Source organism: Helianthus annuus, chromosome 17 (genome assembly GCF_002127325.2).
Source record: "Helianthus annuus cultivar XRQ/B chromosome 17, HanXRQr2.0-SUNRISE, whole genome shotgun sequence".
Classification (NCBI taxonomy): Eukaryota; Viridiplantae; Streptophyta; class Magnoliopsida; order Asterales; family Asteraceae; genus Helianthus; species Helianthus annuus.
The window spans coordinates 172,115,893-172,187,981 of NC_035449.2; the positions used below are offsets into that span (position 1 = coordinate 172,115,893).

The 72,089-nt window shown below is 38.9% G+C and overlaps 2 protein-coding genes across 2 annotated transcripts in view; both read left to right on the forward strand.

Moving 5' to 3' along the window:
• Positions 1–2,175, forward strand: part of LOC118488928 — a 4,766-nt gene extending 2,591 nt beyond the window's left edge. Inside the window, exons 5-6 of the mRNA XM_035986362.1 lie at positions 359–466; positions 1,468–2,175. Of these exons, the coding sequence (XP_035842255.1) occupies positions 359–466; positions 1,468–2,175 (816 nt within the window). The remainder of the gene's footprint in view (positions 1–358; positions 467–1,467) is intronic.
• Positions 2,176–29,863: 27,688 nt separating this feature from the next.
• LOC110925245 (neurofilament medium polypeptide-like) lies at positions 29,864–31,676 on the forward strand. Its single transcript, XM_022169210.1, has 2 exons — positions 29,864–30,367; positions 30,441–31,676. Exons 1-2 carry the CDS (start codon positions 29,864–29,866, stop codon positions 31,674–31,676), a joined length of 1,740 nt encoding a protein of 579 aa, XP_022024902.1.
• Positions 31,677–72,089: the final 40,413 nt, after the last annotated feature.

Below are 72,089 nucleotides of genomic sequence, written 5' to 3' on the forward strand. Positions count from 1 at the left end.
TGGTCCAAGTTTTGACTCTTGTCTTAATGAATTAGAAAAAGTTTTAAAAAGGTGTGTTGAGACAAACTTGGTACTAAGTTGGGAAAAGAGCCATTTTATGGTTCAAGAGGGTATTGTTTTGGGGCATGTCATTTCGGACCGGGGGATGGAGGTAGACAAAGCAAAGATTCGGGTAATTTCATCTTTACCCCCACCAAAGAATGTTAAGGGGGTGAGATCTTTTTTGGGACATGCGGGGTTTTACCGAAGGTTTATTAAAGGCTTTAGTGTAATCACAAAACCTTTATGTAACTTATTGTTAAAAGATGTTCCCTTTGATTTTACTAATGAATGTTTGCAAGCGTTTCATGTGTTGAAGGAACAATTGGTGAGGGCTCCCATTTTGCAACCACCGGATTGGTCAAAGCCGTTCGAGATTATGTGTGATGCCAGTGACACAACTATTGGAGCGGTTTTGGGGCAAAGGGTAGATAAAAAGCCGGTGGTGATATACTATGCAAGCAAAACATTGTCCGAGGCGCAACTTAACTACTTAACTACACCACAACCGAGAAAGAATTATTAGCGGTGGTGTATGCCTTGGACAAGTTTGGATCTTATATTTGGGGAAGCAAGGTGATAGTATATTCGGATCATAGCGCGGTTCGATACTTGATGGAGAAAAAAGATGCAAAGCCCCGATTGATTCGTTGGGTGCTTTTACTTCAAGAATTCGATCTTGAGATTCGGGACAAAAAAGGGTGTGAAAATGTTGTTGCGGATCATTTGTCCCGAATCCCGTTAGAAGGTGTCGATGACCCAAGTGAAATCAATGAACGGTTCCCCGATGAAGACTTGTTGGCCGTCTCCACTTATGTTGCACCTTGGTATGCCCATTACGTTAACTATTTGGGTAAGGGTGCAATTCCAAGTCATTGGACTAGGAAAAGACGACAACAATTTCCTAGTCAAGTGAAGCAATATATATGGGATGAACCCGACTTGTTTAAAATTGGGGCCGATCAAATGATACGAAGATGTGTTCCCGAAACGGAAGTTTTAGAGATCTTGATTCATGCTCATTCATCGGCGTGTGGTGGGCATTTTAGTGGGAACAAGACGGGGTATCGGGTGTTATCTAGTGGGTTTTATTGGCCTACGATCTTCAAAGATTCTTGTGAATATGCCCGGAATTGCATCAATTGTCAAAGAATGGGAAGTATTTCGAAACGTGATGAAATGCCGTTAAACCCGATTTTGGTAGTAGAAGTATTTGATGTTTGGGGAATTGACTTCATGGGTCCTTTCCCAAACTCAAATGGGTTTTTATACATTTTGGTGGCGGTCGATTACGTGTCGAAATGGATTGAAGCTATTGCCACGAGGACCAATGATCACTCCGTTGTATGTAAGTTTGTGCAATCTAACATTTTTGCTCGTTTTGGTGTGCCTAGGGTGATAATAAGTGATGGTGGGTCACATTTCAAGAATTTCAATTTCGGAAAGTTGCTCAAGAGATACAATGTGAACCATCGCATTGCCACACCGTACCATCCGCAAACGAGTGGGCAAGTGGAAGTATCTAACCGGCAAATTAAAGAGATTTTAATGAAGACGGTGAGGACGGATCGGAAGGATTGGTCAAGCAAGCTTGATGATGCGTTGTGGGCCTATCGAACGGCTTACAAAACGCCACTTGATACCACTCCTTATCGGATGGTTTATGGGAAAGGATGCCATTTGCCCATGGAGTTGGCACACCGGGCGTATTGGGCAATTAAAACGGTAAACGCAAACTACGATGAAGCGGGTCGGGTGAGGAAGCTTCAATTAAATGAAATAGAGGAAATAAGGGATCAAGCCTATGAATGTGCATCCGCGTACAAAGACAAACTTAAAAAAGTTCATGATGCGAAGATCAAGAAAAAGAACTTTGAAGTGGGTCAGAAGGTGTGGTTGTATAATTCAAGGTTGAAATTGTTTGCGGGGAAACTAAAAAGCAAGTGGATGGGTCCTTACGTTGTCCGAAGAGTGGGAAGGTTCGGAGATGTTGATATTCAAGACGAACGAACAAACAAGCAACAAACGGTTAACGGGCATCGCCTCAAACCGTACTTGGAAGGGAATGATATCAACAATCTTGAGCTAGATAAAGTGGGCTACATTTTACGCCCAGTGGATGATGAGGAAACGTGAAGAGGCCCAGGTTTGGTATTTGTAAATATTTAGTGTAGTTTATTTTGTTTCAAATAAGTCTCGTTCAAACCGGTGTTCGAAACAAGTGTGGGGAAATTTTTACGAATTTCCCGAACATAGTGTTGAGGACAACACGGGTTTTTAACGGGGGTAGGGTAATATTTTAAGTTTTTCTTAAAATTATAAAAAACACATAAAAAGTAGAAATTAAAAAAAAAAAAAAAAAACTAGTTTGTGCCGGCCCCCCTTTGCCCAGTACCCGCCGTAAGCTACGGTGGGGGGCATAGTTTACGGCGGCAATCCTTCAAATCAAGCCATACGCCGCTGAGCCCCTGTCTTACGGAGCACCATTTTTTGCCAGATATGACCGTAAGCTACGGCATGGAGCCGTAGCTTACGGCGCCGAGTGAACATAAGGGTCCGGTTTCGGTCGCTGTTTGTGTGTATATATAAAAAAAAAAGAAACCGTAAATATTAATAATAATAATAATAAAACCAAATTAACCCCAACCACATCTTCTATCTATCTTCCCCAACCACATCTTTCTTCTTCTACTTCTCTATCAAGAACCCTAACTTCCATTTTTTCCAACCTTCACATCTTCATATCTTACTCAAATCTAGTCCGATTTTAGTGATTCTTGGGTCCATTTTGGGTGAAAATTCACAAGGAATTCAGATTTAGTCTTGAATCTTGAAGTTTCCTTTGTTTTGGGGTCGGATTTGGACCTAAGGGGTGCCGAAATTTTGGGCTTTTTGTGGGTTTTTGTGTGAACTTCAAGCTTTAGTGATTCTCATCTTCTACAACACCAAGGTATGCAATTTCTGTTCATTCTTTGAATTACATTGAGGTTTGTAAGTTTCCAACATGTTTTTACTTACACACTTGCTTGTATAAAATAGATGATAGAACTTTGTAAACCATTGATGGTTATTAGTATAAATGTGTTGATGTTTTATGAAACTTTGTTGAAAAATTCTGATTTTAGGGGACATCATGCCAAAATTTTGTTTGAAAAAATAAAAAATTTTGGGTTTTTGCACATTTATACTTATAACATGAAGCAAGTGTGGGGAAGATGGGATAAAAATAACTAACTTGAATTGTTTGCTTGGTTTTGAATGTGTGTAGGTATGGCGTCTAGAAAAGGAAAGGGAATTGCAAGTTCTTCCCAAGGGGATGCGGCACAACAAAAAAAGAGGAAATTGGCTCGGATTGGTGACCCGGATTCGGAGGAGGATGCACCGCCAAGGGGGCCAAAGCCGGATTGGACATCCGGTTCTTTGTTAGACCAACCCGCGGAATGGAGAGAGGATCTTTTTCACGAACAAATGAACAAATTAAAACAAAGGGGAGAAGCGTTTATTTGTGAAAAAGAAATCCGGGAGGCGGATTTTGCCCCATTTGGGATCATAGCCAAGTTTAACGCGTTGGGTTGGGGAGCGGCCACAAAATGTTATGATGGTGAGAAGAAGAAAATGTATGACGCGCAGATTCAAGAGTGGGTGGCATCACTCGAATGTCCCCCATTCAAGGCTCCGAACAAGATGCGGTTAGTTGGGAAGTGTAATGGTGTGAAGGTAGAAATGTCGTATGATTCTTTGCGCCGGATAGCAAAGTTTGATGATGGGCCGGCCAATGAATATATCTACCCGAGTCTTAGGGATCTTTATCATGAGCCCGCGAAACATGAACAATGGCAAGCTATGCTTGATTACCTCTTCCTTCCGGGCACAACACATGGGAAGTTATATAGAAGAAATTTAAGAATGGAAGCGAAGTTGTTATTGACGTTGTGCATGTACAATGTCATGCCAAGGCGGGGTGACAAGATGGAGGTGCGGTTTCAAGAAGTGCCAATATTGTATATGTTGATGAATGGGTCACCCAAGGTTCCTTTCCGATTTTTGGTACTAAACAACATTTGGTTGAGCAAGAATAGTGGGGAAAGGAAGATTATACCCCATTGCCGGTTGATTACGGAATTACTCAAGAAGTACGGGGCAATCAAAGGAGATGAAAGAGGTTCGTACAAGAGGTTTAGACCATTCGACCTTAAGAATCTTGGGTCGGATTGGACGTACACCGAATCGGATAGGTTTCATAAGTTGAAAACGGATGGTAGAAGGTGGAGAGCATTAAAAGTAGATGCGAGACCGTTACAACCGGGGGAGGAAGAGGAGCCCGAGTCAACGGATGATGAAGTAAGTGGGGATGATGATTACCGCGAAGACACATTCACGGTAGATGCTCAAGTAAGAGGTGTTGGTCAAGCGGGGGTTCAAGGAGCCGGTGTACAATCTGGTTATGTGGGGAGTGCATTTGACTATGCACAACAAGCTTATGACCCATATTGGGCCCATTCGGGGGATATGGGTCAAATCATTCAACAAAGGCGGCCACCCACATTTGGTGATTGGAGTGAACAAAGTCAAGTGCTATTTGATCAACAAACTTTTTTGGGTGCTAGTGCGGAAAGGGCTATCAAAAGAAGCTATGATAGGAATGAGCAATGGAACCGTGCTCATAGATATGCCCATGAAGAAGAGGTGAATAACCGTTACTTGGATGATCGACAAAGGCGCATGCATGATCAATGGCATGCGGGGCAACCGGTTGTGGGAGATCCACCCGTTGTGGACTACACCACACTTCCACCATATGATGGTAGTGTGTCATACCCCACCCCACCATTGCACCATTCTCAATGGGTGGACCCGCATGCTATGAGTTATCAACAAGCGAATCCAAGCAGTGATCAAGGAAGCAGTAGTAGCGGTGGAGCGTTTGGTTTTGGTGAATGGACGGATGTGATGACATCCATCTTTGGGCCTCCACAGCCGAAGTATTACTAGCCAGGTCGTATTTCGCTCCTTTGTACATTTTTGTATATATGTTTATGTGTTTATGTTTATGTTGCGGTTGGGAGGTTGGGTGGTGTTTGTGTTAATATGTTGTTGGGTTGTGAGCGTTGGTGGTGTCTTTAAAAAAAAAAAATTGGGTTTGAGAATATAAGCAATTGGGGATGTTCTTGTTGAAAGCGATCTTTCCCTCAAAACCATACATTCGGACAATGTATCCCAAGTGTGGGGATGGGGGAAATTTTTGAGAAATTCAAAATTTTTTTGCAAATCCAAGCAAAAGTGTAAAAATTTGAAAACCTGATATTGTTCCATTTGACACACCGACACCCATTTCTAATTTTTTTCTTGGTGAGAATTGAGCCACGCATGATTGTTATTGATATTTCATTGTTAGAGTGGCGGTGTGTGTTGTGTGTTAATAGAACTTGTGTGTGAATACTTGTTAAATCTTAGAGTCAACATGCTTTTGAAGATGATAGGGAACTTCTAGGATGACCTCGTCTAGGTGAGTGTGAGTGTGGGATTTGGGGGGTTGGTCCTCATTAATTATATATATGAGCATGGTTGCGAGAGGGGCGGGGGTTTGGACATTTAGTTGCCCAATTTTGTGCCTAAAGCCTATCATTTGTTAACCCTTAGCTAGTTTCCTAAAAATTTGCCCGACTTGACCCGGTCTTATAGTGTTAGTAGTTATTTTAGTAGTGTGTAAATACGTTCAATGTTATGTTGATTGTGGTAAAAAAAAAGTGATGTTGAGTTGTCTTGTATACAAGTTTAAGTTTGTTTGTTTGTTTATTTCATTATGTAATAAAAGACCGGTTAAGTCCTTCGCTACTACATATATATTCCTTTTCCTACCCTTGCACCTAGCCCCGTTACAACCCGTAAGTTTCTTTGATTCAAAAGCATGTTAGATATTGATTAAGAGGCAACTTGATTTTCATACAAGCTTATTGTCGCACACACACATATACGCATTGAGTGGTTTAGCATAATTTGCTAATTTTTCTTGTCACCGAGAGTTTTGTGAGGGGTGTGTCTTGTGGTGTGATAAAAAGCTAGTAAAAGGACGGCACTTTGGTTTGGTTTGCATGATTGGTCGCTTATGGTTAAAAAAATAGTTTTTGAAGTGATTGCTTGGGACAAGCAACGGGTAAGTGTGGGGATGTGACGGGTGGTCCGTAGGACAACCCTTAAAAGGCTTAACATAATGCACATTCTACATTTTATCCGTTTATTTGCGTGAATTAGGTAATCACAAGATGATGTTAATGCAGGTGTTAAAAGGTGCAAGATGCGGGTTTTAAGGAGCTTGAACGGATGCTAGAAGCTGGCATGATCAAGATGCGTGGGAACCAAGGGAAATGAAGGAAACAAGAGCAAAAGGCCACTCAAGGCCGTAAACTACGGCACCTTGACATTGGCCAAAAGTGTGCACCGTAAGACAGGGGCTCCGTGGCGTAAGGATCAATGCTCACCGTAAGCTACGGCGACCTGCCGTATCTTACGGTGCTGATGGTTTTGGTTTTGTTCGCTGGGTGCCGTAAGCTACGGCAGGCGGCGTAGCTTACGTCGCCGACTGCTCCAAATTTGTAACTCCCGCATTTATAGGCCATTTTATGGATAATTATGATATCTCATCATGTGTTTTCGGTTATTACTTGGGAAAAACGAGTTGGAGAGCATATAAGGAGCATTTGGAAGCTAGGAAACACATCTCTTGAATAATCTTTTCACTAGAATCATCAGGGAACAATCTTTGCACTACATTCTTGTCTTGTCTTTGTTGGTGGAACTTGTGAACATTGTTTTCTTTCTAGTTTGTCATGATGTTAGCTAAAGCCATGAGTGGCTAGGTACTTTGATGACTATCTTGTGGTGAAGGTTTGTGTTAGACTTTTGTGTTCTTATTTGCATTTCTAGAATAACAATCCCTTTTCATTTGAATTGATTGTTATGGTGTGTAATCGATTGTTAGTAACAGGTTGATTCTTATTTTGAACTAATTAGAAACCATACGTTCTTGGTGCCGTTGGCAATCGAGATATCATGGGTATAGTTAGGTTTGGGTAAGGTTTGATTGATCATCGGGTGATAACCTCACGTTCTCGGAATCTGAGTACTTCGTCCCCTTTCATCACTGCAATTGTTTATACATGAACTATGTCTATGTAGTTCTTTCTAGTTGAATGATTAACACAAAAGTTGAAGCAAACCGGATACACAAGATAGTCGTTTATTTCTCAATTGTTTACACCTCAAATTTTCATTTTGCAATTAGAATACTAATCTTAGTTTTTAAAACCAACAAATCAAATCAACTCTTGAAATTTACTTTTTCTTGCAATTAGACTAATTTTAGTTAACTTAGATAACTTTCAAGATAGCACATATTCCACAAACTCCCTGTGTTCGATACCCACTTACCGCTAGCTAATTAGTTGTAATTGGATTAAATTTGATTGTGACCACGACATCACGTCATCGCTCAATGGTTAAGTCGGACGCGTAAAATAAGATCAAACCGAAAAGAACAAAAGAAATATTTGAATAAATAACGTAGTGTCGATGATTAGATCGCACACGGTTTCAACGAACCGTCTGGTACGATCTTCGAGAACCTTGCACACAATCCCTAGGATTGTCGGGTACAAGGTTCTCTATTGAGGCTACATCATTACAAGAATGGGAAAGCTTTACTACAATAACCTAGACTAGACTATTTATAGGAGCATCTATCCTATTGCCCCACATGGCCTAAGCCCAAGCCCAATACTAATTTAAACCAAATAAACATAATAAAACCTAATAAAGATAAAGCATAAAACTCTTGACCTAACACATCGGAATAAGAAAAGTTAATAATGTCATGATACATAACTAACACATAAGGGTGCCCCATCATAATACTTTTAAATTTATTTTTCATAATAAAATTAATTTCTACCAAATCAAACAAAAGGGGCACAATGGTTAGGCTTGAAGAATCATATTTGATGGTATTCTCTATACTACTTGCTGTGTTCCTCACTAGTCAGAAGTGTAATCTCCAACCATTTATGAGTAGAAAAAATGTTAATGATATTCAAGCATTTGGAGTTGCGATTCCATCACCAAAAGAATGTGTTCCTAGTTGCTTTTTACAAAGTAATAACCGTGAATATTGTTGTTGTCATAACAACACTAAATTGTGCGACTATGATAAACAAGTATGTGAGTCAAAGTGTAAGAAATGACCGGTTGTTATTCCAAAAATAATAAATAATAGTATTTTCCTGAAGATGATTTATACATGAATTTTTATTTTTAGAGAAAAATTCCAGGATAGTCCCTGTTGTTTGCCTGTTTTTCACCTTTAGTCCCTAACTTTCTAAAATTACAGCTATAGTCCCCATCTTTTGCAATTCCGTTCCCGTATAGTCCGTGACGCGGATGGGGGTTAGTTTTTGGTGTTAAGTGGATGTAAAATGAGCAAAATAACCCTACTATTAAATTAATACCTAAAAGGTTAAAAAGAAATATAATTAATATTAAATAATTTATGTGGGACCCACCACCAACCCCATCCACCTCATCTTCCCCACTCTTCACCACTACCATCTCCACCATTCACCAACTCTTCCACCCTCAACCCCCGTCACCTGTGTTCACCACCACCAATTTTATTAGTACATGAGTTATTATTCTGGCCATCATCAAACCTGCAACAACTTGTCATCATCAAACATGCAACCTGCAAAAATAATCCGGTTGTCATTGATGTTAATGGTGATGGGACAGAGAAGATGGAGGAGAATAATGTTGTTGTTGCTGATGATGATATCGGACATCAAGTGGATGAATTCTTCACCAAGTTTGAAAAGGTCAGACTTGGATCTTCTGTTACTTGACCTATAAGAGTCTTGAATGTATAATTTGCATTTACTTTCTTTTTTGCTGTTTTTCATTTCTGGTTTGATTTGATTAATGATTAAGCATGTGCTTGTTTTCGTGGGGCCAAATATGGTGGTGCTATGCGTACCCTGACATACAATTCTTGATAATGCGAGTGAGGGGTTTTGATTTGTTTATTGGTAAAATTATGGATACCGAAACTTATGGTGCTTGTCAGGTAATTCTATTGTCGGTCTGCATTTTCCATTCATCCCTTTGCTCCAATATAAGAATTATCATTTGTCAATTTGTCTTTTAGGGGTAAAATGACCTAACAAATAAGAATGGAAACATGTTGGTGTAATGTAGAGAGAGGAAGAGTGGTGGAGGTGGAAGGAGGTTGTGGTGGTAGAAGGTGGTGGAAGTTGCACAGAGACAAAGAGATACAGTAGAGATAGAAAGTGAGTTTGTTTAGAGAGAGAAAATGGGTTAATATAAGGGCATGTTTAATTTATTAATTTTTTATGATAAGGCTATTTTAGTCATTTCACATCTACTTAACACCAAAAACTAACCCTCATCCGTGTCAGGGACTATCCGGGAACGAAATTGCAAAAGTTGGGGACTATAACTGTAATTTTAGAAAGTTAGGGACTAAAGGTGAAAAATGAGCAAACCACAGGGACTATCCGAGCATTTTTCTCTTATTTTTATTAACAACATTAGTGTTTCCTTCATAATAAACTATACAAGTTTCCAATAGGAATCTATTGACATGATCTTATACAAACATGTTCCGAGTTTAGCTTCCTTTTCTCTAAATCTGATTTACAAAAAATGTCCTTGTTAACTCTTTCACGTATTTGGAGGATTGTTTTGGTCAAGAATAACCAAAGGTTCAAAGCAATTTAGTGATCCGATTTGTTGTGAGGTGGTGTGCCTTTAGGAATAATGCATGTGTGTGTACAAAAATGCAGTAAATGGTTCAAGATTTTTACAAGGAAAGCCCTTGATCTTTGAGGATCTCTGACACAAAACCTGAGGCGTCGACTAAAATTCGTGTTTTCGTTGTTCTTGTTTGTAATAGGTTAAAATAAATACTATGTAAGTTGTAGTAGTTCGTATTCTAAGTGTTTCAATAGTTACGAGAGTGTTGTGTATGTTCCTAGTCGATCTACAAGTTGTTTAAATACAACATATAACCTAACTAACTGTCCTAGAATCCCGGGAGATACTTGGTATCCACTTGTGACTGTTGTAGACTTAGTAAACTCTTCCCAACGTGCATTTTAGTTACAAATGTAAAGGTCATTACTTAGTCATATGGTTGTTCCAAGATACGGAGATCCTTTAGGATCCGGGATCCCTAATTTTATAAAAGGTTTTAACTACTCTTTAGTTATTCAATATTGACTAAATCTACACCAAATACCTCCAGAAATGCAAAAAAAAAATAATTTGCACAAGTACTGTTAGCACCCGAGGATTCTAATGAACTCAGGATCTCATATCTGTAACACCCTAACCGTATCTATAACACCCTAACCGACGGCGGAAACGTCTAGGCGATACACAAATTTTCCAAAAGCTCACGATCATACAAGTTGAAATTGAAATATTTTTTAAATCAAAATTAAATATTTAAACATCAAAGGAATGGCAACTAGTTCACAAAATGAAACGTAAATTCAATTTACTTTAACTTAGTCGAAAGCAACTAAGTGTAGCAAGTCTTGGAAGTAGCCTCAAACATTTGTTACTTTAAACATGTGTAAAATCAAGTGTCAACTTTGAGAAGTTGGTGAGTAAGATAGGATATATGTATAGAGTTGGGGTCATTTCAAAACTATAAATAATTGCAGAACTTTCCCAAATATTACTAAACACTTTTTTTATTTCTATATGTTTATATTCAGAGTACTTTTATAATTTATTATATGTAATTTTACAATTACACATATGTAAACTACTCTTAAGGTGTAAAAAAATCATAAAATACATATAATAAATGATAAAGTATATGTTGGTGCACAATGTCTAAAGCCTACGTCTTTGTTGTACTAGTTTCATGTATAGGGTCCAGATAGGTTGTTTTTGTATAGTTCAGGGGTTAAACTTGTAATTCTATGTTTTTCATGTAAAAGGTTCGCTTATGTGTACATGTGACACAAAAGCGAACCCACTTAAAAGTCAGGTTCGCTTTTGTGGCATGTACACATAAGCGAACCAGCTAGCCTATAAATACCCCTGTTCAATGTTTCACTTGTAACCTTGTATGTGAACTCAAGTCGAAGTGCTGTCCGTACGTCAAGTGAAATGCAAGTGAAGAAGTGTGTTTAAAGTATAATTCCTCTGTTTCTACTCCTTTCTATCACTGTTTGCTTTGTATCATGTCTAAAATGTATTTCCGCGACATTTCCGGCCCACACTAGCTCTGATTGACTCGTTCTAGAGGTCAAAACTGATCCTACAATTGGTATCAGAGCCAGTTGTGAGTTAGTTTGCCCGATACAAAGCTTTTTACCCCTACTTTTGAAGATTTGGACTGTTTGGACGGTTGAATGGACTGAAAATTTGACAAAAGGTGTAAAATCTTCTTATAACAAACCCTTGAGAAGATTAGACTTAAATTCAGCCTAAAAGTGACCAAAAACTGCTCGAGAAACAGATCCGCTTATATGTCAGTTATGAGGTTCGCTTTTCTGGTCCGCTCCAAGGGTCATTTTTGATAGATTCGCTCGTGTGGTTCGCTCGAAATGTCTTGTTTTTGCTGGTTCGCTCTTGAGATCCGCTTGTAGAAAACTGTTTATTGAAGGTTCGCTCATCTGGTTCGCTTGAAGGGTTGGTTTTCAGGTTCGCTCTTAGGGATATTATCAGGTTCGCTCCTAGGGTAGTTTATTCTGGTCCGCTCGAAAGGCTGTTATCTGGTCCGCTCATTGGGTTGTATTCAAGTTCGCTTATAGGGTGGTTTGTCTGGTTCGCTCCTGTGGTCATCAATCTGGTTCGCTCATTGGGATTTTATCTGGTCCACTCATAGGATTGTTAGCAGATCCGCTTTTCTGACCTGTTGTGCGTAAAATTCGACGTTGTGGTTAAAATGGAAAACCAAGATTTCTACAATATGTTTGCTGGTAGTGGTGGTACGGTTCAAAGTCTGGCGAGCATCATGCAAAACGTCAATTTGGAACACGAGCTTGGAACTATGTAGAAGCCGCCAAAGTTGATGAGTTTAGACGAGTATTCCAGATGGTCCGGGAGATTCAAGAACTGCGTGCAGGCAAATCATTTAGAATGCTGGATAAAAATCGAACGCAAATATGTTCCACCGATGGATGGGTTGAATATGTTGAAAACTGTCGCAAGTCTTACAGATGCGGAGCAGATAGAGTTTAAAGCAGAGAAGAAGATGGTTAGTATTCTGCAGCAAGCAATCAAGGAAGATATTCTAGTTCTGCTACAGTACGATGAGAGTGCACAATCGATATGGCAAGCTTTGGAACAGAAGTTTAAAGGCAGTGCATCGATGATAAAGAGTAAGAAAGCGCTGATAAAGAAAGAGTTTGATATCTTCACTGGAATTAAAGGCAAGTCGACAAAGCAACTAATAGAGAGATATTGTCATCTGGTCGTCGAAATGAGAAGGTTGAATATTGAGAAAACGAATGAGGAATGGATCGACAAGCTATGTGATGCGCTTCCCTATGAAGAATCGGGAACATATTTGATGATGTTGAAAAATAGTTCAGATTTTGTGAACTATAGTTTGAGTGTGTTTATCGAGAAAATAAAAGCTCATGAGCTGGAGCTGGTAAAGATAAAGAAGATGAACTCAGCAAATATGCCGCAAGATGTGTCATTGTATTATAAAAACAGTCATGCCACAACAAAGGTTTCAAGTCCGAAGATTCAGACCGGGTTTAGTGCAGACAACACTTCCAGTGCTGCATCAAATGCTTATCAGTCAAGCCAGTCTACTCCATTTGCCGACTTTGAGCCAAACGTTAAAGTTTCAGAACAGAATTCGCCTCAAAGTTCTACAGGTTCAAATCAACAGGCATTTGTGTCTGGTGTACAGTGTAACATAGCGGTCAACATCAAGAATGGAAATGAGATTACCAAGAATGCAGCCAAGCAACACATCTCATTACTAGCATCAGTTCTGGAAGCTTATGAGGGTTTGGTAGCAGGAAGGATCGGTAATCCCGATATGACAAAAGAGGATTACGACCAAATCGATCCTAAAGAACTTGAATTGATAGATGTAAAGTGGTGCATGGCGAGTCTGGTACGCAGAGCTCAACGCTTTATGGAGATTACTGGTCGAAACAGTCTATCAGGCCCCGTTCAAAAGTTAGGGTTCGATAAGTCGAAGGTTACTTGTTTTAAATGCAAAGAACGAGGTCATTTCAAGCGTGAATGTCCAAATCGTGAAGTGAACAATCATCAAAACCTTTTCACAAACGACTACTACAGACAGGCGATCTATCACAGACCAAATCAACAACCAGCTGTTCAGAGGCCTCAGATCGAGAATAAACCAGAGAAGGCACTTATTGTAAACCAAGATGATGAAAAAGTCGCTTCTGGGTTTAGTTGGGATAAGTTTGTACCAGGAAAGGATGATCAGGCAATGATGGCTGAAGTAGTTGAGATTACCGAGACAGTTGCAGAGTCGATGGTTATCGATGAGGTAGTTACTGAGATTGCTGATGCGGTAGTTCCTGAGATTGTTTGTGAGGTGGATCCTGAGGTGGTTGATGAAGTGGTTACTGAGGTAGTTGATAAGGTGATTCCTGAGGTTGTTGAAAAGGTCTCTAAGGAAGATGTTGTAGCAGCTGAGGAATCAGTGACTGGAATGCTCAACTTTCAATCACGACAGGAGGAATTTGTTTATACAATGAAATCTATTTTGCCTCCTAATGTTTTTAATTCTTTTGCAGATTACTTTGAAGAACTTAGAACTGGAACGTGTCCGAGCTTTGAAGAAGAGATAGAAGCAGTCAAGGAGGTGATCGACGTTTCAAAGGAAATGAATGGAGAGGCTCTAAAGGAAATTGCAGACAAAGCGTTGATGAGCAAGTTAAAAGAGGTAGACACAGATTTCCAGGAGTCAGTTGATAAGATGTCAGTTCCAGGATCGGAGTCCTAGAGGTCAACGTTGTCAAATCGTCTGAGTCCGAGTCGAATCAAGTCGGTAAAGTTGTGTGTGAGGATAAGATTGTTGTTGAAAATGTTTCAATCCCCGAAACACCATGTCAAAGTTGTTCACAACCTTGCATGGAGTGTCTTGAAAAAGACACTAAGTATTAGGAATTCAAACAACATACTGATTTGGTGAAGTTTGATCTAGAACAGTTAAAAGAGGCATATGACACTTTATCTAGGTCAATCAAAATGATTCAAAAAGAGTATTGAAAATGATAAAGCGACAAAGTTGGCTCAATCTACATTGTTTGATAAACAAAGAGAAGTTAATCTTCATCTGGAAACGATCGCATCTTTAAGAAAAGAACTTGAGTTGGTTAAAATTGAGAATGATAGAATTGATCAAAAATTGATGAGCTATGTGGCTTCATCGTATGTGTTAGAACAAATTGTACCTCAACAGCTACATGCTTCACCTATCTTTAACAGCATTCCACCCCCAATGTGGAATCATTACACGCAGAAGTATCCAGATGGGGTGGAAGCTGCGTTAAACATCAAACTGAAAACTATTGAAAGTGATTTACCTGATAATATTGACATCACTTTCACTGCATCTAACACTGATAACGAATCCCAGGTTATCAAAACTGTTATTGATCAAGTGTTGGATGATGAAAGTGAAAATTCTGAGAAGGCTAACTCGGTGAAGTCTGTCAGTGATTCTGAGGAGGATGGGAATTTCTTAGATGGTTATTTATCGAAAACGGATAAAAGTGCGAATGATGATCCGATCATGGTGGTTTACACTATGATTGGAACTGACAAACTTTATTCGGACATTGAGTTTCCGCTTCAGAATGTCAAGTTTGAGAATGTTGAGAAAGTTTTTAAGTTGGTTGAACTGAGTGTTAACGAAATCAAGAAAAATGATTTCTTTTCGAAACTAAAGAAATCAGTTGGTTCTTCATGTCCCACTAGTCCTGAAAAGATAGATGGGGTGGGTAAAAGCCAAAACAAGAAAAACCAGTTAAAGAAAAAAGGTATTGGTTTTGAAAAGAAAATGGCTAAGCAGGTAGTCAAGCCAAAAGATAGGATTGATGACGTGTTTGTCGCTGGTCCTAGCACTGAGAATGAAAAGGAATATATCTTTAGTCAAAAGGCTGTTGACGATTTCAATGCAGCGCAGAAGCTGAAATTGGAAACTGTTAGTAACACTTTTGTCGAGTATGACAAACGTATGTGCTATCGTTGCAATGAAATCGGACACATGGCTAAACAGTGTCAGAAAGTTTTTAAGACACCAGTTGTTGAAAAAGCTGTTCAAAAACAAGTGGTTGAGAAGCAAAGGTTGAAAAACCTAAGGTTCAAAACAAAAGTGTTTCAAAACAAATCGTTCAAAAATCTCGACCAAAATCACCGGTTGTTGCAAAGGGTAAACAAGAAATGGTTTCTCTGATAGAATTCTTAAAAGAGGTGAAAAGTTGAAGTCGGAGGATAAGCCGAAATCGATTTTCGAGATTGGCGAATCTTCTAAGTCTCACAAGACTTCAAAATTTTACCCCGAAGCAAAAGTTTTTGAAAATCAATGGTGGATCGTGAAATCGAAACCGCCACTTGAAATCAAGAAAATGGAAAGTGTTTTGAAAAATGAGTCAAATCTTGTTGAAGATGATGTTGTTGAGTTTGAGACTGAGCTTGATAAGTGTTTGTCAGAATTTCCCACAATTAACAACAAAATAAAAAAAGATATGAAAGAAAAAGAGGCTTCAAATGTCACATTTAACTTTCCTAAAACAAATGAGAAGTGCGATGTAGTGTTCAGGTATGTGTCAGGAGTGAAGAAATCGTGGGCATCATTGTTTGAGTAATGTGTTTGTGTGTTAGTTGCAGGGGCTGCCCAAGTCGGTTCTTTCGAGGTGGATAATGGACAGTGGAGCATCACGCCACATGACTGGGTCATTAGCTCTTTTGTATGATGTCAAAGCTATAAATGGAAGCTACGTGGGGTTTGCTGGAAACCAAGGTGGTAGAATTGTCGGCCAGGGAAAGCTTACCAATGGCGTAATATCTTTCGACAAAGTGAACTACATTGTAGAGTTGACAAACAATTTGTTGAGTATATCACAAATCTATGATAAGGATTTTAGCGTTCATTTTACAAAATCAGAATGTTTGGTTTTAAAACCAGGGTTTAAAATCCCTGATGAGTTGGTGTTGTTGCGCGCTCCGAGGGTTAACGATCTTTACATTTTAGATATGAGCGCTGCAATGCCAACAACTCCTCAAAAACAATGTTTTGTCACAAAATCAAAAGCTACTGAAAAAGAAACTGTGATGTGGCACCGGAAAATGGGTTATATTCATGTACGAAAGATGAATTTTCTGGTGCACAATGATTTAGTTGAGGGTGTAAATGTTAAGAATTTTCATTTGCCTGATGATTGCATTGCTTGTAAAAAGGGTAAACAGGTTCGAAAGTCACATCCGCAGAAGATGCTCAACACTATCAGGTTACCTCTCGAGAGATTGCACATGGATCTCTTCGGGCCTGTCAATGTCAAAAGCATCAGCAGGGATTCTTATTGTTTGGTGGTGACAGATGATTATTCGAGGTTTTCTTGGATTGCATGTTTAGAAAGAAAGGATGAAACTTTCGAGACGTTGATGATTTTGTTTAAGAAGATGGAAATGGTATACAAGCTGCCAATCAGGAGAATTCGGAGCTACAACGGAACGGAGTTCAAGAATAACAAAATGTACGAGTTCTGCAACGAGAAGGGAATACTACATGAATTCAGTGCGCCATACACACAACAACAGAACGGCGTAGCTGAGCGAAAGAACATGACCCTGATCGAGACTGCACGTACAATGTTGGCCGATTCCAAGCTTCCGATTTACTTCTGGAGTGAAGCAGTTTCAGCGGCATGCTATACCTTGAACTAAGTTCTCACCGTGAAGAAATAAAGAAAGACGTGTTTTGAGCTGCTACACCGTTACAAGCCAAATCTTGAGTTCCTAGAACCTTTTGTATCTCCATGTACTTTTATAGATGAACATGGAAAATTCGGAGCAAAAGCGAATGAAGGATTCTTTGTAGGTTACGCCAACCCGCTAAAAAGGGTGTTTGTACCATGTCTGGGGAAGGTGATTCAGGTCCATCATGTGGATTGTCAGAAGCACACACCATCGCAACAACTTCCCGGTCAAAGATTCTTGTTTGACTATGACAAGCTCTGGGAATCGTTTCATTTGCCGTCCGAGCTGAGTAATGAGGAACTTGCTCTTATGTACCTGTATCAGCAAAGTCAGTCACAAGAGCCAATATCTAGACCGCTAGATGTTCCTATACCCACCGTGGGTACTCACGATGATGAAGCAGGACCAAGTGGAACTATTTATGAACTGCCTGAGGAACCAGCTCCGTCATTTGACGTTTCTGACGACTCAGAGGAGGAACCCGCTCCTACCTTTGATGAGGAACCAAATGAGACATCAGAGGAGGCTGTTGATCAAACCGTTGATCTCGATATTTCGAATCTGGAATTGGAAGTTGTGGTGCCTGATACTGTGATGCCACGGACGTTGTCTTACCACCCTTCAGAACAAATTATCGGCGATCTACAAAGTGGTGTCAAGACGAGACATCAGATACACCGTGCTTTTACATGTTTTTATTCAGATATTGCTGATATGCAGAAAGAAGTCTCACTCAAATGTTTTATTTCGCAGATAGAGCCCAGGACCTACAAAGAAGCATTGACCGAGGATAGTTGGGTGAATGCTCTGGAGGAGGAACTGCAACAGTTCGAGAAATTTGGCGTTTAGAGACTTATTCATCTGCCGAAGAATCAGAAATTGATCAAGACGAAATGGGTCTTTAAATGTAAACGTGATGACAAAGGAGTCGTGGTAAAGAACAAAGCACGTCTAGCGGTCCAAGGCTTCAGCCAGCAGGAGGGAATAGACTATGATGAGGTTTACGCGCCGGTTGCAAGGCTTGAAGCAATTCACATCTTTCAAGCCTTTGCATCCTGGAAAGATTTCAATGTCTATCAACTCGACGTTAAATCAGCATTCCTGTATGGCAAGATTCGAGAAGAAGTTTACGTGGGGCAACCATCGGGGTTTGCAGATCCACTGAACAAAGACAAGGTGTACCTACAAGATAAAGCATTATACGGTTTGCACCAGGCCCCGAGAGCCTGGTACGAGACGCTTTCAACCTACTTGCTGGACAACGGGTTCACAAGAGGCATAGTAGATAGCACTTTGTTCACAAAAGAAGAAGCAGGCCATTTGCTGATCTTGCAGATATACGTTGATGACATCATTTTTGGTTCCACCAACGACGATTTGTGTAAAGAGTTTGAGAGTGTAATGAAGAAGAAGTTTGAAATGAGTTCTATGGGGGAGATGAAGTTCTTCCTCGGGTTACAAGTAGAACAACTGCATGATGGAATCTTCATTCATCAGACAAAGTATGTAAAGGACGTGCTGGATAAGCTTGACATGACAGATTGCAGTCCTGCATCTACCCCCTCGCACAGAACCATGGTATTTGTCCTGACCAACAAGGCGTGAAGATGGATGAGACTTTATACCGATCAATCATTGGATCTTTGATGTATCTTACAGCCTCCCGTCCCGACATCATGTATCCGACATGTCTCTGTGCACGATATCAGTCGAATCCGAAACAATCGCACCGGACGATCGTCAAACGCATCTTACGGTATTTAAAGGGTTGCCCAAGCATCGGCTTGTGGTACCCTCGTTCGGGTGACTTTACCTTATCCGGTTTCGCTGATTCAGACTTTGGTAGCTGTAAGCAGAACGCAAAGTCCACCACTGCTGGGTGCCAGTTATTCGGAACTCGGCTCGTTACCTGGCAGTGCAAGAAGCAAACTGCAGTTGCGCTCTCCACGTGTGAGGCTGAGTACGTCTCAGCCTCTAGCTGTTGCTCGCAGATCCTCTGGATCCAACAGCAGATGCGCGACTTCGGTTTGCAATTCTTGGATACTCCGATATTTGTGGACAATGAAGCGGCCATTAATGTTACTAAAAATCCGGTTCACCATTCGAAAACAAAACACATTGAAATCCGTCATCATTTTATAAGAGATTGTCACGAGAAGAAATTAATACGGATTGAACATGTGGGCACCAATGATCAGAAAGCTGATTTTTACACAAAACCTTTTGATAAAAAGAGATTTTACTATCTTTTGAGGTTAAATGGGTTAAAAAATCTGCAATCTGGGAGGGTTATCGATTCTGAAGCCGAGCTAGGCAGCGATCTGACATGAACCATGTCGTGTTGTCACTTTCTTTTGTACAGTTGTATTTCCTGCTTTTCGTTAAAAAAAAAACTAAAATATATGTTTTAGTTTTAGGGGGAGATATTCGCAGAAAAATACAAAAACATGATAAATTCATAAAAATCCAAAAACATTAGAAAATTTCAAAAAGAGCTGTGTTGTATAGGGGAAATGATAGTACATCAGCTAGACGGACACGGTATGCTAAAGAATTGTATTGTAAAAATGCAATTAAGCAGTTTTGCTAAAGATGTGCCGCTAGGTTTTTACAGAGTTAGTAAATCAGGTTTGGATATAAACCTAAATTTAACTTGCGTTTTCGTGGGGAACACCTCCAGGATATATAGGTAGCCCCTGAAATCCTGTTTGAAAGGTCCCGTATTCTGAGATACTAGGTCTTTATGCTTGGTGATATCTGGGGTAATATCCCGGGACTTTTGATGTATGGAAATACTGACCTAGTCCCCGGATAATGCTTTTTGCAAAAAGCTTTGAAACATAAGCTTCATCCTCAGCAGACTGATGAAACAATAAAATTGATAGTCGCTGCTGTTGAAATATAAAAGATCCTCTAAAGGGGACCCACCTTAAAGTCGAACCGTCAACTCTCTGCTGAATGGAAGTTCTGACCTGAGCTCTCACGGTTTCGCATTTACCCCCAACATATATCAGCTGTGGTATATTCACCTGTAAGACTGAATACTGGGATCCGGATACGGGAGTATATACTGAGGTGGGGACACATGTAAACGTTTAAGTCTAAAAACGCTAATCTCGTATCCCGAATAGATTAAAAGTTTTGTGAAAATTTAGGTGGATCAATATATCGGCAATCTACGCAAACTGTTTAATGCTTAATATGTAATATCAGCTTGACGGTACTGAAAAAGAAACTGTGATGTGGCACCGGAAAATGGGTTATATTCATGTACGAAAGATGAATTTTCTGGTGCACAATGATTTAGTTGAGGGTGTAAATGTTAAGAATTTTCATTTGCCTGATGATTGCATTGCTTGTAAAAAGGGTAAACAGGTTCGAAAGTCACATCCGCAGAAGATGCTCAACACTATCAGGTTACCTCTCGAGAGATTGCACATGGATCTCTTCGGGCCTGTCAATGTCAAAAGCATCAGCAGGGATTCTTATTGTTTGGTGGTGACAGATGATTATTCGAGGTTTTCTTGGATTGCATGTTTGGAAAGAAAGGATGAAACTTTCGAGACGTTGATGATTTTGTTTAAGAAGATGGAAATGGTATACAAGCTGCCAATCAGGAGAATTCGGAGCTACAACGGAACGGAGTTCAAGAATAACAAAATGTACGAGTTCTGCAACGAGAAGGGAATACTACATGAATTCAGTGCGCCATACACACAACAACATAACGGCGTAGCTGAGCGAAAGAACATGACCCTGATCGAGACTGCACGTACAATGTTGGCCGATTCCAAGCTTCCGATTTACTTCTGGAGTGAAGCAGTTTCAGCGGCATGCTATACCTTGAACTAAGTTCTCACCGTGAAGAAATAAAGAAAGACGTGTTTTGAGCTGCTACACCGTTACAAGCCAAATCTTGAGTTCCTAGAACCTTTTGTATCTCCATGTACTTTTATAGATGAACATGGAAAATTCGGAGCAAAAGCGAATGAAGGATTCTTTGTAGGTTACGCCAACCCGCTAAAAAGGGTGTTTGTACCATGTCTGGGGAAGGTGATTCAGGTCCATCATGTGGATTGTCAGAAGCACACACCATCGCAACAACTTCCCGGTCAAAGATTCTTGTTTGACTATGACAAGCTCTGGGAATCGTTTCATTTGCCGTCCGAGCTGAGTAATGAGGAACTTGCTCTTATGTACCTGTATCAGCAAAGTCAGTCACAAGAGCCAATATCTAGACCGCTAGATGTTCCTATACCCACCGTGGGTACTCACGATGATGAAGCAGGACCAAGTGGAACTATTTATGAACTGCCTGAGGAACCAGCTCCGTCATTTGACGTTTCTGACGACTCAGAGGAGGAACCCGCTCCTACCTTTGATGAGGAACCAAATGAGACATCAGAGGAGGCTGTTGATCAAACCGTTGATCTCGATATTTCGAATCTGGAATTGGAAGTTGTGGTGCCTGATACTGTGATGCCACGGACGTTGTCTTACCACCCTTCAGAACAAATTATCGGCGATCTACAAAGTGGTGTCAAGACGAGACATCAGATACACCGTGCTTTTACATGTTTTTATTCAGATATTGCTGATATGCAGAAAGAAGTCTCACTCAAATGTTTTATTTCGCAGATAGAGACCAGGACCTACAAAGAAGCATTGACCGAGGATAGTTGGGTGAATGCTCTGGAGGAGGAACTGCAACAGTTCGAGAAATTTGGCGTTTAGAGACTTGTTCATCTGCCGAAGAATCAGAAATTGATCAAGACGAAATGGGTCTTTAAATGTAAACGTGATGACAAAGGAGTCGTGGTAAAGAACAAAGCACGTCTAGCGGTCCAAGGCTTCAGCCAGCAGGAGGGAATAGACTATGATGAGGTTTACGCGCCGGTTGCAAGGCTTGAAGCAATTCACATCTTTCAAGCCTTTGCATCCTGGAAAGATTTCAATGTCTATCAACTCGACGTTAAATCAGCATTCCTGTATGGCAAGATTCGAGAAGAAGTTTACGTGGGGCAACCATCGGGGTTTGCAGATCCACTGAACAAAGACAAGGTGTACCTACAAGATAAAGCATTATACGGTTTGCACCAGGCCCCGAGAGCCTGGTACGAGACGCTTTCAACCTACTTGCTGGACAACGGGTTCACAAGAGGCATAGTAGATAGCACTTTGTTCACAAAAGAAGAAGCAGGCCATTTGCTGATCTTGCAGATATACGTTGATGACATCATTTTTGGTTCCACCAACGACGATTTGTGTAAAGAGTTTGAGAGTGTAATGAAGAAGAAGTTTGAAATGAGTTCTATGGGGGAGATGAAGTTCTTCCTCGGGTTACAAGTAGAACAACTGCCTGATGGAATCTTCATTCATCAGACAAAGTATGTAAAGGACGTGCTGGATAAGCTTGACATGACAGATTGCAGTCCTGCATCTACCCCCTCGCACAGAACCATGGTATTTGTCCTGACCAACAAGGCGTGAAGATGGATGAGACTTTATACCGATCAATCATTGGATCTTTGATGTATCTTACAGCCTCCCGTCCCGACATCATGTATCCGACATGTCTCTGTGCACGATATCAGTCGAATCCGAAACAATCGCACCGGACGATCGTCAAACGCATCTTACGGTATTTAAAGGGTTGCCCAAGCATCGGCTTGTGGTACCCTCGTTCGGGTGACTTTACCTTATCCGGTTTCGCTGATTCAGACTTTGGTAGCTGTAAGCAGAACGCAAAGTCCACCACTGCTGGGTGCCAGTTATTCGGAACTCGGCTCGTTACCTGGCAGTGCAAGAAGCAAACTGCAGTTGCGCTCTCCACGTGTGAGGCTGAGTACGTCTCAGCCTCTAGCTGTTGCTCGCAGATCCTCTGGATCCAACAGCAGATGCGCGACTTCGGTTTGCAATTCTTGGATACTCCGATATTTGTGGACAATGAAGCGGCCATTAATGTTACTAAAAATCCGGTTCACCATTCGAAAACAAAACACATTGAAATCCGTCATCATTTTATAAGAGATTGTCACGAGAAGAAATTAATACGGATTGAACATGTGGGCACCAATGATCAGAAAGCTGATTTTTACACAAAACCTTTTGATAAAAAGAGATTTTACTATCTTTTGAGGTTAAATGGGTTAAAAAATCTGCAATCTGGGAGGGTTATCGATTCTGAAGCCGAGCTAGGCAGCGATCTGACATGAACCATGTCGTGTTGTCACTTTCTTTTGTACAGTTGTATTTCCTGCTTTTCGTTAAAAAAAAAACTAAAATATATGTTTTAGTTTTAGGGGGAGATATTCGCAGAAAAATACAAAAACATGATAAATTCATAAAAATCCAAAAACATTAGAAAATTTCAAAAAGAGCTGTGTTGTATAGGGGAAATGATAGTACATCAGCTAGACGGACACGGTATGCTAAAGAATTGTATTGTAAAAATGCAATTAAGCAGTTTTGCTAAAGATGTGCCGCTAGGTTTTTACAGAGTTAGTAAATCAGGTTTGGATATAAACCTAAATTTAACTTGCGTTTTCGTGGGGAACACCTCCAGGATATATAGGTAGCCCCTGAAATCCTGTTTGAAAGGTCCCGTATTCTGAGATACTAGGTCTTTATGCTTGGTGATATCTGGGGTAATATCCCGGGACTTTTGATGTATGGAAATACTGACCTAGTCCCCGGATAATGCTTTTTGCAAAAAGCTTTGAAACATAAGCTTCATCCTCAGCAGACTGATGAAACAATAAAATTGATAGTCGCTGCTGTTGAAATATAAAAGATCCTCTAAAGGGGACCCACCTTAAAGTCGAACCGTCAACTCTCTGCTGAATGGAAGTTCTGACCTGAGCTCTCACGGTTTCGCATTTACCCCCAACATATATCAGCTGTGGTATATTCACCTGTAAGACTGAATACTGGGATCCGGATACGGGAGTATATACTGAGGTGGGGACACATGTAAACGTTTAAGTCTAAAAACGCTAATCTCGTATCCCGAATAGATTAAAAGTTTTGTGAAAATTTAGGTGGATCAATATATCGGCAATCTACGCAAACTGTTTAATGCTTAATATGTAATATCAGCTTGACGGTACTGAAAAAGAAACTGTGATGTGGCACCGGAAAATGGGTTATATTCATGTACGAAAGATGAATTTTCTGGTGCACAATGATTTAGTTGAGGGTGTAAATGTTAAGAATTTTCATTTGCCTGATGATTGCATTGCTTGTAAAAAGGGTAAACAGGTTCGAAAGTCACATCCGCAGAAGATGCTCAACACTATCAGGTTACCTCTCGAGAGATTGCACATGGATCTCTTCGGGCCTGTCAATGTCAAAAGCATCAGCAGGGATTCTTATTGTTTGGTGGTGACAGATGATTATTCGAGGTTTTCTTGGATTGCATGTTTGGAAAGAAAGGATGAAACTTTCGAGACGTTGATGATTTTGTTTAAGAAGATGGAAATGGTATACAAGCTGCCAATCAGGAGAATTCGGAGCTACAACGGAACGGAGTTCAAGAATAACAAAATGTACGAGTTCTGCAACGAGAAGGGAATACTACATGAATTCAGTGCGCCATACACACAACAACATAACGGCGTAGCTGAGCGAAAGAACATGACCCTGATCGAGACTGCACGTACAATGTTGGCCGATTCCAAGCTTCCGATTTACTTCTGGAGTGAAGCAGTTTCAGCGGCATGCTATACCTTGAACTAAGTTCTCACCGTGAAGAAATAAAGAAAGACGTGTTTTGAGCTGCTACACCGTTACAAGCCAAATCTTGAGTTCCTAGAACCTTTTGTATCTCCATGTACTTTTATAGATGAACATGGAAAATTCGGAGCAAAAGCGAATGAAGGATTCTTTGTAGGTTACGCCAACCCGCTAAAAAGGGTGTTTGTACCATGTCTGGGGAAGGTGATTCAGGTCCATCATGTGGATTGTCAGAAGCACACACCATCGCAACAACTTCCCGGTCAAAGATTCTTGTTTGACTATGACAAGCTCTGGGAATCGTTTCATTTGCCGTCCGAGCTGAGTAATGAGGAACTTGCTCTTATGTACCTGTATCAGCAAAGTCAGTCACAAGAGCCAATATCTAGACCGCTAGATGTTCCTATACCCACCGTGGGTACTCACGATGATGAAGCAGGACCAAGTGGAACTATTTATGAACTGCCTGAGGAACCAGCTCCGTCATTTGACGTTTCTGACGACTCAGAGGAGGAACCCGCTCCTACCTTTGATGAGGAACCAAATGAGACATCAGAGGAGGCTGTTGATCAAACCGTTGATCTCGATATTTCGAATCTGGAATTGGAAGTTGTGGTGCCTGATACTGTGATGCCACGGACGTTGTCTTACCACCCTTCAGAACAAATTATCGGCGATCTACAAAGTGGTGTCAAGACGAGACATCAGATACACCGTGCTTTTACATGTTTTTATTCAGATATTGCTGATATGCAGAAAGAAGTCTCACTCAAATGTTTTATTTCGCAGATAGAGCCCAGGACCTACAAAGAAGCATTGACCGAGGATAGTTGGGTGAATGCTCTGGAGGAGGAACTGCAACAGTTCGAGAAATTTGGCGTTTAGAGACTTGTTCATCTGCCGAAGAATCAGAAATTGATCAAGACGAAATGGGTCTTTAAATGTAAACGTGATGACAAAGGAGTCGTGGTAAAGAACAAAGCACGTCTAGTGGTCCAAGGCTTCAGCCAGCAGGAGGGAATAGACTATGATGAGGTTTACGCGCCGGTTGCAAGGCTTGAAGCAATTCACATCTTTCAAGCCTTTGCATCCTGGAAAGATTTCAATGTCTATCAACTCGACGTTAAATCAGCATTCCTGTATGGCAAGATTCGAGAAGAAGTTTACGTGGGGCAACCATCGGGGTTTGCAGATCCACTGAACAAAGACAAGGTGTACCTACAAGATAAAGCATTATACGGTTTGCACCAGGCCCCGAGAGCCTGGTACGAGACGCTTTCAACCTACTTGCTGGACAACGGGTTCACAAGAGGCATAGTAGATAGCACTTTGTTCACAAAAGAAGAAGCAGGCCATTTGCTGATCTTGCAGATATACGTTGATGACATCATTTTTGGTTCCACCAACGACGATTTGTGTAAAGAGTTTGAGAGTGTAATGAAGAAGAAGTTTGAAATGAGTTCTATGGGGGAGATGAAGTTCTTCCTCGGGTTACAAGTAGAACAACTGCCTGATGGAATCTTCATTCATCAGACAAAGTATGTAAAGGACGTGCTGGATAAGCTTGACATGACAGATTGCAGTCCTGCATCTACCCCCTCGCACAGAACCATGGTATTTGTCCTGACCAACAAGGCGTGAAGATGGATGAGACTTTATACCGATCAATCATTGGATCTTTGATGTATCTTACAGCCTCCCGTCCCGACATCATGTATCCGACATGTCTCTGTGCACGATATCAGTCGAATCCGAAACAATCGCACCGGACGATCGTCAAACGCATCTTACGGTATTTAAAGGGTTGCCCAAGCATCGGCTTGTGGTACCCTCGTTCGGGTGACTTTACCTTATCCGGTTTCGCTGATTCAGACTTTGGTAGCTGTAAGCAGAACGCAAAGTCCACCACTGCTGGGTGCCAGTTATTCGGAACTCGGCTCGTTACCTGGCAGTGCAAGAAGCAAACTGCAGTTGCGCTCTCCACGTGTGAGGCTGAGTACGTCTCAGCCTCTAGCTGTTGCTCGCAGATCCTCTGGATCCAACAGCAGATGCGCGACTTCGGTTTGCAATTCTTGGATACTCCGATATTTGTGGACAATGAAGCGGCCATTAATGTTACTAAAAATCCGGTTCACCATTCGAAAACAAAACACATTGAAATCCGTCATCATTTTATAAGAGATTGTCACGAGAAGAAATTAATACGGATTGAACATGTGGGCACCAATGATCAGAAAGCTGATTTTTACACAAAACCTTTTGATAAAAAGAGATTTTACTATCTTTTGAGGTTAAATGGGTTAAAAAATCTGCAATCTGGGAGGGTTATCGATTCTGAAGCCGAGCTAGGCAGCGATCTGACATGAACCATGTCGTGTTGTCACTTTCTTTTGTACAGTTGTATTTCCTGCTTTTCGTTAAAAAAAAACTAAAATATATGTTTTAGTTTTAGGGGGAGATATTCGCAGAAAAATACAAAAACATGATAAATTCATAAAAATCCAAAAACATTAGAAAATTTCAAAAAGAGCTGTGTTGTATAGGGGAAATGATAGTACATCAGCTAGACGGACACGGTATGCTAAAGAATTGTATTGTAAAAATGCAATTAAGCAGTTTTGCTAAAGATGTGCCGCTAGGTTTTTACAGAGTTAGTAAATCAGGTTTGGATATAAACCTAAATTTAACTTGCGTTTTCGTGGGGAACACCTCCAGGATATATAGGTAGCCCCTGAAATCCTGTTTGAAAGGTCCCGTATTCTGAGATACTAGGTCTTTATGCTTGGTGATATCTGGGGTAATATCCCGGGACTTTTGATGTATGGAAATACTGACCTAGTCCCCGGATAATGCTTTTTGCAAAAAGCTTTGAAACATAAGCTTCATCCTCAGCAGACTGATGAAACAATAAAATTGATAGTCGCTGCTGTTGAAATATAAAAGATCCTCTAAAGGGGACCCACCTTAAAGTCGAACCGTCAACTCTCTGCTGAATGGAAGTTCTGACCTGAGCTCTCACGGTTTCGCATTTACCCCCAACATATATCAGCTGTGGTATATTCACCTGTAAGACTGAATACTGGGATCCGGATACGGGAGTATATACTGAGGTGGGGACACATGTAAACGTTTAAGTCTTAAAACGCTAATCTCGTATCCCGAATAGATTAAAAGTTTTGTGAAAATTTAGGTGGATCAATATATCGGTAATCTACGCAAACTGTTTAATGCTTAATATGTAATATCAGCTTAACGGTACTTGTGTTCTGTCGGCAGCTGATATGATTCCCTAACACGCTCACAAAAATAGTGTATGTACATATTTCAGTTTGTATAGTTAAAATCCAAAAATATTTTCAATTCTCATTTTATTTTTGATAAACGGCATTGGGGATTGAAAGATTAAAACCTTTGTGCAGATCATGTCAGAGATTGATGAGGGTTGGGTAAGCTAGAGATAGCAAACTGAGATTGGTATTGAGTTTGACAGATAAAATCTGTGAATGTTTAAAATGTTCAAACGTTCATTAAGTTGAACTGTTTTTGAAATGAAACGTCAGGGTACTTCATAAATCTGATCATACAAGGCCTTTAACTTGGACTTGGTGGGTCAAACAGATGACCAAGGTCATTAACTTGGACTTGGTCAGCTGGGTGTCACTGTGCTTAATCGGAAAAATGAAAAATTGAATAAAAAATGAATTTTTGAAAAATTAAAAGCAAAGAGGTCCGCTTATTGTGACATTACGTTCACTTTATCCGGTCCGCTTTTCTGTCATTTCTCTGAAGCGATCCTTCGAGCGAATCTCTTTCAAAGTTGATTTTGATCTTTGTTTGGCCCTGATTTTCATCGTTTTCTTGATAGATTATCAGTAATTTCATCATGGGCAAGGTATGTAGCCGTTTAATTTTGTCTATTTCACGATTAATCCTTTTTGTCGGCTACCTGTTATGAATGAAACAGTTGTGTATGCTTTGAACTGTCATATCTGCTTTAATTGAACATATTATTAGTGTCGTTTGATAGTATAGGTGATGATAGTGTGCTTTAATTGCTTTAATTTGACTGATTTGTCATGTATGTCGATGATAGATATAATCAGATTCAGATCTAGGACTGTTCAAGTATCTTCGATGAAATTAAAAGTCACTCTAGGTCTCGGAATTGTATGAAGAATCTGAATTCAAGTTAAATTTTAGGATTTAAGTGATTTTTGAATGCTTAAGGTTAGATTCGCTTAAACAGATCTTTAGGTTCGCTCATTCATACATATATAGGTTCGCTCATTAGTCACTTACATAGGTTCGCCCTTAGATGCACTTCCTTAGATCCGCCCATGTGTAATGAATTGGATTCGCTCATGTTTTCACTATGAGGTTCGCTTTTGTGAACCTTGTAGGGTCTGCTTTTAGAGCAACCTGTTTAGTGTTTCGCTTATTGGTGCTAGGTATGGTTCGCTTTTGTGTGTTTTTCATTTTAGGTTCGCTTTTGTGTACCTTATTGCATCTGGTCCGCCTATATGTCATATGTATGGTTCGCTCATAGATACTGTAGTGGGTCCGCCTATATGTCATATGTATGGTTCGCTCATAGATACTATAGTGGGTCCGCCTATATGTCATATGTGGTTCGCTCATAGGTATTGTGTATGGTTCGCTTTTGATAACTTGTTTGGTCCGCTTTTATGTGCAGTTGGAATTCTCATGTTTAACATGTTTCTAAGTGTTCTGATTCTGGATTTCTATGTTTGTTGTGCAGTCGTCGTCGAATGTGTTATTTGACCCTGTACACAACAGTGGTTGTGATCTGGACATTGTGAAAAATCCTGAACTGGCAAATTTTAGTAGCATATTGGATTTCATGAACCGGATTCCTATCAAAAAGGCACTAACGGATCTACGGCCTATCTATAGATCGCACATTGGTCATTTCTGGAAAAATGCTACATACGACGAACAAAGCAAAGTCATTTCATCAGTAGTGGAAGTTAATGGGAAGTTAGAGACGATTTTGGTGACAGAAGCTCTTGTATGAGAAGTTGTGAACTTTCCGGATGAAGCTAACTATCCTACGAGGTTTCCTGAGAAGATGGTGAAAGGTTGCATGCTAAGGTTGGGATACATAGGTGCATTGAACACAGGAAATTATCTGAAGTCGAAATTTCAGAAGTCTTTCAAGTTTCTAATTCATTGTATTCTTATTTTGCTAAGTCACCCGAAGGGTAGCTATGATCAGATGAGAGATTATCAGATGAATATGTTAACGGCATTAGTGTTGAACAAGAAGTATAACTTCTCGCATATAGTGTTTCACTATATGGCAGAAAATATTACTACAAATGTTAAAACATGGAGGTATCCGCGGTTTGTGCAGATGTTGATCGATCACGCATATCCGGGAATTGATAGGAACATTAAGGATGATTTACTTGAGCAAGCTCATATGTCGAATAACACTTTGAAGCAGTTGGCGAAATATCATCCAGAGCCAGATCTTGTTGTTGAAAACTTAAGCTTTATCAAAGATGGGAATTATGTTGATCCTGATCCTGAGAATCATCAGAACTGGAGGAATCAGGAGGAAATGAAAGAGGCATCCTACGTTGATGAGTTGAAGATTCTTGAAAGTTTCATGACAAGAAAGAATGAATGATTGATTTGTGAAGGAGTCTGGACGTAGACGTAGACTAGCAACTCCTATTGCAGAACAAGGTGAAGGATCTTCTTCTAAGCCGAAGAAGAAACAAAAGAAGAAAGTTCAAACAGTGTTAATTGATGAGCCTGATGAAGATGTTCCTACTGCGAATGTTGAAAAGGAACAAGAGGTAGCTGGAGGTGAAGATATAGAAATTAATGCAGATTTGTTTACGACAGATACAAATTTTGTTGAAAATGTTGTGCAGACTGTCACTTCAAATATTCAGAAAGAGAAAGAGAAGGTGATCGATGATATTGAAGGTGATGATGTTGATAAAGAAACAACTAGTTCTTCAAGTTCATCAGATGACGAAGTGATAGATGAGGTTGAACGTGAAAGAAGAGTGAGAGAAGAGGCTGAAAAAGAAAAGTTGATCAGGAAGAGAAAGAGGCAAGAACAGCAGGATGCTCCTTATGTTCCTTCACCCGAGCATATTTCTGAATCACAATCAACTCCAAGAGGTAGAAAGAAAGCTGCTGGTCGAAAGAAAGCAATGCCAAAAATTAGAATCTCAAAACGACCTCAGAAGATTGTGCAGAAGAAGCAACCTGAAGTAGAAAGTCAAAAGCCTCCAACACCTTCACGTGATCCAACACCTCCACATGAACCAAAACCTCCACAATCACCTATTCACCAATCTCCACCAAGACAGCCTACACCTCCACAACATTCATCACCACCCAGACTTCCTACACCCCCAAATCAACCATTACCTATTCCTCAATCAACACCACAACAACCATTTATATCTTCACAAGATATTTTTGGTACACCTCCACTTTCACAAATACAACATGGTTCTTCAAGTAGAGGTCTGCAGACACCACAAGATAATTTGCTAGACGTTGGTGATTTCGACTTTGCAAATACTTCGCAAGTGTTGAAATTGGAAAAGAAAATGGAGAATGTGATAGCAGAGAACAAAAGGTTGGCAGCTGAGAACAAGAAGGCAGCTGATAGAGAAAAACTATTTGTGAATCGTGTTCAGGAGTTAGAAAAAAAGGTTGAAGCTGATCAAACCAAGATTGATATCTTAAAAGTTCGTGTATCTGAACTTGAAGAAGAAAAGAATCGACATGATGCACAGAATGAATACTTCAAGTTAAAACATAAAGAGCTGAATGAAGCTAAAAGAGCAAGAGATCATGAGTTTTATATGCTAAACAAAGTTGTTGAAAGTATGCTGGGATCTTCTGTAGAATAAAAGTTTGAAGAGTTACAAGTTGAAGAGGTTTGTGTTGAACGTCAAGCAGAGATTGAAAGGCAGATGAAGGATAAGGGTAAAGGAGTAGAAGGAAGCTCGACTGTCCTTGAAATGGCTCTAGTACCTTCAATGGTTACAGAGAATCCTGAGCCTATCTCTGCAGTCTCTGGTTTATTTGAGGAAGAGATGCCGATGCAAGAATTGATAGGTGATAGAGATGACGAGGAAGGTGATGAAAATGAAGAGGATGATGATGATTTTGTATTCTCTGCAAGCAGTCATAGTTCAAAAGGTAACGATGATGATGATGCTGCAGGAGGTTCTGGTGTTAGAGTTACAGAAGCTGTTAATGAAAAAGTAGTTGATGATTTGATGAACGACACAGTGAATGAAGAAAGCGGTGAAGCTTCGGGAAAGGGGGAGTCAGGTAAGACGCAGATTGTAGAACATTCTGAACCATTGTTCTTGCGTTTAGATGTGTATAGGGAGATGTTAAAAGATGTAAATCCTGAGATTCCCTTCGACTTTGAAGAAGATTTGGAATCGTTTGATATAAATAAACAGAAAGATTACAAGTATGATTATGTTGAAGATGCTGATAAATATGATAGAGTTGAAGTAGAGGAATGTTCTGATAGTGAAGATGTCCCTGAAGATACATCAAAACTTCCAACTCTAATGGAGTTCTTCGCAGCAGAGAACAGAGAAGAGTTGCGACAAAAGGTGACTTAAGCTGTAAAGGAGAATGTGTTTGAAAATCTGAAGAAAGATGCTGAGAAAGAAAGTCAATCAAATGTTGAAAAAGAAGATCGTTCGAAGTGGTTCAAAGACAGTCATGAGAGAAAGTTCAAGAGGCCTTTGAAGTATTTCCAACGTGATAGAACTGTTTCTCTTGGCGATATTATCAGTTGGGGTTTTCTGCCACAAGTAAACGCGTACGCTCTTCGTAGGGAGTACGGCGTCCAATACTTTGAACGTCTATATGACATTATGTCATTACCGTGGTGGGAAGTTGATGAATTATCTCAAGTGAGAAGCTTGGATTACCCAGTGAGGCAAAATGACAAGGCGATGTGGGGATACATTAAGTATGAAGCTCTAAAAGGTTTTCAAAAGTGGAAGCCTCATCGTCCTAGACGTGTTCAAAGGGTAGATCCAGTGACTGGTGTTACTGAAACCATTCTGAATGTAAAGCCTCCAAGAACTATGAAGACAATTCCTATGCCTGAAATGGAGCAGGATTTCTATAAAGGTTTTATTGATTGGGTTTACAGCTGTATCACAACTGAAGCTATCATAACTTACAGCGCTGGTGGTGAACTTAGAGATATTCACGTCTATGATCCTATGTGGTTGGTGAACTGCTCGGCAAAAGACATAGAATGCTTGTTCATTCACAAGATCCGTTATAAAGCAGCAGACATAGAGCAAGCACTACAATTTCAACGTGTAGTTTCGCTGTGCTTTGAGAAAGGTATCAACTCCGAAAGCAAGTGGAAATCTTCATGGTGGTCATTAGATGAAAAGATGAAGAAGAAAGCGAAGCGTGAGCGTGAACGTGAGAATCAAAGGATGGAAGAAAAGAGGGGAATGTTTATGAAACTACAACTTGAAGAAGAAAAGGCGAGGAAGCAAAAGAATGAAAAGATCAGAGTTGCGCTGAGTAGAAAGCCGAAACCGAAGAAAGAGAAATACAAAGCTATCTGAAGACCTACATTCAAGACAAAGATGCGGCTTCATCCAAGGGGGAGTTTGTTGGTGCACAATGTCTAAAGCCTGCGTCTTTGTTGTACTAGTTTCATGTATAAGGTCCAGATAGGTTGTTTTTGTATAGTTCAGGGGTTAAATTTGTAATTCTATGTTTTTCATGTAAAAGGTTCGCTTATGTGTACATGTGACACAAAAGCGAACCCACTTAAAAGTCAGGTTCGCTTTTGTGGCATGTACACATAAGCCAACTAGCTAGCCTATAAATACCCTGTTCTATGTTTTACTTGTAACCTTGTATGTGAACTCAAGTCGAAGTGTTGTCCGTACGTCAAGTGAAATACAAGTGAAGATGTGTGTTTAAAGTATAATTCCTCTGTTTCTACTCCTTTCTATCACCGTTTGCTTTGTATCATGTCTGAAATGTATTTCCGCGACATTTCCGGCACGCACTAGCTCTGATTGACTCGTTCTAGAGGTCAAAACTGATCCTACAGTATATATATATATATATATATATATATATATATATATATATATATATATATATATATATATATATATATATATAGGGAGCCGCTAGAATGAAAACCACCTCGAGTTGTAAGAACCGCGAGAACTACACCCCACGGAGGGGCGTTCGCCGCGATTTTTTTTTTTACAAGTAGATGTGTGCATTATAAACACGGCCGTAAACAATCACGGCGAACGCCCCTCCGTGGTGTGTAGTTTTTTACACCTCAAGTTTGGTGAAAAAAAAAAGAAAAAAGAAAAAAAATTAAAAAAACACCAAACTTGAGGTGTAAAAAACTACACCCCACGGAGGGGCGTTCGCCTTGATTTTTTACGGCCGTGTTTATAATGCACACATCTACTTGTAAAAAAAAAATCGCGGCGAACGCCCCTCCGTGGGGTGTAGTTCTCGCGGTTCTTACAACTCGGGGTGGTTTTCATTCTAGCGATCCCCTATATATATATATATATATATATATATATATATATATATATATATATATATATATATATATATATATATATATATACACATACTATCTATACTATATATAATGCATATCCGAATGGCAGAAATGGTCATTTGCCACTTTTTCAACATTTACAACCCTTTAAAGCATATTGTATAACCATCTAAAGCACACCAACCTTTAAAGTTTATTGAACCTGATTTTGGGTGGCCAATTTTTGTTCAAAGTTTGAATCCCCACTCATCCCCACTTCCTCATACATCCTGTCTTTTCATCTCACAGTCTCTTCCTTTCGATCTCTCCCCCTTTCAAAACCATCTCCAACTCTCATTTTTCTGTAAACATGAACCCTAAAAGCACCAAATTTCTCCATGGCTATTCTTGCAAAACCCCTAGATTCCAAAATATTTAGCCACGATCTGAACAAAACCACCTTCAGATCTGAACAAAACCACCCACGAAAAGGTTTGCAACGGTGAACAAAATCCCTTCTACTCCATGGTTTCAGCCGTCATTGATGATACTCTAGGTTCTTCCCTTCTTCGACTCCAGAGATGACGATAGTGGTGTCACGGAAGAGAATCGAAACCCTCTACCCCTCCTAGGGTTAGTAAGGTATGGTGTCAAGATCTTGTAAATTTATTTAAAGGTTTCGATTTTTAGTATGATAAGATGATCTGTCAGTGTGGTTGTGATTATTCATGTATTTAGGGGAATTGGGAATTTGGGATCTGATTTTTTTGTTATTTTATCAGTTTTGATGATAATAATTGACTTGGCCTAAAAATATAATTTTAAACCTGGATGTCCGAGACATTAAAAACACTAACCGACCCGTAGGGAAAGTACATTGAAACAGAAGGCAAACGGGCAATAAGCTGCACTCTACTAAGTAATTTTGGATAGCAAAACAAAGTCTTTTAAAAACTACGATCATAGAATTATGATATAATTATCTATACTATATTCTAATAGATAATAGAATAAAACAAGATTTACAACACAATGTACAAGTGAAAAGGAAAGAGATATTGGTATATATGGTGTTTGATCATGTTAATTGCTTAACCTTTGATCATGAAATTGGTCCAAACATATAATTAACTCAAAGTTCAATACAACATACCAAAAAAATGATTTATGCATTCTGGTATAAACGGTTTCATGCTTTAAACATAATAGCAATACAACATAATATATTAATATAAAACTTTCGATTTGTGTGTTCGTTATTATTTAACTGAGATCTATAACGCTCATTACATAGATAGACCACGTCAATGCTATGAATAAGAAAGCAGACAGACGTAAGAACTAGCAGACATTTGTAAGTCCCGTAACGCGTGCGGATCGTAACAGAAACGTCGATCCAACCTAGAGTGCGGAATCCTCTAGATCAGATTTCACAGAAAACTAGTAGAACACGAATCACTTCAAACCCGATCTTTATTGATTATCTTCATAATGATTACAATGAATCAAGATCCTAATTCGTCCAAGCCTTTCTCTTTCACGAATTCTCTCCAAGTGATTAAGTGTGATTGGAAGATTAACCTCAACCCTAATGCTAAGCTTTGTTTATATAGGACAAAGCTTTGCATATGGGCTAGGTCTTGGCCAAGGCCCAATTCGCAAACCCTCCCCCATATATGGGTTTGGTTTGGCCCAATCACTATTACAAACTATTACAAAGCTAAACCCGCTAACTGTTTATCGTTTTACTAATTACAAGATATCCAAAGACCAAATCTAAGCTGTTGTCACAAAACATGCACCAACAAACTCCCCCTTGACAATAGCTATCAAAGGTAACTTCAGTCTTCAGAATCTCACAGTCTTTTGGTCTTTGGATAGCTTCAGCTTTAAAAGCTTCTGTCAGCAACAGACTCCCCCTAAGCTGATGCATCCAATCACCAAAACTTTAGCATTTGAGTAAACTCCGGTTCAGCATTTGAATAGCAATCTTCAACTCTTCAACTCTGTATGCAATGTAGAAAGGAGGTTCTACCATGCATCCAAGCAAACTCTCATCTTCACAGCAACTCTTCAGCACCACACAGCTTCAATCTGTATACTATAAAACAAACATCTCGAGAAACCATATGAATTTTTCAACAAAAGTTAAACAAATTATTATTATTCAAGAGATTTGTTAGACTATGTTATAGATTTCAGCATTTCCCATTTAGCACCAACACGCACAAATTTCAAACAAAACACATCATAACCTGCTTGATTTGAAAATTTTTGAACTCACTTACTAACACCGTCTCCCCCTATCAGAAACAATTCCTCCAAGAATAACAGTTTTCCGTACGTTAAGAATTTTAAAACAGAAAAAGACACTATTTTTGTATTTTTGTATTATCTGAAAGCAAATAAATAACAAAAAGCAGTAAACACTCTATTTTTGTGAGAATCACCGGTAAGAAGATCATATCAGCAAAATCAAACTGTTTCACACAATTAGATAATTCTTTATTTAATGTTTTAGTGAAAAGCAGTTCAAGACGATTACCAGTTTGTTTGTCCACTTAAACAAAATGCATGAACATTTCAAGTACCATTACCGTATGATACGTTAAGGTAATTTTAGAATACCGAAAGACGAGCGTGTCCCACTTCAGGATGTACCCCCGCGATCAAAGTATGCACAAAGATTCATCGTAATAGGTGAGTGTACTGAATGTCATCCTTTAAGATATCATGACAGTGTCTAGGTCTGCATATAATATGTGTTATCATGTTTTGATTGCTTAACTATGAACACCCGAAGAAATACTAATCAAATCCTGGAAATATTAATAGCACACTCTATCATGCAAGTATCTTCCCTACCACATATTTCACAAGTCCAATCCAAATTTCTGAAATCTTAACTGGGAGTAGGTTGAGAAGAGAACAGAATAGATCTTTACCAGAGATGGTATAATATACAGATCAAATGAGATTTTCTCAGTTTGATATAGGTTTGTTGGGTTTCTTTTGGGCACTTGAGGGCCTCTTTCGGGTGTATTAGATCTATAGCGCGACAATGTACAGCTAGGTCAGCATGTATCTGGATGCAGCAGAAGCTGTCGTTGCCTAGCACCTCCAGGTCAGCATATATCTGGATGCAGCAGAGGAGGTACACGACTTTTTTCAGAGAAGATTTCCGAATCAGATCAAAATTGTGTGTATCGGGAAAACATACAGACATTCAAATAGAAATGAGCTAATTCCAAGTGACTTTCTTTCCTGAGGTCATGTACAATTTTAGATCTAACAGACAGACATCCAAGATATCCCTAGATGAAATAACAGTATAAAGACCCAAAACTTCAGATTTTGGCAATCTATCAACACAAGAATTAAGGTCATTAAACCATACACCACTGATGCGTTCCCCACTCATACTCAGTGCATTTAGGTTTATATCACTTTGGTAAGTTGATTATTTCATGCTTTTTGCCTACTGGTACATCATATGATGAAGCTGCTATCACACTTAAGCAATTTTGGTTCAACTTCAGTGTGACAGTCTAACTTGCTGATGTACTATCATTTCTTCTTTTTCACACAGTGATAACTCATTTTTGATTTTCTATTTTTTTATGTTTTTGATTTTTCAGTGTTTTTGTATTTTTGATTTTTGAGAAAGCAGTAAACTATTTACAAAATTCTTATGAAAAACCAGTTATTCAGGATTCCTCATCCCGTTGAGTTCGACTAAGTGTTCAAAGCGAGCTCGATCAAAAGATTTTGTGTAAAGATCAGCAAGGTTATCTTCTGTGTCGACTCTATGTAATTCAATTAGTCGTTTTTCAGCACAATCCCGTATAAAGTGATGACGTATGTCAATATGCTTAGTTCTACTGTGCTTTACGGGATTGTTTGTGATTGATATAGTGGCATTATTATCTATCATAATAGGAGTACGAGTGAAATCCAAACCGTAATCGCGCATCTGCTGTTGAATCCAGAGAACCTGAGAGCAACAGCTACCCGCAGCAATATATTCAGCTTCACACGTAGAGGTAGACACACATGATTGCTTCTTGCATTGCCAAGACACGATCCTGCCTCCTAAGAACTGACAACCACCTGTTCTAGACTTTCTGTTTGATTTGCATCCTCCAAAGTCTGAATCAGTGTAAGCAACGAACCTCAGATCACTATCAGTTGGATACCACAACCCGAGTTTAGGTCTCCCCTTCAAGTAACGAATAATGCGCTTCACTGCTTTCATGTGTGACTCTTTCGGATTCGCCTGATATCTGGCACACAAGCATACGGCAAACATGATGTCAGGTCTTGAAGCAGTCAAGTACATCAGAGAACCAATCATCGCCCGGTATTGAGTAGGATCAACATCTTCAGTGCTTTCATGATCTGGGCCGAGATTATGGTTTTCGCAAATGGGTGTGTTGCAAGTAGTGCAATCATTCATTTTGAACCGATCCACAATGTCATACACATACTTCGTTTGATGAATAAACATCCCATCCTCCTTCTGATCAACTTGTAATCCCAGAAAGTAAGACAGCTCACCCATAGCGCTCATTTCAAACTTGCTCTTCATCACCTGTTCAAACTCCTTACACATGTTTTCATCAGATGACCCAAAGATGATGTCATCCACGTATACCTGTACCAGCAGAAAGTCATCCTTCTTTCTCTTTATGAACAGTGTACTGTCAATCTGACCTCTTTCAAAACCATTCTTGAGCAGATGTGTAGACAGTGTCTTGTACCATGCCCTGGGAGCTTGATGTAACCCATACAATGCCTTATCAAGTTTGTACACTCGATCTGGATAGTCTGGATCAACGAACCCTTCTGGTTGTGAGACATACACCAGTTCTTGGACTTTTCCGTAAAGAAATGCACTCTTCACGTCAAGTTGGTAAACTTTGAAGCCCTTGAATGAAGCGAAAGCCAGAAACAAACGAATTGCCTCCAAACTTGCCACTGGTGCAAACACTTCATTGTAGTCAATCCCTTCTTGCTGATTAAACCCTTTAACAACTAACCGAGCCTTATTACGCGTGACAATACCTCTTTCATCTTTCTTGCACCTAAATACCCATTTAGTGCCTATCTCTCTTTCACCTTTAGGAAGGTCCACTAACTCCCAAACCTTCAACTTCGCAAACTGAGACAATTCCTCTTGCATATGTATGTTCTTCGGCTCCTCTTGGGAAATAAAGCAACTATACAAGCACTCATTCACTATCCCAGTCTTCTCAATCGAAACAAATAACCCTGAATTCGCTGCAATGCTTCTTCTAGTCTGAACACCTGCAGTAGGATCGCCAAGTATCATGTCAACCGGATGATCTCTATTTGCTCATGTAGTAGCAACAGCATCGACTTCCAGATTATCACCCAGGTTTGATCCAACCTCCCCCTGAATATTCTGGTTTGCAAATGGATTAATGAAGTTATCCCCCTGATTGGGTTCAGGTTCACTATCACTTGAATCAGGATTAGCAGAACCATGGGAAGTTTCCGGAGCATCTGACATATCAACATTCGATCTAGGCATGAAATCGCCTTCATCGTCTTCACCAACCACTGTTTGAATCAGCTGAGAATCATCTGCATCAGAAACCTCAGGAATATTAAATGATTTAAAGACACTTTCATAATCATATAATATAGCAGGACCACTCGTTCATTGTTGAGGTTTGTAGGAAGTAATTTCCACATTAAAGACAACCTCAATTTTACCAGTTTTTAGATTAAAAACCCTTTTATTCGGTGTGCCAGGCACGTAGCCTAGAAAGTAGCCTTCGTCTGCCACCTCACCGAATTTTTGTTTATCTTTGTTTCGCACAATGGTGCAGGGTAATCCAAATGGTTCAAAGCCTTTTAAGTTTGGTTTTTCGTTAAACATCAACTCATGACAAGTTTTGTTAAAACGTTTAACGGTTAAAACTTTGTTTAGGACGTAGCAAGCTGTATTCACAGCCTCTCCCCAGAAAAGAACTGGTAGCTTTGAATCTGAAAGCATTGTCCTAGCGGCTTCAATCAACGTCCTGTTTTTCCTCTCAGCGACTCCATTTTGTTGAGGAGTATAAGGAGTAGAATATTGATGTTCAATTCCCTTTCGCAGACAGTAGAGGTCCAGAATACGATTCTTGAACTCTGTGCCATTATCACTCCTTATCCTCTTGATCCTTGCATCATGAACGTTTTCCAATTTTGTAAAAAGATCAATCAGCATCTCTGCTGTCTCATCTTTAGTACCTAAAAAGAAAACCCATGAATAACGTGAGTAATCATCAGTGACAACAAGACAGTAGTACTTTCCACCTATGCTCCTTACGTTCACTGGACCGAATAAATCCATGTGAAGTAATTCATAAGGGGCATTAATGGAATTTATTGTTTTAGACTTATGAGGTTTCTTGTGTTGTTTTCCCTTTTGACATGGAAGACATTTATCTTCCACTTGAAACCTCAGCAATGGAACTCCTTTCACTAGCTCATTTTTGATAATGTAATTCATCTTTCGGTAGTGAATATGAGCCATGCGTCTGTGCCACAGCATAGATTCAGCTTCAGATGCTTTTGACAGTAAGCACGCCACCGCAGCAGTTGGATCTTTGGCACCCATGTCCATGACATAAGTATCATTTCTCCTTGGTTCACGCATCACTATCCAATCGTCCGGAATGACCAAACCCGGTTTCAACACCAATGCCTCAGTATTTGTTAAATGGACCGAGTGACCCTTGTCGCAGACTTGTGACACGCTCATCAGATTGTGTTTAAGCTGCTCAACATAGTTCACTTTGTCCAAAGTGATCTTCCCATTTGTCACTTTTCCTCTTCCAGAAATCCTACCACCTTTAGCACCAGCAAAATTTACATGTCCACCATCATATTCTTCAAATTCAGAAAACAACCTCGCATCCCCCGTCATGTGCCTGGAGCAGCCACTATCAACATACCATAAGTTGATAATCCTCCTTAGCAGCTCCTGCACACACCAACCGAAAGATTAGTTAGAGTGGGGGACCCAAGCCTTGATGGTCTTGGGTCGTCCAGATTCATCAACTACAGGAACATCCATCCAATGTCCATCACTCCTTGCTGGAGTCTTGGATCTTGGACCTGTTGATGGAAATGGGGTTTGATTTCCATAAGGTCTCTGGTCCTGTGGGTTCCTATATGTGTTTGGACTATGTGACCTTTGAAATCTTGAGTTTTGATTCCAAGAAGCTTGATTGTTATAATTTCTAAAGCCATTGTTATAAAAAGTTCGACCACCATTATTTTGGTATCGATTTTGATATTTACCTTGACTTCGGAAATTTTTTGAATTTTGGTTGTTCATTCTTGGTGAACTACTTCTAGGTCTCTCATAGCTGCCTGGTGTAGATTCAGGCTGAAATCTTGGCTGATTTCTTTGAAAACGAGGAACTTGAGGAGTTCCTTTTTCAGCCTTATCTACACCACTAGCAACACCCTGTTGTTGCTTTGGAGCTAGACTCTCTTTCCTTTTTATCACCGTTCTTTTATGGTGACTTCCCTCTTTCTTTCTCACTAACCTGTGTTTCAACCTTTTTATTAGGACAGCAGCTAGCTACATGTCCCTTTGTGTGACATTTGAAGCACGATCTCCTTTTCGAAGACTTCTCCACTGAAGCCTTTGAACTGGATTCTGGTTCTGATGATGATGCTTTAGATGGATTTTGATCAGTTTGCTTAATTTCTGATTTTTCTATGTTTTTGTTTTTAGCAAACTCAACATTTGATTCCTTTTCAATAACAGCCGTTTCGGTTTTCATATCACTTCTTTGAACAAAATTAACCTTTTTAACAAGAGTTTGATTATTGTTCTTAGAAGGTGTATTTTTATTTTTCAAAACAGGTTTGCTGTTATTTTCCTTCTTAGCATCATTATCCACAAACACATCACCTTGACTGGATGTGAAACTACTTGGTGATGTTGACAAAAAGTCTGTGAACTCATCTTCATCAGGTAGGAAAGAATAGTCATGACTAAGAGGAGGTGGGACTTCATTAAAGCCCTAGAATCCCACACTTGTCTTGTCATTACTTTTCTTTAACCCACCCATCATATGTTTCATAACAAAAGTCGAATCTCTGAATTGACCTAACTTCTTTTCAAGTTCAACAATTTTAAGTTGTGCATCTGACAACTCTTTGTTTTTATCAGAAATCTCTTTTGTTTTCTCAACCATCATGTCATGAGCTAAGTCAATGACCTGAAGTTTTTCATTCAGTTTGCAGGTTAAAGCATCAATTTCAGCTTCATAGCCTTTTATCTTTTTCAAATATGATGACTCATTTCTTTTAGCAAAGAAATTTGATTCTTTTACGTTAGACATTTCACTCACAAGACTTTTGTTTTGAGTTGACAATTTGTCAACTTCACCCTGTAGTTCACGACACTTTAAACAAACAGAAGTAGCAGAGTTACTTACCTCTCCTGTCGCTTTGTCTGAGTTGGCCATGAGAGCAGCAAGTTGAGCTCCCATTCTTTTGATAATTTCATCTTTCTCATCAGCTTCCATTTCATGCTTAGACTCTGGCTTTTCCTCTTCAGCTTCTGTTGTTTGATCACCCTTCTTCACCTCAGCATCACTTTCTTTCTCAGCATCTGCTGCTTTAGTTTCAGCTTCTTCAACTGGCACAATCTCTGCCATAAATGCTTGTGTAACATTCTCATCTTTTTCCAAGTGAATGCTCCAGTCATACAAACCCTCTCTTGCAGTAAAGATCAACGCCTTTGAATTAGAGTTATTTGATGAATTTCTATTTTTTGAACTCTGGCCCGAAGTCTCATGCTTTTGTTTCTGACACTCCCTAGCGAAGTGACCATAACTCTGACAGTTAAAACACCTGACTTTGGCCTTGTCAAAACCTACACTCTTCCCCACAAACTTCCTTCCAGTTCCCCTGAATGTAGTTCTCATATGAGGCAACAAAGGAAGCAAGTAGTGCAAGATGTTCTTCAGCAGACTTCACACTCATAGGCATTGACTTTACACTGCTTGTTTGCTTCGACGCTGATGGTCTCTTAACTCCTGTTGATCCTCCAGCAGCAGCTACAAAACACACATCACCATCTTCATTAATTGTAATCTGCTCATTATCACACGAAAGAAAAGCAGTGGCCGAGTCGCTAGAAGCAACATGAGATGAAGAAGACGCAAGCCCATTGTAGATCCCTGGATCTTGAACCTGATCATATCCATTGTCCTTCTTCTTCATGCTGAGCTCATAAGCTCTTAGCTTTCCAACAACTTCCTCCAGCTCCTTTGTTTCATATTCAGCTTCTCCCTTTATCATGAGAGTGTAGATATCCCATTTAGTAGGTAGGGCATCCAGCAGCTTGTCATTTTTCTCTATGTCAGAATAGCAGTCTATATCATAATTATCCAGCTCTGACATCAGATGGTAGTATCGAGTGATGATGTCTTCAAGTGACTCATTCTTCATGTGTTTAAACACAGCAAACTGCTTCTTCAGAAGATCAACTTTGATCTTCTTGACATCAGGATTTCCTTGATATCTCTTCTCTAGAGCATCCCACATTTCCTTTGAAGTAGTGTACTTCTTAAAGGTATGTTTGATGCTATCAGGTAACGACATCTTGATAGCAGCCAAGGCTCTTTTTTCAGCCTCATACATCTTTTTCTCATTCTCCTGCATGTTCACATAGGCTGTGACACGAGGTCTGCCTTCAAAATCATGTGTCGGGTTTGTGTACCCGTCAGCAAGACAGATCCACATGCGAGTGTCCTATATTCAATGAAGGATTGAAACCTATCCTTCCATGTCAAGTAGTTTTCCACCCTCATCATCTTAGGTGGTTTGTTGGTTGTGCCAACCGTGCTCCATCCTTAAGAGTTCGTTCAATTTAGTCATGCTCGACATTTTAACGTAAGCAGACTGGTAAAACCGTACAAATTGCGTCCAAAATCTGTTTTTATCAAAATATACCGTTAGACTCGTCTCGAGAATACAATTCTAATGATATATAATGTCGAAGACCTTTTTTCTTTTCTTTTTTTTGTCCTAAAAATCCAACGAACCTAACGGTGCAAACGGTTAGTCCAAATGAGTTACGGATAGTTCCCTAAACCCGAAACAGTGAAATTTTTCTTACGCAAGCCAAGAAAAATTCCACCCCTTCCGAGATGATCAGAAAAGGTCCGAAATGGTCAGGAATGATGATGCTTATCCGGAATGGTCCGAAATAAACACCTCTCTGTCCGAAATTCACTAGTCAGATCCGTAATGTATCACTCTGGTCCGAAATGAAACAGCTTCTGATCCGAAATGACTGTATAATCCGAAATGCAAGACTGATTATCCGAAATCAAGGTCTGAATATCCGAAATTCAAGTCAACTGATCCGAAATGCAAGTTTTTGATCCGGAATGCAAGCCTTCAAATCCGAAATGGTCCGTAATGCAAGTTATCTGGTCCGAAATGGAAGTAATCTGGTCCGAAATTGATCAGAAATGCAAGCTTTCTATCAGTAATGGTCCGAAATGCAAGCCTTTTGATCAGTAATGATCCGAAATGCTTGTGTTTTATCCGAAATCAGCAGCAGATCTTAGAAACAACCTCCAAAAACTCCAAAAACGCCTATTTTTCTGCAAAAACGATTCTGAACCAAGCCAATCAAGAGCCGAACGCTCTGATACCAATTGTAAGTCCCGTAACGCGTGCGGATCATAACAGAAACGTCGATCCAACCTAGAGTGCGGAATCCTCTAGATCAGATTTCACAGAAAACTAGTAGAACACGAATCACTTCAAACCCGATCTTTATTGATTATCTTCGTAATGATTACAATCTATCACGATCCTAATTCGTCCAAGCCTTTCTCTTTCACGAATTCTCTCCAAGTGATTAAGTGTGATTGGAAGATTAACCTCAACCCTAATGCTAAGCTTTGTTTATATAGGACAAAGCTTTGCATATGGGCTAGGTCTTGGGCAAGGCCCAATTCGCAAACCCTCCCCCATATATGGGTTTGGTTTGGCCCAATCACTCTTACTTCACTATTACAAACTATTACAAAGCTAAACCCGCTAACTGTTTATCGTTTTACTAATTACAAGATATCCAAAGACCAAATCTAAGCTGTTGTCACAAAACATGCACCAACAACATTGAATACCGCATTGTAAATTGTTGTCCCCGCCACATCGCGCGGGTTTCTGCTAGTATATATATATATATACTACTTTATAAAACATATCCAAAGGACTTCTTAAAGTCCATAAAAATTCCATTAAATATATATATATATCTATACTACTTTATCTATACTACTTTATAAAACATATCCAAAGGACTTCTTAAAGTCCATAAAAATTCCATTAAAACACCATTAAAGCATGATGTACAATCCTCTAAAGCACAACATAATTTGGTTTTCCTATTCTACCCTCACTCACAAAACAAGGCGGAGAACAAAACCACGTTATCAGCTCATTAGGGTTTCTGTCTTTCACATCCGCCCCATTTCTTCTCTCTCTCTCTCTCTCTCACCAGGAGATAACCCTTGATCGATGGATTTCACTGCCGAATTCACTGGATCGACGGATTTCACCTGCGAATCCACATCTCAGGTACCATCTGTTAAACCTTATCGGCATTTTTGGTTTGTTGTTTGACTTAGATCTGTAAATTTTAGGGTTTTTTCTCCGGCTATGACCCTAGATCGATGGTTTTTTCTGTCGAATCCACATCTCAGGTACCATATTTTTAACCTTATTGGCATTTTTGGTTTGTTATTTGACTTTGATCTGTAAATTTTAGGGTTTCTTTCTCCAGCGATGACCCTTGAGCGATGGATTTCACCGGCGTTTTCAAATCTCAGGTAACATCTTTTTTACCTCTCGGCATTTTTGGTTTGAAATTTGACTTGGATCTGTTAAATTTTAGGGTTTATTTCTCCGGCGATAACCCTAGAGATAGATGGATTTCACCAGCGTTTTCACATCTCAGGTACCATCTTATTAACCAGATCTGTAACTATTTTCTTGCAGATCTGTTAAATTTTAGGGTTTGTTTCTACTTGATTTGTGAAATAGATCCAGATCTGTAACTATTTTCTTGCAGATCTGGTTACTTTCAGATCCGTACAGTTTTAGTCATGTTTTAATCGGTAAAGTTATCGGATACTGATTTGCTTCTTTTTCTATCATGGATGTGAATAATGCAGGTTTAGTTTTAAATCTACTTGTTGTTTATCGTCTGTGAATAAGTTTGGATCTGGTTTCGTTTGCGATCTAAGTAAGGTGTTTGGTTTTGTGTTGAATATGCTATTTGTGGGGTGATGTTTCAAGGCATTAAATATAAAGGAAATGAATTGCTTATTAAAAAACAGGTCATTCGAGAAAACAATTCAATTCAGATTAAACTAAAGCCATCAAATGTGTTCATTTTCATTTTGTGGGTGTGTGTGCTTTTTTTGGCAGGGTGTGGGGTTGAATTTTTTTCTCACAATGAGGCATTCAAAAGGATGAGATTCTGTCAGAGATGTTATAAAATGTAACATGAAAAACAAACTTATGTCTATGTAGGTGCTCATTGAGAGTTTGAGACCACGAATCCATCTATTGCTTAATGAATCAGGTAATTTACTAATTTACTCCCCCACACACGATTTTTGACTGATATATGTTTCCGATGACTTGATTATGTGCTTAGAACGACTTTTATAAATTGTAGGGATAATCTTGACAGGTCATAAAGCTGGAGCTTCATATACGGGTCAAATGTGCCTTGCCTGCAACTATTTTTCTGATTTTATTTTCTTGTTGCAGGTGCCAAAAAGCTTCGAAGTGAAGATGCTAGCCTTGAGGTATTTTTGAGATTTGATTTGCTAATCAGAAATAGAGTTTGGTTGTTAATATTAGCAAGTAATTTAGTTATTTTTCATGAACTTGATTTAGTTTTGTTCTTATTAGGTTGTGGCAGCTGGTGTTGTTCCAATTCTTGTTACTAGAGGCATTGAGAAGACAAATAAAGTGAGGCATTGAGAAAACAAATAAAGCTTTGGTGGCTGTGTTCAAGCCGATCTCAAACTAGGTAATTCAACTAACTTGTTCTTATTACAAGAGGCATTGAATATTTCTTTTATTTTTGGGTTACCAAGGGGAAGAAGCAATGCAAAATCCATCTCACTCCATTTTGGGGGTAAAAACTCATGTAGAGTTTTTAGCCATATACTTTTTTTTTTTTAAATTTATAAAAATGTGAAACAAAAAGTTATCAAAAGATGATTAGTAAAATGTCAGATTGTAAAAATATGCGAGAAGTGGAAGTGTATGTTTTTAAGGGATTCCCTTTTAGGGCTGCCTACTTTTTCTATTACAAGATTGTTTTTTTTACACTGAAGTTGAATCGAAGGTTTCGTAGATCTCGTTGGCCTTTTGTCATTCGTCTCCCTTGGTGGTCAACATTTGAATGTTGGTGGCGCTTTTTTCTTTCTCTCATATTCATCAACGATTTCTCAGGTACATGTGGGTTGAGCAATTTACAAGTCTAAAACGGAAAATCTTGGATACGATTCGAAAGGGGTCACATGGAATGTTTTGTGTTAAAACTAATATAATTTGTTTTATTTTATATCATCATTACTTATAGCAAAAAAAAAAAAAAAACAAAAAAATGATAAATTGAAAATATGCATTTAACATTTGTGCAAAAGTTGGATGAAAATCTAAAGCTGCTGGATTTCAACGAAAGATTAGAAGCAATATGTATTTGTTGTGTTGAATCTGGTTTAATGACCAAGCATCTATCATTTAATCTATGGACCTTAGTAGGTCTCATTTTCATATTTAGTTTAGTGAATATTTTTATATTTATTTATATCTCTAAACACTTTCAAAATATTTTCCAGGCAGAGCAGGGAGCAATTACTTGAACACTAACAAGTTCATTGATGTTGTCGCCGATGAGCTCAAAGCAAGACTCCCCAACAAATAATCATGGTATGTGTGATTGATTATTATTTGTTGGTTAATGAATTATTAAATTAGTAATGTCTTCAAGTCTTTAACCCAACTTCTTCCTTCCGAAAGAGTTACTTTTTATTTTTCTTCTATACAAAAATATGGTAATTTTAACCCATTTACTTGCAAACATTTCAGTTGTATTTGTATCTAAAACGGATCAAATAAAACAATTTAAGTAAAATTGGGATGGCCCAAATGGACTGAACTGATATGGATATGTAAAGTGGTACTAAACTGGTTTCACCTTTATCGACTATTTGAAATGCAGATGATTCCTTATTGGTTACATGGTGGTCGAGACTTGAGGGTCGGTTTCAAAGATTCTAAAGAGGTATTGTTCCTTACAATCTTCACTTTATGGTCTTACCTCCTTTTATACTTGTATCTTGGAAATAGACCATATAATTAGATGTAACAAGTTTCGACCCATTTATATGGGTTGTTTTATATCTAGACGATTAGAAAATAGGAAGCTATAAAATTTTAGCTTAAATGAGTTAAAATAAGAGCTTAAAGTTAACCAGGGTGAAATGGGTTTATATTTAAATACATGCCCTTCTTCAAGTTCAATGATTAATATTTCTTTTTTAAATATTTTTGCAGGTCTTTTATTTTCTATATTTGTAACTGGAATTTTGGCGAATTTATATTAGATACTACCAGACGACTAAGAATGGGTCTCTTTTGGCATTGCTTTCTTGATGGAATTGTTGTATATAAACTTAATTTCATTTTTCTTAAGTAAAAGAATGACAGTTAACAACACATTTCATCAGCAGACTCCCAAGATTTGTGGGTAAAAATAACTATTTCTTCCGGATTGCCGGATTGCCTCACACGAGTTGTAATGTTAAATTTTGTATATACTAAAGGATGCTACAAGTTAGATAGTAAAGGCTAAAAACTTTAGAGAGCGACGATATTTACCCAAATGTACAGAAATGTGACAATCTGAGTTGTTTTGTTAGTCTTATGGATTATTTGGGGGAACAACATATAAAAACATGTGTAAATGTGCTATGAGCCCAAGACTAATAAAAGTACCTAAGTATCTATGGGCTTGATCGAGTGGGGCTGGGATGGGTTGCCCTCAACATTTTTGTTTTTTTGTATCCTCTTAAATTTTTAACTATAACTGAAATGAAATATTAGATATGTTGGGATAGTTACCTAATTCTTTTGGAGCATATTCAAATATATGAGAGGCCGTAACAATTTAATTTGGTGTTCACCCATAACCTAACCATTGTGCTTAGTTCAGTGCATGTGTTGCTTCAAATTTCAAAGTTCAAAGTTCAAACTATTGTTTTTAGTAATAAATAGATTTTTAAAGCTACAATGATTTTGTTGGTTTATAAATCCAAAAGAACAAAATTCATGTACAAAAAATTTATGTAGAGATTTATACTTAATAAATTGTAGGGTGTCACACAATCGATACTTAAAAAAGGCACTGTATTAGGCAAAATTAAGGAAGAAGATCATGTGAGAAGATCATGTGAGAACCACCTAAGTGATATGTTTCCCGCTGCATCGCGCGGGTAAACGACTAGTATATATATATATATATATATATATATATATATATATATATATATATATATATATATATATATGTAGGGAGAAGATCATGTGAGAACCACCTCTTATTGCGAGAACCGCGAGAACCAATGGGAACACAACAAAAAATGCCTAAAAATAGCTAAAAATCACACAAATTTTTTTTTAATATTTTTTTATATAAAAATCGCTACTTTTCGAAGCCAAAAAAATATTTTAAAGAAAAAAAAAGAAATTTTTTTGGCCACTAAAAGTAGCGATTTGAGCATAAAAAATATTAAAAAAAAAGTTATATTTTTTTTTTTATTTTTTTAGATTTTTTTAGGTTTTTTGGGGGTTTAGTTTTTAGCATTTTAGCTTGGGGGGGGGGGGTGGGGGTTAGTTTTTTTTTTAGGTTTTTTTAGCTATTTTAGGTTGTGTTCACATTGGTTCTCGCGGTTCTCACAATAAAGGTGGTTCTCGCATGAGCCTCTCCCTATATATGTATGTGTATATACATATACATATACATATATAGGGTAGGGCTAGATAGAAAACCCTATCTATATAAAAAACCATAGAAAACCCAACCTTCCGACATTTTTTTTTTTGAAAAAATAACACATGTAATTTACATGTTTTTAAGAGTTTGGGGCCAAAAAAATCAAAAAAGCGCCATAGGGATAATTTAAAAAAAAAAATTTCAGCAACTTTCAGCATTTTTGTCTAACACATGTTAGGCACTGAATTTTGTTTATTTTTTTTAAAAAAAATCCCTTCGGCGCTTTTTTATTTTTTTTTTGCCCAAAACACTCTAAAACATGTATATTACATGTGTAATTTAAAAAAAAATGTCGGGAGGTTGGGTAAAAAAAGGGTTCCCAATAAAAAAAACAATATATATATAATGGAGGGTTCAAATGAGAACAATTTTTTGTAAGAAGAAAAAAGAAGAAGTTTCAACCAATAAGAATGTTTTATTTTACTTCATTTAATATTTTTATTTATTTTTAATATAAGGGTATATTGGTAAACTTACATAAATCATTAATTTGTATTTTTTCCCTTTAATAACTAGCTAAATTAATTTGTAACTCCTTATCAAAATATATACTTTTTTCAAATTAAAAAAAAAAAGTTAATTTAAAGTGTAGAATAAATTACTAGTTGTGTAGGATAAATTACGAGCTGTGTAGGATATATTTCGACTGTGTAAGATAAAATTTTATAATGTGTAGGGTATATGTAGGAAAATTAATAATTAGTTGATTAATTAATGATATGAGTTATAAATGAAATAACATTTTACTAATATGCCCTTTCTTCTTTTTCTTCTCACATTAAATTTATTATTTAACAAATTACTTATATTTATTTTTGGAAAATAATGTAAGTATCATATATTGTATATTGTATGAGTTAAAAATATATATTACTTTTAACATATATCGTTTTCAAGAGTGGGGATCCTACGGAAAGTGTGTTTTTCTTAGAAAGTCTAGGAAGCGATCTTTGCCATCCAATGTGTGTGTTTAATGGTTGAGATCATCTTGGTGGCATTTTGGTAATATGTGTTTCTTAAAAATATGATTATTTAACTAATCAGGGGTAGATATGTCATTTAGCTTGTTTTAAATATGGAAATAATTGTCATTCCATTACCACCCCACATTTCTTCCAATTTTTTCCCTATCTCTCTTTCCCTTTCTCTCTCTCTCTCTCTCTCTTCATTCTATCCTTCATGAAGAAACACATCAAGAAAACACATCGTATTAATCTGCTTGCTGTTAAAACACAGCGTCAGGAAATCCTCCAGCACTACCAGCATCGATTGATAAAACACAGCGTATGAATCTGCTTGCTGTTAAAACAAAACTATATGAATCTGAATGCTAATACACAACTATATGAATCTACTTGCTGTTAAAACACAACTGTATGAATCTGCTTGCTGTTAAAACACAACTGTATGAATCTGAATGCTAAAACACAATTGTATGAATCTGCTTGCTGTTAAAACACAACTGTATGAATCTGAATGCTAAAACACAACTGTATGAATCTGCTTGCTGTTAAAACACAACTATATGAATCTGAATGCTAAAACACAACTGTAAGAATCTGCTTGTTGTTAAAACTCAACGTCAAGAACATTCTGGTGGTTTCCAGACATAATTAAAAATCGATACAGACCAGATAATAGTAAACAGAAAAAGAAGTGTATTTGTCATATCCGCAATCAAGAATTGTGTTTGAAACCATAGCTATCTCTCACGTAAAAAATGATTTACGAATAAAGTTTATCAAGATTGTGAAAGGAACGAATGAGAATTTGATTGATATTTGTATCTGGTAGTAATTCGCAAATCATGGAGAATCAGTTCCCATAAAATCGTGCATAGTTAGTTAATGAGAAATAAATTCCAAAATTAAAATAAAATGTCAAATTACATAATTGCCCTTTTAGTTAAAATCCTTCAATGCCACATGTCACGTTCTGATTGCTTCCTAGACTTTCTAGGAAAATAAGGATTTCCACCCAACTTCTACTCGCTTTTTCAAATACTACATACAAAAATATATATATTTGGGGAATAAAATAAATATATTCATAAGTGAACAATATGATTTAGATAAACAATATTTTAACGAACGGGCACGACCCGACCATCATGGGCACGACCCACACATATGACGAACTTACACGACTAAAACAAACTAAATACATGACCTAAGAGGGTAACTTGTTCTTAGTAAGTTACAATTTTAGATGATTAACGTACGTAGAACATTTATAGGGTACGACAATCACATGACAAACACCGGTGGAGTTTCGACCTTGAAGACGCAAATCTGTGAGTTCATGTCCCCACTTTTAAACATTTTCTTGTTTTCTAAACCTTGGGGAAAATACTTGTACGATGGTATGTTAGAACAAAACTAAGGAATAAAGCATAGATCAAGTTACGAATAGGGTGAGAATTAAGCACCATTAATCAACTATATACCTAGACTGCGGAACAAATGATAGATCTAATGGGTTTCAGGCAGCCACACTCTTGGCCACTTTTTACCAAGAGTGCTTTTGTTTCTCGAGTTGTAAATCGAGAGAAAAATGCCTATGGTTTGGATCCTTCCTATGTCGTTACACATATTAATGGTCTTGCAAACCATTAGCGATCTCGATTTCCATACATTTACAGAATACATTTTTTCAAGAAAATTATACAATGACATACCATGATTCTTACAACTATTACTCATATGTTTTACACAAACTACATGAATTCACACAAACTTTTGTTGACGATTTTCAAAACTTACATGTATTTCAGGAAACCAAACCAAGTGGATGCGCGCGACCTCTTTTTCTCAAGAAAGTAGTTTATGTTTCAAGATGTCATTTGTCTGTACTCCATTACCACCCTTTGATGGATTTGTTTGCTATATCCTACCTCCTTGCGGTGACATAGGGAACAAAACCTTGATCTTTGATTGAAATGATGTGGTCAACCTTTCAAACAATTATCCTTTTTTAAGATGTAAACTATAAACTTAATTTGTATTTTGAATGTTTAAACTTGAATGGCAAATTTGGAGTTGTTTTTATATCATGTACTCTGTTTACTTATCGTATGCAATGAAAACCATTCATGATCACACCTCGTGCTTCCGCCTTTGAAAGGGGTGTGACAAAACCCTTGCACTTTATGTTATTTAGTCCTAACTCAATCAATTTTCATGGTTAAATTTGATCAAGTTGACCGACACAAGGGTGTTTTGGTCATTTTACCCTAACACTAAAATATATTATAAGAAAACCCCATTTTTTTACCTTATGTCTCTCTCTCTCTCTCTCTCTTTATACAAACTCTCTCTCTCTCTCTCTTTATACAATCTGAGCCACCACCGCCCATAGCACCACCTCCATAACAGCGTTCACCACAGATCCACCATCGACCACTGTAGCAGCAACTCACCATAGCACCGTTCACCACCGCCATAGATCTGCCGTCATTCAACAATTAGATTCGTTCATTCAACAAAAGCCGACGTTTGTTCCACAGAAGCCGATGTTTGTTCCACAAAAGCCGCCGTCATTCATTCCAGGTAAGTGAATCACCTGATCTTTGTTCTAGGGTTAGGGTTCTTATGAATTAGAGTGGTGGTTGTCGGATTCGGTGTAGGGTGTAAGGTTTGGAGTAGTGGTTGTCGGATTTGGAGTGGGGTTTTTGGGTTTGGTGGGTGGTTGTTGGACTTGTAATGGTGGTGCTAGGGCGATGGTTTATGGCAGTAGTGGTGCTTGGGTGGTGGTAGGCACATAAGTTCTAGGTTTGGTGCGGTGGTTGGGATTTGGCAGTGGTGGTGCTAGGGTGGAGATTTATTGGCGACTGCTGGTGGGAGTGGTGTTGAGGTGGAAGTGGTGGTAGCGGTGGCTAAGGGTGGTGGTGGACAGTGCTTAAGGTGAGAGTGGTGGTGTCAGATGATATTTAAGAGAAAGTTAGGTAAAAAACTAAATTACCCTTGTGTTACCTAATTAACCAAAACAATTAATTGAATTCCGGTTAAAGGACGTAATGTGCAAGGGTTTGCAAACATCAAGTACGTTTTTTGTGATTTTTAAAATAAAGAACACACTTTGCAATCTAGTGTCAACATACAGGACGATTTTTGTAATTTACTCATATTAGATTTGAAGGTTGATGTGAATGAGAAGTAAGGCAAAAAGTGGGTGGAGATTTCAAGGTTGTTTTGAAGTTGTTACACTTCTCTTTCAAACATGTGTCGTATAATAATAATCAGTACAATATTGCTTTCGTAACATCATAAAATGAGTGTGTATTACAAGAAATTGAGAAAAAAAATATAAACATATGTACGATAAGTTTTAGTAAATATATAAATGTCTATTAGAGTTCACACTAACACGACCTCAAATATTAAAGTAACTAGTGTGAATCACACGCATGTTGCGACATAGTGATTTTAAATAAAATTTATATTTTAACTTAGATAAACATACACGTTAAAAACTAGAAAAATGTATTTCATTTTAACATGTTCAGAAGAGAATTAAAGAAAAAGAAATTAGTAAAGTATCAGCATGTTGCAGCGAATCTGTTTTGAATAAAACTTATATTGATGCAAATATGCCGCAATAATAAATGAATGTATTTCAATTTATAATAGTTCAAAAGTTAAATGAAAAAGGAAAAGCCAATTAATTCACCGAATAAAACAAGAACAAATAAATCTTAAGATAAGCTTATTGAAAAATTAAAAAGAAAAATAAACTAAAGAACATAAGAAGTAAATTTAGGAAAGGAAAAAAACCTTAGAAAGAAAAAAAATGGCAGAATAGTGAAAATAAGGATGGGGAGGTTGTGTGTAGAGCGGTCCAAAAAGTGTGATTCAGAACTCGCTCGATTTGAATCTAAGCCGGACAAAGCGAGCCTTGCTTGACTCGGTTTTTAACGAGCCGGATTGGCTCAGTTTGGCTCAGTCAATAGCTTGGCATGATTTGGCTAACATTATTATAGCTTTAATATGTTAAATCTTTAAATACATATAATACATTATATAGAATGGTTACTATTTGTGACTATTTAGGTGTGTAGTTGGATATTTAGGGCATATTCGGGGGTTGATTAGGATGTTATTGAACTTAAATTGTATTTAGTTGAAAGAGTTAATTGCCAAAATTGTCCCTAAGGTTTGAGCACGTTTGCCATTTTCGTCCAAATGACCTTTTTGTACCATTTTGGCCCCCATGTTTGGCATTATTTGCCATTGTCATCCAAATGACTAACTTAGTTAACAAAATACCATTTAATAAGGGGTATCTTTGAAATTTTACATTTATAAGTAGGGGTACTTTGATCTTTTGGCTTTATCATTTTATATATTATATAAAATGTATATCTGATTATTTATTTCCATTTATATATTATATTCAACCCAAAAGAATCTGATCATCATGCTTTGTATAAATGTTCATCATCGCAGACAGTACTTCTCCAACCAACTTATCTCCGACAACTACCACCGCCATCAACCACCACCCCTGCCACTACCTGCCACCACTTCCATCATCGTCATCAGCCACCACCCCCATCACCTCCACCTCCACCAACCACCTGGCATCACCGGATTCCTCTCTACCACTATCCAAAGTTGTTGATGAAGCCGATGATGACAGATCTGGCGCGTGCATTCAACTCTAAACTCTAACGACTCTGCGGGGGTCATCATACTGTCCGGGTTGGGCTAGTTGTTCTGTTTCTGTGTGGATTTGACTTCTGGTAAAGATGTGTTCAAGGAAGACGTGAAGGAGGTAGAAACTGACCCAGTTGCTCACATAGAGCGGTGTTACGTTTGCTTCAGTATCATTCATCATGCTGATTTTGTTTTAGAAACCTTAGAATTCGCTTTAATTGAGTCGAGCAGGGATCAATACGTTTTGGAATTGTTCAAGAATTGAGTCAAATCAAGGAGATGTCAACAATTTTTTACAAGAAATTGAAGAAAAATTATAGTGTTGTTATTTTGTTGAACGGATTTTGATAGAATTGGGTGGGGTTTCAGATCATACAATCGTGGTTATGGCTGGTGTGGTAGGGTTTCAAACTTGGCAATGGTGGTAATGGCTGGTGGGGTGGGGTGGTGGTGGTGGAGGTGCAGGTGTAGGTGGGGTGGGGTGGCTAGGGATGAAGAAGAATGTTTTTTTATTAAAATAGAATCATAAAGCCAAAAGACCAAAATACCAAAATACCCCTACTTATAAATGTAAAATTTTAAACATACCCCTCATTAAAAGGATTTTTTTTGAACTAAGTTAGTCATTTGAATGAAAATGGTAAAAAATGCCAAACGTGGGGGGAAAATGGCACAAAAAGGTCATTTTGGATGAAAATGGCAAACGTGCCCTGAAGGGGTAAGGTCCCAAAAACCTCATATCAAGTACTTGGGACCATACCACAACTTCGTCTTCTAACCCTTTTTAGGCCTTGCGCGGCCGCGCACTAGTCCTACAAAGAGAAAGGCAGCAGACAACACTTGCGCGCTAAAAGGAAGTGAAAGGGTCCTTGCACCATTTCTCTATGAAAAGGGAATAAAAATCCAAGTAAATACTTCCGCTTAAATAATACCCAGACTTGGATATTATTTACTAAGCTGATACCACACAGTAAAGAGTCACACTGGATTATGGCAATAATCTTCTAGAAGAATCAACTATGCACCAACAGACGGTTATAGCCGTCCACGTGTCATCACCCTATTCTCCCTAGAAATCAAGGTGATGGAATGGAATTGGAGAGAGAGCTCCACTTTCCCACTTTCCACGTGGCAAATCCCCAGCCTTCGATTAAGATCGCGATCTGTGTGCTATCACAATCCGATCTAGTTGAATAACGGAAGAAAAATAACCGCTTACGGGGTTAGCATCTTCCGTTAATATTTCAACGAGTTTTCCCGCCCAAATTACCGGCTATAAATAAGAGAATAATTCAGGTATGAACTTCAAGTTACACACACTTCATCAATACTTCTTCTTCAGAAACACATACTTATTCTCACGCCAGAGTCGGGTCAAGGAGAGAACCTCCCTTCTCCCTTTGATGAGGCTAACGGTGTTTTGTTTTGCAGTATTCACCGAAGAAGAGGATCGGCCCCTTCGAATCGAGCGAGAGAGAACCAACTTTTTATGCAGAACCTAACCCCTAGATAATTTGATTCCGATCATTTATCTAGTGTTTCTTCATTGGCGCCCACCGATCTTTCTGTTTCACCCATTTTTTCTCGTTTTCGATTCATTTTTGTTGATTCCGTTCAGGAATGGAGGAAACTTCAACCCAGCGTCAAAACGGCCCTCGGCCAAACTTGGTAAACAATAGCCAAGTTGAAGGTATTGTAGAAGAAGCCTCGGATGACAACGAAGCACAGTTTTTTCAATAATCATCCGAATGAACCTATCACCCCAGGGGTACAGGCAGAAGTCCCCATAAGTTCAATTTTGCCCCAGGAGAAACCCCAATCTCCTGGTATGTCAGATCACAGGGGGCGTTGAACGCTGTATATACACAGCTGTGTGCATAAGCTGCCCCCCAAACACAATCACGGAGGCCTGTATCCCATGCAAGAACACCATCGATACCTCATGTTTCTCAACATGGTGGTCCATCCCGAGTTCAGATCGAAGATACGGAGGTTTACTCTAGATCTCCTTCGAGATACGAGTATACTTAGTCAGAAAACCGCCAAAGAGAGTATCGAAACGAGTCATACTCTCATAGGAGAATTTCAGTTCATACCGGGTTGGGTTCTCAACGAAATTCCCACACCAGTTAAAATGATCGAACTTATCGTGAAGGAGAAAATACTAGTGTGTTTACTCGGATACAACCAAATTACAACAAGTGTAGACCACGCGTGGTTTACAATCCGGAGGCTGAGCATAACTATGATCTGCTCTATCGTCCTGCTGAAGCGGTGGAGAACTCAAAATTTATAAGTTAAATCGCTCGGGCTCCGTGACGGGTGGTCCGTAGGACAACCCTTAAGGATTTTAAGTAAAATGAAATCCCATATTTTATCCGGTTATTTGCTTGAATTAGGTAATCACAAGATGTTGATGATGCAGGTGTTAAAGTGTGCAAGATGCGTGTTTTAGGAAGCTTGAACGGATACTAGAAGTTGGCATAATCAAGATGTGAGGGAACCAAGTGAAATGAAGGAAACAAGAGCAAAAGACCACTCAGCGACGTAACCTACAGCTACTGCCGTAGGCTACGGCACCTTGACATTTGCCAATAATGATCGCCGTAAGACAGAAAGCACTCGCCGTAAAAGAATAATGATCACCGTAAGCTACGGCGGGTGGCCGTACCTTACAGTGCTATGTTGACCTGTTTTGCTCGCTGACCGCCGTAAGCTACGGCAAGCGGCCGTAGCTTACGGCACCGACTGGTTTACACTTGTAACTTATGGCATTTAATGCCATTTTGATGGATTTTTATGGTCCCTATCATGGGATTTTCGGTTACAAGCTGTGGGGAACGAAGGAGGAGCATAAAAGGGGAACTTGGGAGCTTGGAAACATCATCTTTTGGCATCTAATCTCACATCTTGGAACTATCTTTCACTAAAAATCTCTATTTAATTCTTGTTTGGTGAAACTTGTGAACATTTTTTTCCTTTCCACTTTGTTATGATGTTTGTTAAAGCCATGAGTGGCTAAATACTTGGATGATTATCTTGTGTTGAAGGTTTGTGGTAGACTTTTGTGTTTTTATTTACATTTCTAGAATAACAATTCCTTTTTATTTGAATTGATTGTTATGGTGTATAATTGGGTGTTAGTAACTTGTTGATTCTTATGTCGAACTAATTAGAAACCATACGTTCTTGGTGTTGTTGGTAATCGAGATATCAGGGGTATAGTTAGGTTTGGGTAAGGGTTGATTGATCATCGGGTGACAACCTCACGTTCTAGGAACCTGAGTACTTAGTCCCCTTTCATCACTGCAATTGGTTATACATGAACTATGTCTATGTAGTTCTTTCTAGTTGAATGCTAACACAAAAGTTGAAACGAACCGGAAACTCAAGATAGTCATTTGTCTCTAAATTGTTTACAAACTCAACTTTCATTTCGTAAATTAATTAGTATTCTTAGTTTTTAAAACCAATCCAATCAAACCAACTCTTGAATTTTACTTTTCTTGCAATTAGTCTAATTTAGTTAATCTAGATAAATTCTCAAATAGCACATTTTCCACAAACTCCCTGTGTTCGATACCCACTTACCGCTATCTATATAGTTGTTATTGGGATTAAATTTGATTGTGACCACGACATCACATCAAATTTTGGCGCCGTTGCCGGGGAGTAGTGCGCAACGTGTGTTATTTTTGTTCTTGCTTTGAGTTTGTCATTTTTCTGGTTTACGCGGGGTGTGTTAGTGTGCAGGTATTTACAGGTGCATGCGTACTAGAAGCTCTCACAAGCTTTCACCATTAGTGTTTGATCCGGAAATTGACCGAACTTTACGAGCAAACAGAATTTTGTTGAGGGAAAATACAATCAGCAGTTCACCAACAACACCAATTACACCGATTACACCACTTCGATACATGGATAGGGATCCACCACCACCCACTACGGGTGAACCTTTTCCACCCTTTACACTAACATCCACTCAACCTTCACCAAATACCACCATTCCACCAAATACTACCGAACCCACCATAATCCAAATTGTTACATCAACCAACACCACACAACCCATTACTACCCAAGAAGAACCGACCATTACCTTTAATCTTTCCACTACTATACCACCATTATCCCATTTCTTTCCAGGTGCGGGTCCATCATATTCAAGCCTTACCATAGCACCAAGCTCAACCATCGTCCATGCTACATCGTTTCGACCATCCAACCAATCGGGTTTCCAATATTCAACTCTTCCATTTGGGCAATCGTCGGGAATTCAAGGAAATGGGTATGATGAAGGTTATGAGGAATTTGAAGGTTACGATGAAGATGGGTACGCTTATGGGGGTGATGGAGAGCAAGGAGAATACGGTTATATGCAAGGCCAAATGCAAGTGATTCTAAATGTTGGTGGGGTGCAACAACAACAACTCATACCTCAACATATTAGGCCAAGGCCACAAGGGCCGCAATTGCAACGTCCGGTTCCTTTGCAACAACTTCGACCACAACACGTGCAACCACAATTCCAAAGGCCAATTCAACACCCACCGGTGCCACAACAACAACTTCAACAACCAATTGCACCACAAGGGCCTATGCAAAGACCAATGGGTCAAGTTCTTCCAAGGGGTCGATTTGGTGGGCCAAGGAGGCACCTTAGGGAAAATGCGAGGGGCATTGAAGCGCATTTTAGACCGGTAATCACTCACAATCCTTCACCGGTGGTTATTCCTCATAACAATCAAGGAAGAACCTTTGAAGTAAGGTCTAATTCCTTACAAAGTTTGCCGAAATATAAAGGTCAAGCAACAGAAGAGCCTTATTTTCATTTAGAGGCCTATGACTCATTTGTTAACACTCTTGGGAGTCAAGGATTTTCGGCCGAGGATGTGAAGTTGGTTTTATTTCAATTCTCCTTGGAAGATAAGGCAAAGAAGTGGTTTTACACTTTGCCTTCGGCATCTATCTATACATGGGCGGAGATGCAACAAACATTCCTAGACGAGTTTTATACCGCTCAAAAGACCAATGATGCGAGAAAAGGGTTGAGAAGCTTTCAACAACAACAAGGAGAAATGTTTCATGAAGCTTTCGACCGTTTGAACATGATGATAGAAAATTGTCCACATGATGGGATTGAGCTTTGGGAATTGATTAATGCCTTTCATGAAGGGTTGTGTGCCGAAGATGCACGAGATTTGATGTCCATTACAAATGGAACTTTCGGCACAAATTATGAGCACGAGGATTGGGAATTTTTGGAGCAAATGTCAATCACCTCAAAGAGGAAGGCTCAAGCGTCAAGGAGAGCACGACCGGCCGTTACTCGAACACAAGTGCATGCGGTTGATGATGGTAATATACAAACTTCTAATCAAATTTATGATGTTTGTGCATTGTGTAATGAAATAGGTCATGCGGCAGAAAATTGCCAAGGAATGGTGGAAGGGCAATTTAAAGAAGTTCATGTCGTTTAAGGTCAAGGAGGGGGTGGTAAAAACTTCAATATGAATTCTAACACTTACCACCCCAGGTTGAGAAATCACCCGAATTTTCATTATGGGAACCCTTCGAATCAATCAAGCCCGAACTTTCAAGGTAACCAAGGAAATTATGGTTCGCGCCAACCTTACAATAATCAAGGTGGATATAGAGGTGGGAACAATCAAGGATACCAAAGGCAATACCAAGCGGGTCAAGAATAAGGGGGGTCTTCGGGTGGTAACGAAATGATGGAAATGTTGAAGAGCAAGCAAGCGGAGATGCAAAAGAGGAACCAAATGGATGATGCTCGCATTCAAAAAGACGAGGCCCGAGACAAAGCGATTCAAACTTTGACCACCCAAATGGGTCAACTTGCAACCGAAGTGTCCGAATTGAAGAAAAGCAAAGGTCAATTACCAAGTGACACTAAGGTAAACCCGTTTCATGGTGCTTCAAGAGGTAATAATGTTAACATCCATCATGTAAGTGTTTTGAGAAGTGGGAAAGAGTACAAAACCAATCCTTCACCGGATTCGGTTGATGGGGTGGTTGAGGATATAACGGGTCAAGAGAGTGAGGAAGAAAATGAGCCACCTATTATTTCTTCTAAAAAACCCAATTTTGAGAAACCCGAAGTTAATAAAGAAAAAGAAAAAGTAAATGAGGGTGAGGGATCTAGTGAAGTACCATTTCCTTCAGCTTTATTAGATCCGGGTAGAAAAATTTTTATTTCAAAACGGGGTCCTCAAAAAGAGGAAATGTGGGAGGTTTTCAAAAAGGTTAATATTAATCTTCCTTTACTCGAAGTTATCAAACAGGTTCCCGCTTATGCCAAGTTTCTAAAAGAATTGTGTACTCAAAAGAGGCAACAAAAAGTGCCTAAATTGGTAGACTTGACGTAGCGGGTAAGTGCGGTATTGAAAGGAGACCTTCCTCCTAAGTTACAAGATCCGGGAACGCCCCTAATAAACATTCAAGTTGGAAATTTTCAAACCACAAGGGCGTTATTGGATCTTGGAACCGGAGTAAGTATCCTACCGGGGGGTTATATGACCAATACGATTTTGGTCCATCGAAGCGGGTTGAGACAACGGTTGTATTGGCCGACTTGTCTAATAAACTTCCCCGGGGTATCGTACGGGATGTGATAGTTAAAGTTGATGAATTTTATTATCCCGTTGATTTCCTTGTGCTAGATTACTCATCCGCGGACCCAATTCAACAACAAAATGTTATTTTGGATCGGCCATTTTTGAACAGCGCACATGCTATTATTGATTGTCGTTATGGTACGATCGACATGACATTCGGTAATAGAAAAATGAGGTTAAATGTTTTTACCAACGGGACTAATGTGTATGGTGATGAGTGTTTCTTAGCAGATTTCATAGACGGTTACGACCCGAAGGAGTTCGAAGAAGAAATTTTGGGCCCTTGTATTGGTGACATGTCTTTGCAAGTTCACGCATGTGAGTTGGAGATAGAAGAGAAAGAGCAAGAAGCTCTTGCGGTTAAGGAAGGAAGTCCACCATGGACCCACCAAACGGATACATTACCGGTGGAAATTGATTCGGGCACAAAGCCTTCTTTGGAAAGTCGACCAAGTGTGGAGTTGAAAGAGCTACCAAAGCACCTAAAGTATGCATTTTTGGGGGAGAATGAAACTTTACCGGTGATCATTGCCTCCAACTTGGAGGTAGCTCAAGAGGAAGAATTGATGCGGGTGTTGAAGGCTCATAAGGCGACGATTGGGTGGACGATAGCCTATTTAAAAGGCATTAGTCCATCCATTGTGATGCACAAGATTATTACAAGTGAGGACGCAAAGCCGACCCGTGAAACACAAAGAAGGTTAAATCCGAACTTGAGAGAGGTGGTGAAGAAAGAAGTTATCAAGTGGTTGGATGCAGGGATCATTTATCCCATTTCGGATAGTGTGTGGGTAAGTCCGACTCAGGTAGTGCCTAAAAAATCCGGCATCCAAGTAGTGAAAGATGAACAAGGTGAGCAAATCGCCACCCTCCCGGTAACCGGGTGGCGAGTGTGTATTGATTATAGAAAATTAAACGCGGCTACCTCAAAAGACCATTTTCCGTTACCCTTCATTGACCAAATAATTGAGAAACTTTCCGGTCAAAAATATTATTGTTTTTTGGATGGGTACTCGGGATATAACCAAATTGCTATTCACCCGGATGACCAACACAAAACCACGTTTACATGTCCATATGGTACATTCGCTTTTCGGCGAATGCCATTTGGACTATGTAACGCTCCTGCCACGTTCCAAAGATGTACACTTGTTGGCCGTCTCTACTTATGTTGCACCTTGGTATGCCCATTACGTTAATTATTTGGCTAAGGGTGCAATTCCAAATCATTGGACTAAGAAGAGACGACAACAGTTTTTTAGTCAAGTGAAGCAATACATATGGGATGAACCCGACTTGTTCAAAATCGGGGCCGATCAAGTGATACGAAGATGTGTTCCTGAAACGGAAGTTTTAGAGATCTTGATCCATGCACATTCATCGGCATGTAGAGGGCACTTTAGTGGGAACAAGACGGGTTATCGGGTGTTATCTAGTGGGTTTTATTGGCCCACGATTTTCAAGGATTCTTGTGAGTATGCCCGGAATTGCATCAATTGTCAAAGAATGGGAAGTATTTCGAAACGTGATGAAATGCCGTTACAACCGATTTTGGTAGTAGAAGTATTTGATGTTTGGGGAATAGACTTCATGGGTCCTTTTCCAAACTCGAATGGGTTTTTGTACATATTGGTTGCGGTTGATTACGTGTCGAAATGGATTGAAGCTATCGCCACGAGAACTAATGATCATGCCGTTGTATGTAAGTTTGTGCAATCTAATATTTTTGCTCGTTTTGGTGTGCCTCGGGTGGTAATAAGTGATGGTGGTTCGCATTTCAAAAATTTCAATTTCGGAAAGTTGCTTAAGAGATACAATGTGAACCACCGTGTTGCTACACCGTATCACCCGCAAACGAGTGGTCAAGTGGAAGTATCTAATCGGCAAATTAAAGAAATTTTAATGAAGACGGTGAGAACGGATCGGAAAGATTGGTCAAGCAAGCTTGACGATGCATTGTGGGCTTATCGAACGTCCTACAAAACTCCACTTGATACCACTCCTTATCGAGTGGTTTACGGGAATGGATGTCATTTGCCTATGGAGTTGGCACATCGGGCATATTGGGCAATTAAAACGGTTAATGCAAACTATGATGAAGCGGGTCGGGCGAGAAAGCTTCAATTGAATGAAATTGAGGAAATAGCGGATCAAGCCTATGAGTGTGCATCCGCATATAAAGACAAACTGAAAAAAGTTCATGATGCGAAGATAAAGAAAAAGATCTTTGAAGTGGGTCAAAAGGTGTGGTTGTACAATTCAAGGTTGAAAATGTTTCCGGGGAAACTAAAAAGCAAGTGGATGGGTCCTTACGTTGTCCGAAGAGTGGGAAGGTTTAATGATATTGATATTCAAGACGAACAAACAAACAAGCAACAAACAGTTAATGGGCATCGGCTCAAACCGTACTTGGAAGGTAATGATATCAACAATCTCGAGGTTTGGTATTTGTAAATATTTAGTTTAGTTTATTTCGTTTTGAATAAGTCCCGTTTAAATTGGTGTCGAAACAAGTGTGGGGAAATTTTTACGGTTTCCCGAACATAGTGTTGAGGACAACACGGGTTTTTAACGGGGGGTAGGGTAATAGTTGATTTCGTTTTGAAAAAGTTCATGTTTTTGATAAATCGTAAAAATCAAATAAAAAAAAAGAGAAAAATACAAAAAGAAGTCATTAGTGCAATAGTAGTTTAGAAGTTTATGATGTTTTGGTACATAGTCGTTTGCTTTGTTTACTAGTGGAAATAAAACCGGGTCAAATCAATTAGCTTTCTCATATGTATTCCACCATTTTCCTACCCTTGCACCTAGCCCTATTACAACCCGTAAGTTCCTTTGATTCATAAGCATGTTAAATATTTGTTAGGAGGAAACTTGATTTTCATACAAGCTTATTGTCGCGCACACACATATACGTATTGAGTGGTTTAGCATAATATGCTAATTTTTCTTGTCACCGAGAGTTTTTGTGAGGGGTGTGTTTTGTGGTATGATAGAAAGTTAGTAAAAGGACGGCACTTTAGCTTGGTTTGCGCGATTGGTCGTTTGTGGTTAAAAATATTTTTTGAACAGGTTGCTTGAGACAAGCAACGGGTAAGTGTGTGGATGTGACGGGTGGTTCGTAGGACAACCCTTAAGGCTTTTAAGTAAAATGAAATCCCATATTTTATCTGGTTATTTGCTTGAATTAGGTAATCACAAGATGTTGATGATGCAGGTGTTAAAGTGTGCAAGATGCGAGTTTTAGGAAGCTTGAACAGATACTAGAAGTTGGCATAATCAAGATGTGAGGGAACCAAGTGAAATGAAGGAAACAAGAGCAAAAGACCACTCAGCGCCGTAAGCTTCGGCTACTACCGTAGGCTACGGCACCTTGACATTTGCCAATAATGATCGCCGTAAGACAGAAAGCACTGGCCGTAAAAGAATAATGATCACCGTAAGATACGACGGCTGGCCGTACCTTACGGTGCTATGTTGACCTGTTTTGCTCGCTGACCGCCGTAAGCTACGGCAAGCGGCTGTAGCTTACGGCACCGACTGGTTTACACTTGTAACTTATGGCATTTAATGCCATTTTGATGGATTTTTATGGTCCCTATCATGGGATTTTCGGTTACAAGTTGTGGGGAACGAAGGAGGAGCATAAAAGGGGGACTTGGGAGCTTGGAAACATCATCTTTTAGCATCTAATCTCACATCTTGGAACTATCTTTCACTAAAAATCTCTATTTAATTCTTGTTTGGTGAAACTTGTGAACATTTTTTTCCTTTCCACTTTTTTATGATGTTTGTTAAAGCCATGAGTGGCTAAATACTTGGATGATTATCTTGTGTTGAAGGTTTGTGGTAGACTTTTGTGCTTTTATTTACATTTCTAGAATAACAATTCCTTTTTATTTGAATTGATTGTTATGGTGTATAATTGGTTGTTAGTAACTTGTTGACTCTTATGTTGAACTAATTAGAAACCATACGTTGTTGGTGCTGTTGGTACCCTACCAATGTGGTGCCATCTCTTCGTTCAGACCCTTACTTGCGCTGCAAGAATATCGTTTGACAACTTACCCATTGGGAAAATCACGTCATGGATAGATCTGCGCAAGAAGTTTCTAGTTCATTTCAGCCAGCAAAGACGATCCATCCGCGACACGTCAGATGTAATGAACATCTAGCGTCATGATGATGAAAGTCTAGAAGACTTCATTAATCGCTATAACAAAGAGGTACTCGAGATCGGGGACGTTCATGAGCAGCTGATTCGCGCTCAATTTAAGTATGCAGTCAGGTGCGACGATATGATAAAAGTCCTGTCTGGAACAGAAGGGCTCCCAAATAGTTGGGAAAAAGTGATGGCGGCGGCCAAGGTCTACGCGCAAACAGAAAAAAATCATACCACCAACAGGCCACCACCACCACCACATAACCGGCCCTCAGATTTAAGAAAGGATGGAGCGATTCAACCCATTCATCTGAGGATGCTCGAACCACAATCAACAAACTTACCGCTCAGAGGGAAGCTAAGCAAGAGAACAGGGAGAGACAATGGACTCCCTTAACCAAAACTCCCGCGGAAGTTCTAAGCACAAAGGATTACCAGTATAAACCTCCGCCACCGATGAAAAAAAAGCGTGGACAAGACCCGAGTCAGTATTGTGAATACCACAAGGACAACAGGAATATTACTAATAACTTCATTTCTTTGCGCACAGAAATTGAAAAAGCACTTAAGAGTGGTGAGCTCACTTACGTACTACAAAATGTGCACAAAGAAATAAAGCAAATCACTCGAGGCGAAGAAGGCCTGAGCAAGAAAGCGAAAAACTAAGCAACAACTCTATGATCTCCCTGCAGTATGAAACACTCTACAATTATCTAAGGAGGAGAATAGAGTAAGTTAAGAAACATGTATTTATTTTTAATAGACTTTGTAACGGCCTCTGCGCCTTATCCCGAAATAAAAAACAAAGTTTCTATTATTCTTGTGTTTTTTATTACAAAGTGCATGCAATTTCTTTTGGTAAGCTCAAAAACAGTATGGTAAAAACAATACAAGCCTCGTGAACGGTCAGTGACTACATCACGCAAGACCATACGTTCACACATGAGCTTCACACCCCTTTCATTTGCCTTACCTAATCAAAGAAATTGTGCCCATCCAATATAATGTAACCTAAAAACACATATCATAATATTCATGGCGTACCAACGCGCCTTCAAAAAATCATCAGATTACACGGCAGTGTATTAGCTACTTGCGCGGCAGCGCATTAACTGAAAAAATGGAAAACACATCCTAAAAAGACTACAGAAATTGTTCAATACAATTACAGAAACCTAGGCTAGGTTTTCATCTTCATCAGGAAAAATTTCCTTCAACTGTGCCACATGATCTTCAGATTGCAAGGCAAAGTTTATAAGGTCCATAACAGGAAGCTGCAAGTTATCAAATTCTTTCTTTGAAGCTGCAAAGGCAGCACCACTATTGGCACCATAAGTAGCGGATTTACTGGTATCCCATTCAACTTTCAGAGCATTATTCACATACTGAGAACATTCAGCATAAACTTGGGCATACCCGTCATTCCGCGCAGCAATTACCAAGTACGCAACAGTCTTATCCAGCTCTTCAGAATTCAACACTGACTTAGCAATCTATAAAAAGCAAGAAGGAAAGATAAAATAAGGAAAAAACGCGAAACACTTTCACAAAGAAAAGCACCGAAAAGTCAACTTACACAAGCAATCCCGCGCTCCTTCAGCCACGCCATGTCACTTTTCAAAGGTTCAGTTTCAGTCAAACGGCGGGAGGCTTCAACTTTTTCAGAATGCGCAAGCTCCAAATCCTTTTTAAGTTGTTCCTAGTTAGAAAGCAGAGAGGTAAGTTCCTCTATCTCTTTTTCTTTAAGAGCAAGAGTGGCACAAGCATGTACCTCTCGTTGTTCACTACGCTCCCTATGAGAACGCGCCTCTTCTAGCACAGCTTCCACATCAACCTTTTCCTTTTTAAACTTTTCAACCTCCGCATCCCGTTTCTTCAATTTTTCAATCTCAGCGTTGAGATTATTGATAACATTACGGAGATTCACCTTTTTAGCATTGTCTTTTTCAGAAATTTTCTTCCAGTTTTTGCGCTCCTCGGAAAGGAGGGCAGCTTCGGCTTCCGCTTTCCTCTTCCCGCCCGCAATGGACCACTCTTCAGTTTTCCGATCAGCCTCAAACTTGGCATGGTTAGCTTCCAGCTTAGCCTTTAACTGAGCAACACGGCTTTCATCATCCGCAATTTTTTTTGGATACCTTAAAAGCAGCCCATCTTTATGCATACTATGCCACTCGCGCACTATGCGGTGCGTAGTGAATGCATGAGAGGCAGCTTCCTCAAGGTAAGCATGATAAGTCTGCTCATGAAGACGACTCTCTTGAAACTTAATCTCCCCAGGAGGAAATATCCCCTGAAACAAATCACGGCAGACACGCCAGTCAGAGAAAGTGTCACCTTTCTTCAGGTTCCAAACATGGGCATGAATCTCTGACGCATCCTTCTCTGAATATGTTTGATAGTAATAATCCCCCAAAGTTTCCTCTGGGCGGATGGGAGAACTCTTGCCAGCACCAAAAAATGAACCCTGCTCCTCAACAGTAGCTTCCTAAACATTTTCAGGCATTATACCAGATGATTTGGGAAGAGAAGTTGTAACAGTGTTAGGATCTAAGGTCCTCATGATTGTATTTGTTTGTTATAAATTGAATATATGATAAGATTTATGCAGCGGAAATAGAAACAAACTTTGTAAACACAATCAAAAAGAGAATAGTTTTAGTAAACACATGCTTATGATTGAGTCGAATGCTTACAATACAGAAATGTAGGATCGATTTCTGACCCGAATGAGTCGATCAGAAGAATTTTTGCTCGATACAAAAGGCGGGAACAGTTGTATCGAGTTCAAGTCAGCTAGATATTCACTTTAAACTGTCTCTTGATTGATTTGACAATGATTTAAAGCGAGTTGACACTTCGACAGCACTTCAGTACTCAAGCCGCGAATTTACAAATACACCACTATATATAGGCCTGTAATTTCGCACGGAATAACCCAAGCGAAATTAGATTTCATGCGAAATCTAATTCAGTGCAGAATTACCTTGTGATTTCGTGCGGAATTAACTCCTAAACTATATTTGACAGATTTCTCGTACTTCGTGCCCTGATCTATCTGTTCTACTACAAGACTCGATACAAGACGAAGTCGACAGACGTATGCACCAACATACTCGCCCTTTGATGTTGACGAAGTCTTCGGTGTCGAGTCTTCAATCTTCAATCTTTATCAGTCTATTCAAACTCTTTTGAAGTATCTAACAATGTAAAGCATTCTCAAACTCCTCTCTTCTTCTTCATTTCCAAAATCTCAACCTGGCTATTATCTCTCTCCAGTTCTCTTGATCAGATCTCTTGATTCCTTAAGTTCATCAGCATCATCAGCTTGCTTGAACTTTAGCTCCAGAACCAGAATCTGACTCTTTACATCTACAGACTCCCCCTATCCATAAGCTGGGATCAGGATCGTAACTTGGCATTCATATTCAAGATCGAAACCTAACTCTCTGTAATCACAGACTCCTCCAGAATGGAAATCTGGCTTACCTGCACATCCTCAACCTTAAAATAAATTTCACAAATTTAACATTAAACAAATTTATATTCTCTGCTTACCACTAACAAAAGATGAATTCAACAAATGAATTAAAACCACTTGTAGGTATTAATCAATTTATGGTTTTACAATGTTAATTTCTAATGAACCACTTGTAAACAAACATACACAAACTTCCCCTCACAAAATGTTCATCATGTTTAGCAATTAGAATTTTGAAAATCAGCTTTTCTACATCAGTTATCGAAAATATTTTTGAATTTTTCAATATTTTATGCTAAAACACACTGAAAATCTTTTTGTATTTTTTACCTGAAAGAAATGCAGATATATTTACAGACAATACTTTTGTGAGTTTGTGTAAGACGATCATATCAGTTTTTGAGACAAATCACCATTAAGCTTTAAACATTCTAAGCTCTAAACAATTCACTTAGATTGTCAGTACACTGATCCACTTAAATTTTCACACAAAGTTCAACTATTTCGAGATACGAGATTAATGTTTTTGGCAGTTAAACTTATTCGCAGAATATACTCCCGTATCCAGACTTCTATATTCAGTCTTACAGATGAATGTACACTAATGATATCTGTAAACGGGTAAATACGAAACCGTAAGAGCTCAGGTCAGAACTTCCGTTCGTGCAGAGAGATGACGGCTCGACTTTAGGTGTGTCCCGTTTGGGGATCTTTTCTTCAACAGTACATGATTAGCATTTTTCAATGTTTCATCATTTTTTGTACTGAGGGCTGGCTTTTAAGATTAAACCTTATGCAAAGCATTATACGAGGACTAGGCTATTGCTCCCGCAAAATCAGAAGTCCTGGTATAATACCCCAGATATCACCACGCACAAGGGCCTAGTATGTCAGAAATAGAAAATCTTTCAAACAAGATTTCGGGGGTTACCCATATATCCGAGAGATGTTCCCCACGATATAAGTAAGTATTTGAATTTATGTTTATATCTCGAAAACTATCTACTGAATGTATAAAGACCTACTGGCATATCCATAGTGAGATCGTTTATCACATTTTTGACTTTACAATTCTTTAGCGTGTTGTGATAGTTCACTGATGTACTATTATTTCCTCTTTTCACAACAAAACTCATTTTTTTATTTTTTTCAATGTTTTTGGATTTTTCAAATTTTCTAATGTTTTTGGATTTTCTGAAATTTCTTACTCCCCCTAAAATTCAAATACAATTAAAGAAACTTTGAAAACAAACTATACAAGTAAAATGACAACTATTGTGAATTGCTTCAATTCGCCATCCACTTGGCATAAACAATCAGAACTCCCCCTTACAACAAACTATTTTCCCATTATGATTTCAAAACACTTAATTTGTTTTAATCAAAATGGTTTTTCTAGAAAATATGATTTTTACCACTTGTAGGTTGGGGTTATGATCATCACTTTGTTCTATCACCATCTTACGAATGAATCCCCCTTTTCAACCACTTGGAAAGATTTAACAATTTTAGGTTTTAGACACCACAACCATTTGTAAAAAATCAAATACAACTTAGTGTCCCTGATTAACCACTTGAAGATCGAAATATCACAGTTACCAACCTATGATTTTCTCAAGAAAGATGCCGATTCCTACTCCCCAATTACCAACCTGGGAGTTCCGGCAAGTCAGGTTTTTCAATTAAAGA

Coding starts and splice junctions, on each gene's coding strand:
- LOC110925245 (XM_022169210.1), top strand. CDS start 29,864: ATGGTGAAAGGTTGCATGCTAAGGTTGGGATACATAGGTGCATTGAAC. Junction 30,368..30,440: donor ATCAGGAGGAAATGAAAGAG/GCATCCTACGTT, acceptor TGATTTGTGAAG/GAGTCTGGACGTAGACGTAG.